Below are 72,089 nucleotides of genomic sequence, written 5' to 3' on the forward strand. Positions count from 1 at the left end.
AAGGATGTCTGAAGCAATCGGTCGTCCTACTGTGGGAGAATCTATCCCTGCATCTACTTCTAAGGATTTGTGTTTCCATGTGAAATTTAAATCAAGATAACCGGCCGGAGATTAGAGGCCATCTCACTCCGAATTCGTATTAACTATCTTAACTGAAACATAACGCCGCTGGTATTGATGAGGAATCTGCGTCATCAGAAACAGTAACTTCCCCGCCGCTTCTTTATCTGATCTTCAGCTTAGGTGCGTGGCACAAAATTCAGATAGACCAATATATTGTTCTCATCTTATAGAGAACCTTTTGCGCAACTGATACATGTCAGAAGCAATGTTTTCTCCGAACTATCTGAATAGTGACGTTCGCATAAACACAGTCTGTTTAGACCTGGGGATACTAACGCTTTCTTTTAAAAATATCCTTGGCTTCATTTCACTTACAAGGGAAATAAATAAGTGATTTAGTAGTTCTAAGAAATGTGGAATGGGCAACTGATGCGTTGCTGATCTGAACTAGATCGTGACGAAGTGGATGTGCTCGATTTGTATCACTTTCATGCGCTGGTCGCCCATACACCCAATGCTTCCTGCTGTAAGGAAAGCAGGAATCCCAACAATGTGACTTATCTTCGTGAGGACTGGAGCCCAAGTGTCATAACTAATGCATGGTTCAAAATATTCTCCCCTAAGCACCAGCTTGAACAGTGTGGCCTATAGACGTTTTTGTCAACGTACAACTGGATTGTTTTATTAGAACAAAACCTTCCTATCTAAACTCTCTCTAGTTAAAGAAGTTAATTGCGTTATCATCACAGGTTTTTATATTTTTGGGGCAAGTACATTTATGATGAAACTTACTGGCAGATTAAAACGGTGTGTCGGATCGAGACTCGAACTCGGGACCTTTGCCTTTCGCGGGCAAGTGCTCCTTTGTTCCAGGTATGCTAGTTCTGCAAGGTTCGCAGGAGAGCTTCTGTGAAGTTTGGAAGGTAGGAGACGAGGTACTGGCGGAATTAAAGCAGTGAGGACGGGGTGTGAGTCGTGCTTGGGTAGCTCAGTTGGTAGAGCACTTGCCCGCGAAAGGCAAAGGTCCCGAGTTCGAGTCTCGGTCCGGCACACCGTTTTAATCTGCCAGGAAGTTTCATATCAGCGCACACTCCGCTGTAGAGTGGAAATTTCATTCTACTACATTTATGATGTTAACCTGAGACAGTAAATTTTACTGATTTTAAGTAGTTTGACCTTACTTCGAAATAAACTCGTTGAAAGCGAATAACAGGTACAGTGAACTATGAAAACTTGTGCCACAGCAGAACTCGAACCTGGATACCGCTTATCGCGAGCGATAAGCCTGATATCTGGGCTCGAGTCTCGGTCCGGCACCAATTTTCATACGTCCATACGTAACAGCGGAAGCCAATTTATTTGCGTTCAACGAATTTATCTAGAAGTAATTTCGGACGCTGTCTATCATCAACAACGCCTATTCATCCAGACATGAAAGTAATGTGATAGTGTCACTTGTTTTGCAAACATTAGTAACTTTCTTGTATGGAAAATCACAAATTAAGTTCCTCGCTTCATATCATTTGATACCAACAAAAATGTTGCGCAGTATTTTTCGGCGTCGGAGATAGCAATAATGCTACAACTAAATGTCCAAAAACATTCTAGATTAACTTTATTATAGTCATATGTACCAACGTTCAGTGTGATATAAGATGAGATAAAATCAATTTAAGGGGTAACTGATACGTTCTTGAATAAGACTGATAAGGATTAAGTTGAAGGTTCTACAAATGAACATATTACCTTGCACTGAAGAGTGTTCCGTCGGGTCTTCGTCGAATTATTATACATTATAAATGAAACACTCATGACGCTGGTGTAATATTGTACAATAACTGGCTTTCGGCTGTTAGGACACCATCACGTACAATGATACATACAGTATGTGCGGCTGTGAAGTTTTGTAGGATCAAAGATTTCAAATTATTGCATTACAAACTGCCTCAGTTTGTTTCCAAAGATTGCAATTCTTATTCATTGGTTTCGGACTAAAAAGGAGAGGAATTATTTCAGTGAAAAATGTTACGTAAAATTATTGGACTTTGACAAAGTATGTGACATATTGAATAATTAATTATACACCAAATTAAAACAACTGTTCTGAGAAGGGCTGGTCCCGGCGGAGGTTCTAGTCCTCCCTCGAGCATGGGTGTGTGTTTGTCCTTAGGATAATTTAGGTTAAGTAGTGTGTAAGCTTAGGGACTGATGACCTTAGCAGTTAAGTCCCATAAGATTTCACACACATTTGAGCATTTGTTCTGAGAAGAAAATAAATTGAACAATTAACTTTGGTAACATTTTCCATGGGAATGGCTTAACAAAATAATCTTAACTTTAACAAGTGCAGTATTACTAACAAGTAAGATATGCAAATGAAATTAATGAGGTAAGTGTAACAGTTCTGGGTTTACAAAAGTAAAAGTTTTGAACACTGCAAATGAAACTATAGCGAATGATAGAAGGCAAAAATGGGTCATGTGAGTAGGACAGGTAATTAACAACATGGTCTGGATGGAGCTATGAGTAGCACCTGCAGTTAGAAGTGACAAGTAAGGGAACTGTGATCATTCAGTACTAAGCCTGCGGAAATTTTCTATCTTGCTCACATGCCCCTTTTGCCCTCTTAAGAAGTTTTACTTTTTACGATCACAACTCCATTTATCTTCTAAATCTCATTTATGTACCTCACCTGTTAGTAATATTGCACATGTTAAAGATAAGATTAATTTGTTCAGCCTCTTTCTTTGAATATGTCAGCAAAGTTCATTGTCCAGTATATATTCTTCTCAGAGCAACTGTTGTAATTTATTATATAGTTAAATATTTAATATGTCACATATTTTATCTGAGTTCAGTACCTTTACATAAAATTTTCACTGAAACAATTCCTCTCCTTTTTAGTCAAAACCCATACATTAAGGGCTGTCATCTTTGGAAACAGACAAACACACTGAAATGCAATAGTTTAAAATATTTGATTCTACAAAATCTCACAGCCACAATATTGCATTTATCTTTGTACCTGATGATGGTTTAACAGCCGAACGCCCGTTTGTAAATTAATAAATATTGTAGAACATTACGCCAGTGTGTGTGTCAGATTACTGTCGATGTCGAACAAGTTCGCCAGTTGAATGTAGCTGCAGATTTAAAATAGGACATAAATAACCAAAGAGGTTGCACACGTCACAAATATTGTCAAAATGTGACATGGTTAGAACAGTGATCAAGAGCGCTTTCGAATCAAAGTCCACTGCAACGGGGTAAATAAGCGCTCGAGGATCGATATCAAACGCGTTGTGACAAATGTCTCTGGTAATATCCCTCTGTTACCAACCATAAAGTTACAACTAAAAATACTTACTAGTAAGTAAAAAAAAATAAAACAGCTGGATGTAGTGAAATTAGAACATGCCGTAGTGAAGAAACAAGTGGAAAATGAACCGAGTTACGCAGCTAGCCATTTAAAGTGTAGCCACAGGACAGAAAATAAAGAAATTTTACTTATTGTGCACATACAGTGTACTGGAGTAACAGGTGTCTCAGTTTATATACGCCACAAATGTAACAGCTGCTGTCCGAATTACCGGCTTCAGAACTAGAAGTGATTGTGTTGTGTACCCAATGGAATCATATTCCATCAATCCAGATGCCAGACCCGTAATACGATGACGAATATAGTGTGGTAATGATTTTTTTTCTCGAAGCCTCCACAATGAAGTACTTCCACCGTTACGCTGTGCACAGATCTGGGACTCCTCCGAACAAAACGACTTGGTGCCACTCCTGTGTCCAGTGTCGTTGGTGCACCACTATCGGGGCACCCATTTCTGCTGCCGCCTCGGGGAAGCCCCAACAATCATTCCTGAGGAAACAGTGGGTGGTGCTCCAGCGCTTTATCGCTCTGTGCATGTGGATACTTTAAACTTCCTGGCAAATTAAAACTGTGTGCCGGACCGAGACTCGAACTCGGGACCTTTGCCATTCGCGGGCAAGTGCTCTACCAGTTCTGCAAAGTCTGCAGGAGAGCATCTGTGAAGTCTGGAAGGTAGGAGACGAGGTACTGGCGGAACTAAAAGCTGTGAGGACGGGTCGTGAGTCGAGCTTTGGTAGCTCAGGTGGTAGAGCACTTGCCCTCGAAAGGCAAAGGTCCCGAGTTCGAGTCTCAGTCCGGCACACAGTTTTAATCTGCCAGGAAGTTTCATATCAGAGCACACTCCGCTGCAGAGTGAAAATCTCATTCTGGATGTGGATACTTGTCTTGGTCTTGCTCTTGGGGGCTATGGATACGTCGAAATCCTGTGTGCCGCTGAGTATAGCCCTCATGACCATCAATTCTACATTCGCACAGCAGTCGTGGGATCGGAATCGCAACCGATGAGATAGTAACATCGAGACTTAACGAAAGTCTGAGCGTATGGAATGGGTTCCCAGATATGTGAATGGCTCGAGGACTTCTTAAGTGATAGAGCGCAGTACGTCGCCATCGAAGGCGAATGTCCATCAGAGACAAGGGTATCTACAGGAGTGCTCCTGGCTAGTGTATTAAAACCGCTCTTGTCCTCTGTATACATAAATGATCTGACAGAGTGAGCACCAATCAGTGAGTCTTTGCTGACGATATGTAGTATAGGGAGAAGTACTCTAGTTGAATGCTGTAGAAAAACACAGGATGACCTATATAGAATTTCTATTTGGTGTGATGAATGTCAGTTTGCTCTAAATGCAGAAAAACATAATGCAGGCGTGTAAGTGAAGCGATCCTGTAATATTGAAATGCAGTATTAGTGTTGTGCTTCGTCACACAATCATGTGATTAAATATTTAGGCTTAAAGTTGCAAAGCGATATGAAATTGAGTGAGCATGTAAGGACAGTAGTAGGGAACGTGGATGGTCGACATCAGTTTTAGGAGAGTCTTAGGAAAGTGCAGCTCATCTATAGAGGGGACCACGTATAGCACAATTGTGTGACTCATTTTTGTGTACTACTCTAGTGTTTTAGATCCCCACCAGGTCGGATGAAAGGGAGACATGAAAGCAATTCAGAGTATGACTGCTAGATTTGTTAACGGTAATCTCGATCAACAGGCGGGTGTTAAAGAGATGTGTTGTGAACTCAGATGGATATTCCTGGAGGGAAGACGACATTTTCTTCGCGGAAAACGGTGGCTCAAAACCCGAACCACACGCCACTGTTAAGCACTAATGAAGGACTGGGTCCCTTACTTCGATTGCACATAATTCATTAAGGTAAATCCAACACATTTGTTTCGAATACATAAATGAAGTTACATTTGAATCTGTCTGACATTAAACAGGAATAAAAAAAAACAATTTCAGTATCAGCTGATTTAGTGCGTGAAGCGCGAGTTAAGCCAATCATCAGGTAAACTAAATTTGAATGTCTGGCATTAAACAGTAACAAAAAAAATTATGTATAAATTACAGCATTAAGGAATTCCAAATCTTTCCCTTTTCTAGGCGGAGGCTGAGCCAGAAACACAGAATGACACAGTTTTGCTGTGAAATATTACAGGACACCCGGAAGCAGTAACAGACAAGGGGTCGGCACCCACAAATAACACAGACTAAGAGTCAGGCTGGGAGGACATCCTACGAGAACTTGTTCACACTATGCTCACCACAAACTGTAGACATTCCGGCCGAACATCCGCTCGCGGTGGCTGCCAGAAGGACGAAGCAACCAACAGGCCCACTCCGTGTTTCTCACACAGGCACCTCAATTTGTACAAACATCTAGGCCAACACCAACCCCGGACTCCCCTCTCACTGCGAGGCTTAGCACAATTTATACGAAATGCCTTCCAGGCAACCAGTAACCGCCGCAGGAGTTTCACGATTCACAAACAGCCCCAGCGTAACAGACATCACACATGTGCTTACGCCCGAGCCAGTCTCACCGGCCGCCCCAAACCGGCTGCCTCTCGCCGTCCCGCGCGCCCCAGCCGAAAACGCAAAGACGCTCATGGTCGGGGACGCGCCAAAGATAAGTCGATCGCTGATGATCGACCAGCGATCTGGCTCAAACGGTTGAGAAAATTTCGAGAACCGGCGATTGAAGCTGATTGCAGAACAATTCTACAGCTGTCAACGTACATTTAGAGTAAGAACCACGAAGAAAAAATAAGAGCAATTAGAGATCTTATGGAAGAATAAACATTCATTTTCCCCTTGGTCTATCTGCAACTGAAATAGGAAAGGAAATGACTATTAGTGGTATAAGCTACACTTCACCTTGCAACGCACGTTGGAATGCAGACTGTGTATGTAGATGTGGTTGTAGACTGATAAATCGGAGTCTCGATATGCCAGGATCCTGTCGTTGTCGAATACTAACATGTGGTGGTAGACGTTTACCTTTTTTACAGGAGGTGTAACATGATAACCAACATTAAAATGCCATTTATGAATTAGGTGGTGTTACTCCTATCTACGTTCTACGTTTTTGGTCAAAATGCTAATTATTTGAATAACTAAGCATGACACCTTCGTGATATTGCAAGCTTAATGGCCAGTAGTGTAGCTATTGACTGAGATGTCGGTTTATCTGTTTGGCAACCCACAAAGATGCTCTAAGTCAGATCCCTGATGACCTACAGGGAAGGAAAGCTTCCCCTAAGATCATTAAAATGTAACAAAAACGATGTCATGCAGCAGGAACATCTTATTGGAGAAAAACTCATACTGATTGTGTAGTCAATCATGAAAGTGTGGTTACCACACCACACAAGTATATATTAATGAAGATGGGCATGGAAACTGCAGTAGAATCTAGTGGTCAATATAATAATTTGGTTTATTATCATAAAACATTGAGTAAACTGAAATAAGTACGTAAACTTTTAATAAGTGGGCAAGGGGGTTGAAATTAAGAAATCTATTCCCGGCATTGGTGGGTGGACACATCAAAGCCTGTCGATCAATGTATATCATGGATATGGCCAATGAATGCGAAAATGGTTCGTGATTTAAAGGAAGAACCTGGAAAAAGAAGTACGAACACCAGTAGAACAGCCAAAGTGTGTTATGGAACAACTAGCTGGCTGAAAACATTAAAACTGTGCAGTTAAACCCCCATTAAAGTTAAATATATTCGTGTTCCCCTAAATTCAGCGACTGTATCGCTGGACCATTATTACCATTCCTATACAGCGTGAATATGGAAGACAGAGGCAGTAGTGGCTGGAAATTCTGAGTCCACCCTGCACTCTGTACTCAGGGTTAGTAATGACACATCATTTTGTGTGATGTTTTGTGTATAGGGGCCTAGCCAGCCAGTTGCACCACACCTTTTGAGTTCCGACCAGTAATAATTTTGTAAATGAGTTAAACAAACTCCTACTCTTTTGAATTATGTCATGATTAAGTAACGATTGTCTGGCATGGGGAGAAAGGCAAATAATATATATGATAGATTCCAAAGAGCTGCCAACCGAATGGCTTATGTGTAGACATGCACGGGAAAGCATGCTTTCTACGGGAATAGTTACTGTGAGCTAATCGAAGTACCCATTACTAGGATTTTATATGAACATTCTTTCATGTCGTGACCACAGAGAAATGGCGTGTCTCATACTTATCTGTTCTGGTGGTACACGTGGCTTCACATGTTACCTTTTCAAAGGTGTTCCTCCTAACATCTTGCTTAATAGAGTTATATGGCGGATAGGGCTCCCCAAGATGTCTGCTGTGTTCAGAAGGGCCATAGCAAATTCTCCATTTGCTACCTGCTCTGCTGGACAGCTTTCAGCTCTGAACATATTTATGACCGATCCAGGTCCTTTTAAATAAACTTCCATATTACGTAATCCAGCCAGCAAGAGTTCGCTGTAGAAAGTAACAAGTCCCCAAACTATAACATATAACAAGGAAGAGAAGAAGTAATTAGCTGAACAATCACTGTAGTACTGAATATTATCAGCAGTTATGATGCAGCATTAAAAAAACGACTAGATTGAATGTTGCGATGTACATGATACATTATAAAATATGTTATGTGTCGGGTTGGAGATAAACTACCACATAACAACATAAATGTAAATGACTGCAGTGAAGTATCAATATGAAAAATTTCAACAACCTACAGCAAAAATTGCGGAGAAAGATGGACAATGATGAGGACGTCACCTACACACCTCATATAAAGTTTTGAATCAATCCAGTTCCCAGAACTCCATTGACTGTGGATATTGTATCACAGACACAGTTCCCTTGACTGTTCAGAGATGTCACTAAACCCGCCCAAAGACGTAAACAACCTCGCATGAGCAGCGCCTATTAGACGGAGGGGGTCCGACAGCCGATCAGTTCCAGTCGTTCCACCAGGAATGAGGTACGCGGCTCAAACATGCCTCGACGGTCAATACCGCGGTTCGATCGCGTCCGCATTGTTACCCTGTGGCAGGAAGGGCTCTCAATAAGGGAAGTGTCCAGGCGTCTCAGAGTGAGCTAAAGCGATGTTGTTCGGATATGGAGGAGTTACAGAGAGAAGGAACTGTCGATGACATGCCTCACTCAGGCCGCCCAAGGGCTACTACTGCAGTGGATGACACCTACCTACGGATTATAGCTCGTAGGAACACTGACAGCAACGTCACCGTGCTGAATAATGCTTTACGTACAGGCACAGGACATCGTGTTACAATTCAAACTGTGCGCAATAGGTTGCATGATGCGCAACTTCACTCCAGACGTCCATGGCGAGGTCCATCCTTGCAACCAAGACACCATGAAACGCGGTACAGATGGGCGCAACAACATGCTGAATGGACCGCTCAGGATTGGCATCACTTCACCGATGAGTGTCGCATATGCCTTCAACCAGATAATCGTCCGAGATGTGTTTGGAGGCAACCCAGTAAGGCTGAACGCCTTAGACACATTGTCCACCGAGTGCAGCAAAGTGGAGGATCCCTGATGTCTTGAGATGGCATTATGTGGGGCCGACGAACGCCGCTGGTGGTCATGGAAGGTGCCTTAACGGCAGTACGATATGTGAATGTCATCTTCCGACAGATAGTGCAACCATATCGGCGAGGCATTCGTCTTCATGGACGACAATTCGTGTACGGCCTGTGAATGACTTCCTTCAGGATAACGCCATCGCTCGACTAGAGTGCCCAACATGTTCTCCAGGCATGAACCCTATCGAACATGCCTGGGATAGATTGAAAAGGGCTCTTTATGGACGACGCGGCCCACCAATCACTCTGAGGGATCTATGCCGAATCGCCGTTGAGAAGTGGGACAATCTGGACCAATAGTGCCTTTATGAACTTGTGGATATTATGCCACGACGAATACAGACAGGCATGCATCAATGCAAGAGGACATACTACTGGGTATTAGAGGTACCGGTGTGTACAGCAATCAGGACCACCACCTCTGAACGACTCGCTATACGGTGTTGTAACATGCTGTGTGAGGTTTTCACGAGCAATGAAAAGGGCGGAAATGGTATTTATGTTGATCTCTATTCCAATTTTCTGTACAGGTTCCGAACTCTCGGAACAGAGGTGATGCAAAACAGTTATTTATGTGTGTAAATGGAGAAAAGAAGTCAGCCGTACACAGAGTAAGAGGAATGTAAGAAACTTCAACAAACCATTAAGGCAGAGACCGTGGCAGCACAACAAATACTAGACGAAAAGGAAGAGCTCAGCAATAAGCAAACATTATTTCAAATGTACAAATAATGAAAGAAGAAAGCTAAAGCTTCAGAAACGATTTTCTTCCTCTCTATTAAGTTCGCTGAATGAGATCATTGTAGACCAATAAACAAAAAATACATAGGAGCTCCTACAAAACAACGGGGGCACCCCAAAGCGTGTAGAACAGTTTGATGAAAATGTGCTGAACACAGGAGTATTAGGAAGATGAAAATTGCAGGAAAATACAGAACTGGCCAGATCGGCGGCCTGTTTGACTGTTACTACACTAAAGAACTGATTGGCGTCGTTCACCAAGAACTGAGACATTTCCAAGTCATTAATGCGATAGTTCAAAAATGGCTCAAATGGCTCTGAGCACTATGGGACTTAACAGCTGTGGTCATCAGTCCCCTAGAACTTAGAACTACTTAAACCTAGATAACCTAAGGACATCACACACCCCCATGCCCGAAGCAGGATTCGAACCTGCGACCGTAGCAGTCACGCGGTTCCGGACTGGGCGCCTAGAACCGCGAGACCACCGCGGCCGGCAATGCGATAGTTACCAGAAACTACGAATCAGGGCTAGTTCGGTTTAAGAGCCCTGTATCAAGAGTCTTACATCGCCAGAAATATTTATTCGTCGCTTCGTTGAAAACGAAACAGTCTTACATAAAGCACAACAATCAAAATTTAAGTCATATAACAAGTGCAACTAGACGAAAAGGATATTCGAGAAATTGAGAATCTTGGTGTGAGATTTTTTAGAGGGATGCGGTCATTGCTCCAACTGTTCAAATTCTACTCGGACTGAATGTTTACACAAGCCGTAGCAGATTCTGTGATCAATTATGTTCTTCGAAGTATCACATAGTATGGAGTTCGTAAGTGACAATGTTGGAGGAGGTAAGGATTTATTACGCAAAATCAGTGAATCCGGAACGGGATTTGGTCGTCCTATCAACACTAGTGATTACAAATAACATGTCAAGGTGGCGTGTTGCTGCATTACTCGAACCTGGATCTTTCCACTCGTAAGGAATCCGCCACTAGTTTAATTATCTAATCACGATTATCGGACCGTTTCAAAGGTTCAGTTTGTCACAGGTTTCTCGTCGTTGCTTCCAAACCCTGTAAAGTAGGTGACAGTGTTGTGAGACCGCTTTAAATTTTAGCACGTCTTATGAAATCAACATAGCGTGTACTCTGCAAAGAGAACGTACACTACACAGCAGAAAATTCATAGACTCAAAGGGTGTTCGATATGCTCTTTTGGAACCCGCCTCCGTGCGGTCTGTATATTTGTGTACCAACTACAAACTGTCATTGGCAGTTATCGAAGGATCAGCTATATTACATACATGTTCGAAGGGCTTTATGTCAGGTAAACGCACAGTCCAGACAAGAAATCATACCCGACACGTTTTAAGCCTTTCACGCCAGCGATGCCCACACAATGTGGGATCAGACGGTATCACGTCGTCCGCGTTAGCATGCTCCGCTAACCCTTAAATATATTGACGAGTCTATATATTGTGCCCACCTGCTTAATAGCGTATTGATCCACCTTTTTAACGCAAATACAGCAGCTATTCTGCGTGCCATGGAAACAAAGTCTTCGGTATATTTCCAGGCATACATAGCAACAGATATCTACGCACAGAGTACGCAATTACCGTAACTTACGAGCAGGTGGTTTGTGGGCGCTGAGCTGGCTACCGATAGCGTCCCATATGTGTTCCATCGGATTCAGGTTAGGCGAATTTGGTGGTATGAGTTCACCGTAATAATCCTCAAACCACTGTAGCAAGATTCTGACCTTTGCGACGTGAATTGTAATCCCGCTGGAAGATGCAGTCACCGTCAGGGAAGAGTCAGGCATGAAGGGATGTCTCAGAATAGAGGGCCTAATACGGAAACCTAGGAGCACTCCCTTGTTATTGTTTTTCCCACTCTTCCGCTAGGGGATGATAGCCAGACCTATCGATACTCGCAATAATATTCACTTTGTCCACAGCTGCCACGGTGCCTTCGATTGCTATCACAGGTCCCATAGCAGCCCAGGTGAATGACTTCATAGCATAATGCAGTCCCCTCTGGACTGTATCTATGGCACGGTGTACGTTTCGAGCAGCTGTTAACCTAGAAGACGGTATATCCAGTGTGTCTGGTCTAACAAGAATCGCGACTCGTCCTACCGGGCGAAATGTTTCCATTGATACACGATCCAGCTCTGGTGATACCGCGCCGACTACCATCGTAATCGATGATGTCATTGTGTCAGCATCCGAACATGAAGGTGACGTCTGTTGTTTAGCTCTACGTTCAACAATATGTCCTGAATAGTTTGCTCCATAACACTTGTGCGTACACAAGCACGGTGCTCTGTCATCAGATACTCCACAGATAGCCACCTGTTCTGACGTAGCTGATCTACAAGGTCTGGGGACATGTATGCCTAACACTTTGTCACCTACTCGTGGTCTCACCACCTCTCAACCCCTTTCCATAGATGTTCACGTCAGTGCACGCGAACAGCCGTCCAGCTTTGCCGTTTCCGAGGTGCACGTTCCCAGGCCCTGAGACTGAACCAACTGCCCTTTGTCAAAGTCGTTTGTGTCAGTGGAGTATATCATTTGTGGCCCGTATTGTCGCAAAATTTATTTCTCGTTCGTCTCTGCTCAACCTGTATACGTTTCTTTCAGCGTCAAATTCCCAAAACACCAACAATCAGTCTCGCGGTGAGCAGTGGTCATATGTTTTGGTTCGTTTGTGTAACACGGCCCGTAGCGACGGTACGCTCTCATTGGCCCGTCGTATGATGGGTCTAGTGCATAAAAGATCAAAAATACTTGCGTATTTGTCAACTTATATGACAGAGCATTGTCGTTTGAAATGTGATATGCATAGTTTCCAGGCTAAACAGCGGTTTCTTGTGTTTGATAACCTTCCTGTTTTAGCGGATCCTGTTCCGTATGATCAAATCACAGACGAGTCAAGATTGAATGTGTATTCCGTTTCACGCTGTATCTCCAATTTTAGAAGACTAACAACGTAGGCTGCATGCTATTGTTGACGGTCACGTGTGGGTGGAACTCATCCTAAAGCACTATCCTTTGTCACTCAGCACACTGAAGATGGTGCCAAAGGTCCTACTGTGGCCTGGATATGTGTTGTTTTTAGTTTATGCTAAGCGTCCAACAGTAAATGTGTCGCCAGTCTAGCCCATAGCATACGGGCAGGTGGCAATGGGACTCAAACTAGAATCTATTTCCCCACACAGTACGCTTTCAGTATTCTGCATTAAATTGCATCGTGATTCTCGGATCAGCTTGGCTGCAGCGGGATTAGGTGTATGTCAGTAGCCTGATTTATGTTTAATACTTACAATGTACATACAATGGGACATAACGCAGCGAGAACAGTCATAACGAGCGACACAGAGGCCACCCAATGATCTGGGGAGGGGGGTGGGGGGAGGACGCCAGGCCTCCACTGAAAAATGACTCTCCCGCTACGCCAATATTAGCGCGCACCTCATGGATGCCGGGAGCAGTTTGACCTATCAGAAGACTGGTGTCTTCCTTCCACAGGAAGTCTGTAGGAGGATCAAGAGGAAAAGACTCCCAAAGTACTGCAATTTGTGTAGGTTAGAGTGGGAGAGCTGGGAAGAGGAACAGAGAGGAAGGAGATATGTGGCAAACAACCTGGTTGCGGTACTTGTCCTGTGGTCTCCATGAAGATAAGTCACGTTGGTGGGTTTCCTCGCTTCCTTCCAGCAGGAAACCATGAGTGCCTAGGGCACGAGCAGCTTGAAGTAACAAGTTGAGCATATTCATCTCGTCAATGTCCAGTTCAGATTCATTATGAGCCTGCAACTTTCGTTCAACTACATGATATCTGTTTGACAAAGAGAAATAAACTGTCTTATTTATGAAGAAGTAATTACCACGTGGACCACTTTGGTTGTGGCAATAACTTACGAGCATTTCAGCCGATGTTTTAGAAAACTGGAAAATATTGTTGTATACTCGTTGCTAAACAGAAATATATCTCATCTAATTTGTTGAGTCACGTGTTGAAATAAATATTGAAGCAATGAACCTTAACACAAGTGTTCGTGTCTCGCGCAACTTAAAATTATAAAAAATCATTTTTGAGTTCTCTTTTGTGCATATGTTCATGAATACTAAATACATTAAACAACATGACAACCCTGTAATAAATGACATAAGTAGTATGCCATGATTTCACTCTTTAGAATAGGATTAATAACAGAGACCCAGCACTACCACAAAGTTGTCGTAGGCCAAATACGTTCCACACCCCAAATAAGTAGAGCAGTATATTGTCTTCAGAGCACCGTGGTTGATGAATAACGACAAATAGCGTGATAGCACAGAAATACTCCACAAACGCATGAGGAAAATCGAGTTAGAATACGAGAAACTGTGCTCATGAATTCGTTGTAGTCTGGAGGCGTGTTGTTTGTGCGCAGTAGAAACGACACAATGGAACGTGTCTCACGAGCCCACATAGCAGCAGTCGGACAAGTAGAAGCTGGAACTGCCTTAAAACGCATTTTTCAATCAAACCACCACACTGAAAGACGTGTACTGTGACAAAACGCAAAGACTACTCCAATAAGTAACGATACTGGAACCATGAAACCTACAGGCTATGTGAAATGTATAAATCTCGTGGGAAATTGCTTGTCGACTTGTTTCTCGGGCTATTCGGCCACTGAATGGCTGGCGCTGTCAAAGCTTCACTCTCCATTGCTGCTGGCACTTCTCATGCCACAGAAATAAAAAATAAATAAAATAAATAAATAAAACAGTTTCGAAATGCTGTCTGGCTCGTAAAGTTTAATAGAAACAGTCACACCAAACGTACTTTAATAATTCAGTGCAAAGGAAATAAATGGTCTTGCAGAGCTAATATGTGAATAATAATAATAAGGCAGTGCACAAAACTGAACATGTGTTAGCTTTCTCCTTATAGCATCCTGCTGTGCTATGAGTATGTTTCCTTGGGTTTGTAAGGTTTAAACTTTAAGATAAAGAATCCGTAAACGATATGACGTAACAATTACATCCTGAATACCGTCTTTACTTCACATCATAGTTATTTGCGAAATCTATCTTCACGCTATCTAACAAACAACAGTCAGTGAAACAACACTCGTCGACCTCGGAATTCAATATTTGATCTCCGATACGACCTGAATACTTGTGGATGATGAAGCGAGGCCACAAGGTTCAACAAGATGGTGGCCGTGCACAATCATGTGCCTCAATACAAATAATGTTAAGGAATATACCGAAATAAATCTGCAAGAGAGAGATTGATAAGCAGTTATATTATTACTGAATACACAGAAACGGTTTCACAAGTCGGCATGGGTACTCAAACCTAGACGTACAAGATTCAAATTCACGACAAGCAATCGGACCATCAAGTTTTCATTTCACAGTTTTAGAAAAAACAAATACTATTTTATATTCCGGGAGACGGTAACATCTTTGAATGTACAGCACGGCAAAGTGAAAAGATCATGTACGACTCTATAATCTGCCCATTCAATCAAGTATGAGCAACCATGACTTTCCATATTACTGTGTGGAAGCACACGCCCCTATTCATACTCACAGAGTACTCGTAACCAAGCTATCCCAACATCAGCTCACCACTTTAATTAAGGCTCACCACAGCAAGTAAATTGAAACAGTCTCATCCATTTCTTTATTCACTGAAGAATCTGCACAGCAGCAGTGACCTCCATCAGACAAAGGCATTTTTCTCGCCAGCAATGATTCAACCAACTAGCTTCCAACTGAATTCGGAACGGAACTAGACTAGAATGGTGAAAACTCTTCCAGACAAGAAGAATATCATGTCCTGCAACACGCAAACGACTCCCCTTGGTTGAAAGCAAACTGACTCCCCAAAGATGTAAACCTGCTTCTGTGACCATGAGGATAGGTTGTTGCAGTGTTTATACTGATAAATCGAAAGTGATTATAGCAAGCTCGTGTGCAATATTGCGAAGATAAATATGGTGACTTTCAACTTTCAACGTGCGCCTTTTAGTCTGAATATAAGTAGTTTTCCGATTGTCTTCTTCGTGACATGCCAACGCTTGTTCTGGCTTCGTCCGATAATACTGTCTGAGCTTCTATGGAAGTAAGATGTGGTCTGACGGCCAGTCGACAATGGGTCATTAAAGATGCTACATAAATTCGGATTTTATAAGCAAGCAGAAGAAAAACACCTATGTTGTTGAAAGATTCCAGATTTATATTTCTACTTGCGTAATATTTCAGTATACAGACTGGGTGAATCCTTTATTTTTGTACTTTTAACCATCATGTTTTTATCTCTAACATATCCACGTAACATTCAAAGTTTTGGAGTCCTATTGTAAATTCTGCATGACTGTAAACCATAACACAGGTGAAACTTCGAAGTCTGAAAGTGTACTGTATAAATTATGTTTCTGTGGCCTTCTAAATGTACAATGTTTCTGCGTAACGTTATGAATGCAGAACAGAAGATTGTATCGTGATTCCTGTGTAATCTTTATGCTACGCGACCAGTAGACTGTGACAAAAAACATTATAAGACTGTACAGCTTTCTGAATAAAAATCGTGTCTGTGCAATACTGTTAATATACAATAGTACAGAAATATCTAAAAGTGATGTTCCAAAATTTATTAGGAAGCGTGAACTAGCCTCTGTGGCTAGTAAGTTTCTTATGGCAAAGATTACAAAACTGCTGACACTTCACCCCATACAGTCATCTTAAATCGTTTTCGGAGGAACCATAGCACATTTCTCCTTAATCGATTTACTGAAATCACCAGGAATGCAAACTTTCATGTCCAGGCGGGTAGTTGAAGCCCGCTCAGCATGAATGAGGGACAAGCGTCTCATCACTGCACAACCTCATTCGGTTTTGAGTTTGGTTTACACAAGGTACAACACACCATACCTCTAGAACTTTATCCTGCTTTAAACATTCATACAATGGCAGTTCCTTTGGCCCATTCCTACTAGCTGTTGTGATTTGTTCAAACGTTAATGTACCTTAATTCAGTTTTCCTAGCTGAGTGGTCAGCACGTACGACGTCTTTGCGGAGGAACCAGACTGAAAGAGATTTTCCCCAAGTGGGAGGTCCCGAAGGGGATCCAGTCAGCCTCGAGAGGCTGACTGGCTACTTGAGTTAGAAGTAACGGCTATGAGGGCTGTTAGTCTCGCAATATCTGGAAGAACTGTGCGCTGTGACCATGCTCCTCCATACTATATCCAACAACGCCATGAGGCAGAGGATGACACGGCAGCCGGTCGGCATCGTGCTGTGTTCTGGAACTGATTGCGAAGTTTTTGTAATGTACTTTCGACGAATGATCAAATCTAGAAATAGCAATAAAAGTAGTAATATATAACGTAGTAATATGCCCGACTGGGCCCACTTTGGGCACCAGATTATGTTGAGTCCTTCCTCTCTTATCAGCCATTTTCCTACTAATTGTCTGCCTGCTGATTATAGAATAACAATGATAAATTTGAAGACTGGGGTACAGATTCCATTAGGGGAAAGCAGCTAACAGAGAGCCACATACAACGATTAGGTTGAATATTATGACCACCTACCTAATAGCCGGTAGGTCCGCCTTAGGCACCGATAACAGTAGCAACGAGTCGTGGCATGGAAGCAATGAGGCCTAGGTAGGTCGCTAGAGGGAGGTGGCACCACATTTGCACACACAAGTCACTTAATTTCCGTAAATTCCAGGGAGAGGGGCCATGGGCTCTGACGCAACATTCAGTCAAATCCCAGATGTGTGCGACCGAGTCCAGGTCTAGCGAGTTTGGAGGCCAGTACATAAACTGAAACTCACCACTGTGTTCCTCGAATCACACCATCACACTCCTGGGTTTGTGACAGGGCGCATTGTTTTATTGAAAAATGCCACTTAAGTCGGGAAATATGATCGTCATGAAGGGGTGTGCGTGGTCTCCAACCAGTGTACAATACTACTTGGCTGTCATGGTGCCTTGCACGAGCTCCACTGGAACCATGGTTTCACACGTGAAAGTTCCCTAGAGCATAATGGAGCCGCTGCCAGCTTATATCCATCCCCCAGTACCGACGTCAAGCAGGTGTTCCCCTGGAAGACGACGGTTTCGTGCCCTCCCATCGGAATGATGAAGAAGATGGCGTGGTCCATCAGACCAAGCAACACTCTGCCACTGTGCCAACGTCCAGTGCCGATGGTCACGTGACATTTCAGTCGTAGTTGCCTCTTTCATCTTGTTAACATTGGCACATACACGCCTAGTTGGCCACGGAGACCCATCGTTGGGAGTGTTCGGTGAACTATGTGTTCAGACACACTTTTACTCTGCCCGGCATTAAATTCTGATGTCAGTTCCGCTACATTACTGGTTTAACTGTCTGCCCAGCCTACGACGTCCGACATCTAAATGGTAATTTTTCCCACCGTGTACAAACTCTAGAGAGTGATCGATGATTGGATACGGAACAAAAAAGATCTAATGAACTTATGACCGGAAATGCATGGCTTCCATGCTAGAGACCATTTATTCAGTCATACGTTGTTACACAGTGTGTGTTGAAAATGGTTTCCATGTGCCTCAACGCATGCCTGTCCGCAGCGTAGCATGTTCTGTCTCACACGTTCACATCGGACAGGCTTCATCCAAACAGTGTCAAATGCAGCATGCATACGCTGCTCCAGTGTCTCCAAATCTGGAATGGGCTCTGGACGCACGATGCTTTTGAACTGACTCCCCATAAACAGAAATTGTATCTGTTGAGATCCGGTGAACGACCAGGCCACGCAACTGGATCCCCTCGTCCGATCCATCGATCAGGAAAGACATCACTGAGTTGCGTCTGGACGTTAACAACGAAGTGGCAGAAGTATCATCATACTGCAGCCATAAACCCTTCGAATCATCAGTGGCACTTCTTCCAGCAGGGGAGGCAATGTCACCCACTAGAAACGCCGGTAGTTCATCAGAGAACTTTGTGTGTGAAACCAGCCAACCCAGAGAGACACATTGGGGGCACCATGTAATACAGAGACTTGCCTGGAGGGTGTGAAAGTACTATTTTATGAATGTGGATATGTCTTTCGTGAATTTCGTAACATATTACCATCCTGTGTACGTCAAGAACAACTAGTGCAACTTCATGGCGTTAGTTGCGCTTCGTTAACTTCCATAGGCCTGAGTAACGATCAATCTAAATCATATATATATCCACATTTGGCACGGATAAGAGAAGCGACGCTTCGTGGCATGGAAGCAATGAGGCCTTGGTTAGTCGCTGGAGGGAGTTGGCACCACACCTGTATACACAAGTCGTATAATTCCCGTAAATTCTGGGGAGGAGACGATAAGCTCTGACGTCACATCCAATCACATCGCAGATGTGTACGGTCGGGTTCACATCTGGATAGTTTGTGAGCCAGCATATCAACTGGAACTCGCCACTGTGTTCCTCGAACCACTCTATCACACCCCTGGCCTTGTGACATGGTGCATTATCTTGTTGAAAAATGCTACTGCCGTCAGGGAACATGATCGTCATGAAGTATTGTACGTGGTCTGCAACAAGTGTACGATACTCCTTGGCCATCATGATGCCTTGCACGAGCTGCACTGGACCCATGACGCCCACGCGAATGTTCCCCATAGCATAATGGTGCCGCCGCCAGATTGTCACCGTCCTGCAGTACAGATGTCAAGAAGCTGTTCCCCTGGTAGACGAGTGATTCGTCCCTTGCCATCGGCATGATGAAGAAGGTATCGGTATTCATCAGATCATGCAGCTCTGTGGCACTGCGCCAATGTCCAGTGCTAATGATCGCGTGCCCATTTCAGTCACAGTAGCCGATGTTGTGACTTTAACATGGGTCATGGCTGCGGAGGCCCATCATTAGGACTGATCGGTGCACTTTGTGTTCAGACACACTTGTACTCTCCCCAGTATTAAAGTCTAATGTTAGTTCCGCCACAGCTCGCTGCCTCTCTTGTTTTATCATTCTGCCCAGGCTACGACATCTGACATCGATAATGATGTGCGGCCCTACTCCCTTGCCCCATGATGTCTGAACTTGGTTTCATCTCGGTTTCGCCAAGTGTTGAAGACACTCACCACAGCACACAGTAAATGCTCGTGCCGAGCCTCCAGGCCATCACAATCTGCCCTTGGTCAAACTCAGACAGATCGCGCCCCTTCTCCATTCTACACACGGACAGCAAATCACTGATATTACATGCACCGTGCGTGTGTCTGACTAGCAGTCAGTGCCACCCAGGTGACGATGCTATCACCTGGACTAGTTAATGTCGACAGTAGGTTATAAAGTTCTGGCTGATCAGCGTTTAAATGGGGCATTTTAGGTTAGGCTCTGCCGTGCCTGTTACCGACATCGAATGGCATAACAAGTTTACTGTTACCGGTCACTGTTTATTTGTATCCACGACGCGTTTCGAAGGTTTAAATCTCCATCATCAGGTGGATCTACATGTGTCAGTAAGGTATATGTCTGTGTTATGTTACCAGTTTGGGGTAACTTGTGGCTCTGTCTCTTTCGCAATACATCACACGTACTTTTTGTAATGAGTTTATGTTCTATTGGTATGATATTTTCTGCAACGTCAGTTCGCTTTCCAGTGTTAGTAGCATTCCAAGTATAAACGATTTCGTAAGGGCGTTGCATTGTGCAGGGAGAATGACAATGTAGAAAGCTATATGTGTTTACATTTTGCGGCGTGCAGTTGCAGCTGTAGCGGTGATAAAGCTAGGTACTGACGAAGTTATTAGTTCATTGTTGCTTAGTTATTAAATTTAATAGTTTTCAGCTGCGTTTCGTGCTGTTTGTGGTGAAAGAACGATTTAATAAGCTTTGGGAAACTTTCGCTCGCTGTGTTTTTTAGAGTTTTCTGTGCGTTGAAGTCGTTTAGTAATTTTCGTGCTTTAGTTTTCAGCTGACGTTTCTTATTGTTTCTAGTGAAATATTTCAGTAAAATTTTCATTCAGTGTTTTAACTTCGTTGAGTGTTCCAGTGACCGCTTGAATTTTAGGTTTTAGCTAATAATTTTGTGAAGTTTTGTTGGTATTGGTATTAGCTGTGGTGTAGTAGTATTAATGCAAGCAGTCCCTTTTTTAGTAGACAGAGTATTTCGAGTCCGCTATTGTTAGTTCTATAAATAGTTCAACTGGTGTAACTGAAGTAAGGTAACGTAGACGAATAGTTTTTTTCATCAACTGCAAAATTTTACCATGAGTGAGAAGTGTGGGCTCTGTCGTAGGTTTGTTAGTAGTGGGTTACGGTGTGGGATTTGTTCAAAGTACTTTCATTGGGGGGATTGCAGTAGTGAAGCCAGTTGGCATTCTAGCGAGATCCTCTCCTGGGAATGCCGAATCTGTATCAGAAATAAGTTGATAGAGGAGCACGAGCGTAAGATCTGTGCCCTTGAGATGCAGTTACAACGCGCAAAGGAGGAACTAGATAGGATGAGGAGGGTGAAGGGTGGTGGGGAATGGGAGCTGGCTGTTGGCTGTTGGCAAGAAGACAGCTAGGTGGGGGGGGGGGGGGGGGTTCAGACAGTTATACTTTGTGTATATGCAGTAGTTTTGACCAACTGTCGGAGTTGACTGGAGAGGAGCCTCTTGTAGCTGAAGGCGTACGGAACATGCAGCAGTCCTCCGTAATTAGGAGGTCTAGGTCAGATGGAAAGTCTAACAGAAAGAAGAAGGTTCTGCTGCTAGGTAGTTGCTCTTACTTTAGCAACAGACAGCAAAGTTCGTTATTCACAGTGGTGAGAATGAGTGTGATGTGGGGTCTGAGTGGTGAACAGTCAAGTGAGGGGGGGGGGGGGGGGAGGGAATAGGGATCAGTGTTGGGGCCACTTCTGTTCCTTATTTATATAAATGATATGTTCTCTAGTATTATGGGTAACTCTAAAATATTTCTGTTTGCTGATCACACTAGATTGATAGTAAAGGATGTTGTGTCCAGCATTGGCTCGGTTTCAAATAGTGCAGTTCATCACCTATGTTCGTGGCTTGTAGAAAACAAACTAACGCTAAATCACAGTAAGACTCAGTTTTTACAGTTTCTAACATACAATTCAACAAAACCTGACGTTTAAATTTCACATAATAGGCATATGGTTAGTGAAACTGAACAGTTCAAATTTCTAGGTCTTCAGATAGATAGTAAACTGTCGTGGAAAGCCCACGTTCAGGATCTTGTTTAAAGACATAATGCTGCCAATTTGACTATTCGAACGGTATCTGAAGTGAGTGATCAAAATGGTTCAAATGACTCTGAGCACTATAGGACTTAACATCTAACAACTAATCTAAAGACATCACACACATCCATGCCCGAGGCAGGATTCGAACCTGCGACCGTAGCAGCAGCGCAGTTCCGGACTAAGGCGGCTAGAACCGCTCAGCCACAGCGGCCGGCCAGTGAGTGATCGTTCGACACGTAAATTAGTCTGCTTTGCTCATTTTCATTCGCTTATGTCGTATGGTATTATATTTTGGGATAACTCTTTCCATTCTAAAAGGATATTCTTGGCTCAGAAACGGGCAGTTCGGTAATAAGAGGTGTAAGTATACGAACCTCTTGTCGACCCCTGTTCACGAGTCTGGGTATTTTGACATTGGCCTCTCAATACAAATACTCCTTACTGTCATTTCTTGTTAACAATATTACGTTATTCCCAAGAATAAGCAGCTTTCACTCAGAGAATACTAGGCAGAAATCAAAACTGTATTTTGATCGGTCTTCCTTAACTATTGTGCAGAAAGGTGTGTAGTATACTGCTGCATCCATTTTCAATAAGCTACGACTCGAATTCTAAAATCTTAGCAGTAATCCACGCGCTTTCTGCCGGCCGGTGTGGCCGTGCGGTTCTAGGCGCTTCAGTCTGGGACCGCGTGACCGCTACGGTAGCAGGTTCGAATCCTGCCTCGGGCATGGATGTGTGTGATGTCCTTAGGTTAGTTAGGTTTAAGTAGTTCTAAGTTCTAGGGGACTGATTACCACAGATGTTAAGTCCCATAGTGCTCAGAGCCATTTGAACCACGCGCTTTCAAATCGAAACTCAAGAGTTTCCTCGTGGATCACTCCTTCTATTCTGTCGAGGAGTTCCTTGAAATCTTAAGCTGATTCTTGTTGTACTGTTGATTTCGTTTACTTAAACTTATGGATTGACTTTCTTCGGGTTCATAAACACTTTATTTTTATCTGTTATTAATTTTATATTGTAATTTCATGTACTGACACGTTCCATGACCTTGGAGATTTGCTCCTCAATTTGGTACTACGGAACTTGACGTGTAAATAAATACATAAATATGTCTACTGTTAGTCTACTTGATTACATAGTAAGCCAGGAACTATGGGTCAGGTGGCCCTGAAAGCGAAAATGTATCCTTAGTGGATGTTTGGTTCTAGGACTGAGGCTGATATGCGGCTGGAGTGAGTGGTTATTCCGAAAGAAAGAATCTACCGCGCTGTGAGACGAGGAAGTGGCACTGAACTTCTAACAAACGACAGAAGTAGTGTATCTATGGAACTTTTAGGCTACTTCACACGTGACTAGAGTCGGAAAGGGCCATGCAGATTATCTAAATGTCATGGGCAATGACGTGTTCAATTACATTGAATGGCTGATGTCATCAAGAAGGCGCATTGTGAGAAATTTAAAAATTAAGGATGGCAGATGGAAGGAAAGATAAAAAACAAAGAGGAACCAGCGAGAAAGATAAAAAAAGCAAAATGGTGGGATATTAAAGAAAAAAAAGAAAACATCGTAAGTCCAAGATGGTGGAACTACCCCAGCTGTGCTTTGTTTCACCTGGCTCTCCCCTTCCCTCCTCTCCTCCTCACGCCTTCAATCAAAGTTTTTTACTTTACCTTTAATATGAAACAGCCATTAATTATGAACCCCAGAGTAGCCCTGTTCACCATGCACGAAAGTATCCAAACGCTCTAAAATTTTTTGTTTCGCACCATGTTCAAAAGTATTTATCCAAAAAATACTTAAAGCAACACTTCTATGGGTGCCAAGTTTGATTTCTGTACCTTAGTTGGATTGAGGCTCTGTGGAGCATCATATTAATTGTTTTCCACATTAAAATGGGCCTATGATGCTTGTCAAGTGTCACAAACCAGCCTTCGAAAAAGTATCATGCATATTTATACATGCATACTTGCAAAAATATGTGAACATACACACATGTACATCACATACATACATCTGCCTAAATACATGCCCATGGCGCTCCAGGAGGAACAGTCAGTACTCAGGGTTACGACAGGAATGATCATTTGAAGCCAGAAACTACGTATGGACATATGACCTATTCCACATTGTTTCCGAGATAGAACATATTTTAGGTACATTGTTGCGATATCACAGTGTCAGAAGGAGAATGTTGTCGATGGATGGAAGAGCCCCCATGAACTCCTGCTTCTATGCTGTCTCAAAGAGTCTCCCCTTCGTTACACAGCCATCTCTCACCTATGACTGATCACTGTTTCATGACCACGCCCCGTCCCCCCACATCCGTACCACCATCGGAGGATGGAAATTCTGTATCTTGCGTAGGCTGGCATCTGTCACACGATTTCGCTGTCAGGGCTGTTCCCAGCATTGTTCGCACGTTGTTTCGATGGTTATCTACATACCCAAATTGCTGTGAAAGCAGCCGCACAATGCTTCTCCGTGAGTCCTGGACAATCCTATGTTCGTGACGGCGTTCCTGATTTGTAAGCACTGTCGTTCCCGTCCAGTAAACATTTTTTTTAAGCGGGCTGACTTTTTACGTAGTGTCTCACACACCTCCCTGAACGAATTCTTGGCGCTTTGTGTGTACGCTCCCTCATAGATCCAGTGGGGTGCTTGAATTCTCGACACGTTCTCATAAGATATGTTGTGTGTGCGAGACAGGCAAAGTGAACACAGATGAGCCACTTTGCCATTAATCTCAACTTTCCGTATCAAAAGCTTAACGTTCATGGCATTGAGCTGTGTTATACCACCGCCTGGGGCGACTTCCGCCAACTCACGACGTCAGCGGTCCAAGACGAGGAGAAAAGTGGACCACATATGCCGAGCACCTAAGACACGGACACTGTAGTCATTCTGCAACCACAGGGGGGGGGGGGGGAGAGTAGGTTGGAAGATGCCCTCGTCTCACTTAAGAATGAACACCTCGTGAAGAGCCTCGCAGACAGCTACAAGCGTGCCGAAAATTGATGGACCCCTGCAGCAACTAGGGCGAAGGGTCAAGAATGCACACATGACGGAGTGTGAATTCTTCTGGATGAGAGCAGCCGTCTTTATCTGCCTTAAAACACGAGAATACGTCGATAATTCAACTGAGTCAGCGTACACACAAAGCGTCAAGAAGTCATACAGGGAGGCGTGTGAGACTGAAGAACTATGTCAAAAGTCAGCCTGTTGAAGAAGTTGTTTACTGGACAGGAAGCCCGTTGCTTATAAATCACAAATGCCAGCAGTTTCTTAGAGGAAGCACAGGCGTGAGAGTGTTCACTCCTCATGCAGAGATAGCTGTTACAAGGAAGTATTATGTGACCGCTATCACAGCAACTTAGGAATGCAGAAAAGCATTGAAACAATGTGCGACCAACGCTTGAACAGACTCTATAACGAAATTGTGAGAAAGATGCCAATTCCTGAGTCACACACTAGCCCATGAAAGATAGTGTATTTCCATCCTGCATTGGGAGGCGTGGTCATGAAACGACAATCAAGCATTGGGTGGTACTTCAAATTTACACCTTCAAAGGCATGGTCGAGAAGAGGAAAATTTCGGGGTGTCGTTGACGTGAGAGATGGATGAGGAGTAGAGTGGAAACTCGCTGAGACAGAGTCGAAGCTAAAGGACATGAAGCCTCTTCCATCCATTGCCAAGCTCCTCCTTCTCACAGCGTGATATCGCAACTTCAGCCATGCAACACACAATGAGCAGACAACGCGGTGGCGTTGCCTGGACCTCGCCGTAGGACCGTGGGTGGCCGATGCAAGCAGCCGACTCGAACCGCACAGCTCCCAAGCGATGCGCCGTAAGGACGCAGAGCGTACGTCCTACAGCACTACACGGATGCCGGCACGGTAGCTCAGCGTGTTCGGTCAGAGAGCTGGCTGGCCTCTGCAATAAAAAAACTGAGTGAAAAGATCAACAACGAACTTCAACAGATGTCATGTGACGTCCGCTACGACGAAATACAACGAACCATAAAGAACAAAATGCAAAAAGAAAAAGAAAACACGGCGAATGATCACGAATAATAGTGAGATGATTCATTCCCCCCTCATTTCCCTTAATAACTGAATATTGTCCACTCTCAGTCAAGTCAGCCCCGAGATTTATACTTTTTGTTTTGTTTTGTGTGTAAAAGTTACCGAAATAAATGGAGTCATTTTATATTTTACTCCTCTAAAAAAACTGTTCCATTTAGTTATCAATTATTTAATCTCATAACATTTTGATTTCTGATTTCACTTTATCAATCATGTCACTACGTTTTGGCACCCAGCATGCGGTGATCTCATCAGTCATCAACATGTCATTTCATGTCAGTGAGAACTTTACTCGATCACTACCCTTTTGACGCCAAACGTGGGACTTAGATTTCGTTTTATTATCACGTTTTCATTGACGATTCAGGAAGAATTAACGTCCCATTTCCTTATTAGAGCATGCCAAGCTCTTTTTGTCTGAAGTCAGGAGCACGGATGGTGTGTTTGTGTGTAATGAGTGTGTTGTAAATGATCAGTATGAAATACACATACGTACCACTGCCCAAGATCGGTCAGACGTGCGGTATCCACGTGAAGGCATACGTAAAGAACGTAGATGCGTACATGCGTGTGAACGGAGTGGTGGAATATAATGCTTTACTCGTTCCACGGCAGACGCTGGACCATGAGGAGGCTGCCTGGTTTGACGTAACAGTTTGTCAGATCACTAGTTGTAATATCTCTGCGCTAAGTTTCTGGAAACGTACTGGAACCTGGCCGCATAGTCAAGTGCAAATATGGGCATATATCGGGGACAGTATGCTGCACGGTCATGCCAATCCATGGCAACTTATGCTGCTCACTTTGTCGTTCTGAAGGGCTACCTGGATGACGAATTGACAGATGAGGAATAGTGTAGCTCGATGTGCTCACATTTTCCTGCTCATGTACAACGTGCAACCGTCGGGTCACTGTAGAGAGAGTAGTTCTTCAATAATTTTAGGGCCGCACACACACCAAGGCTGGGTCAGCAGGCTGCATCACTGCGGCGTGTGGTTGCAGTTAGGACACGTCGCTTGGAGCTGCTGCCTGAAGGAAGACCACCGTGCCAAGAGGTTAAGCCAACTACGGTGGACAGGGGAGGCTCGGATCGCCAACTCTCAGCCTCGCGTGACCCACCGGAAGACCGTGACCCGCCGTTGTCGGAGCAGGGAGTCTTGTTGCTCAGATGCTACACAAACGAGCTACCCTAGCGACAGCACTGCCGTTAACAAAGGTACTATTTACAGCACCAAGACACACTTCAAGCAGCATGTTGAATATTTACTGAACGTTACCAAGATCTTGTAGGACTATACTTCATACTGCAGCCGGCCGGAGTGGCCGAGGGGTTCTAGGCGCTACAGTCTGGACCGCTACGGTCGCAGGTTCGAATCCTGCCTCGGGCATGGATCTGTGTGATGTCCTTGGTTTAGTTAAGTTTAAGTAGTTCTAAGTTCTAGGGGACTGATGACCTCAGAAGTTAAGTCCCATAGTGCTCAGAGCCATTTGAACCATTTTTTTCATGCTGCAAGGACAATACGACTCTGTAATGTCACACCAATAAATTTACGAGCTATTGCTGTGTGAGGGTTTATAAATGTTAATTAAATGAGAATTAACTGTAAAAATCGATGGGTTCTGGGTTTGGTAGTGGCGATGCAGGACGCCAGGCCGCTGGATGGAGAGCAGGCTGATACATCCGGGCAGGCAACGAATCTGCATACGAAAATTCGGAATCACGATCACGCAGATTACAAGGGCGAAGTTGGTTCTGGTGCAACCGCTGCAAACCTGCTGGACCCAGTACAAGAAACATGTTGCTACCTAATGATTTTACAATATTGTCGCACCTCTAGATCTTCCGTCTGCCGTACAATCAGAAAAAAATTGCTCATTAGAATTATACAGTGCTTGAATTGCCGAAGTAGGTGCTGTCCGCTGTGGTAGGTGCAGCAGCTGAAGCAGTATGCTATGGCGCCATCCGTGGACCAACTCCGCTGGTGAAGGATTGTTGCGAGGTGGGAGAGGTAAGGCGAGAGGAAGAGAGCAAAGGCTGTTCTCACATGTGGTGGGTGCATAGCATGTCTGTCTGCTGTTTGTACACGAAGCGTCCCACTTCGCCGTTAGATTGTGGGTAAAAAGGCACACAGGTGATCTGACGAAGGCAGTTGGTTGCACAAAACTCCTAAAATTCTGCCAACACAAACCGAGATCCTTTGTCAGTCACTAGCAACTCTGGAAGACCTTCAATGCAAAATATGGACTGCATAAATTGGAGTGTGCAATGTGTCGATATTGAATTCATGGGCACGACAAAAGGAAATTTGCTATATGTGTTGGCGACCGTCAGCCAACGAATGGTCTAGTAGGGACCAACAAAGTCCAAACGGACGCACCGCCAAGGCGCTTCTGGTCTTGGCCAATCAAAGATACGTTGAGTAGGGGCTGCCTGGTGTTCCGCACAAGCTTGGCACTGTGCCATCATCTGTTGTATTTGAGCGTCCATGCCGAACCAACTGCAGTGTCTGTGAGCTAACTGTTTCGTGTGGACCACGCCCCAGAGACCCTGGTGAGAGCTCTTAGGACTACCAAACTCGATTGTTCTGATTCAGTGCGTAGCCAAATAACACTTTGACGCACTGACAAGTCATGCCGACGTGCAAAGTGTCGACGGATCACCAGGCTAGTGATTCGGTTTACTGAGCCACGGAAACCCGTGAGGACATAGCGCAACAATATTTGCAAGTCTGGGTCTGCTGCCGTTGCCTGGGCGACCTTCCGGTGATCTAAGGGGAATTGGAGCAGAGCATCTAGCTCCTGTGCATCGATGTGACACCATAATGCTACTTGGTCCCAGGGGAAGATGCAAGAGCATGTCTACATTGGCATGCTTGGATGTGACCTGTTAATTCTCTCATACTGATAATGCGAGAAAGTAAGTGCCCAACGTTGCAGTTTTTGTGAAGTGTGGGTTAGAACAGGCTTGGCCAGGTTGAAAAGTGAATGCAGCGGTTTGTGGTCAGTGAGTAAGTAGAATTTCCATCCATATAGGTATTGATCATATTTAGTCACTCCATAAATGATTGAAAGAGCCTCTTTCTCTGCCTGCGAATAATTGGTCTGAGTATTGTTGAGAAGGTTGGAAGCGAAAGCTATAGGTCTGTCAGCAGAACAATTTCTGTTCGAAAGTACCTTGCCAGTGCCGGACGAGGATGCGGCCGTGCACAAGACAGCTAGTTTGCCAGGATAGAAATTGACCCGACAACGATCGCTGAGCAAAGAGTCTTTCAGTTTCTGAAATCTAATGTCTCATTCGTGGGACGACACGAAAGGTACATTCTTCCGTCGAAGACGATGTAATGGCCCCGGGATTTGAGCTGCATTAGGAATGAAGCGGCTATAGTAGGTCACCTTGCCTAATACTGATTGCAATTCAGAGAGATTTCTTGGAGGTCTGAGGTCACGAACAGCCTGCAGGTGCGACTACCTCGGATAAACACCTTGGGAACTGATCACTTGACCTAAGTAGACTACTCAATTTCAGTCTGGAAAAACACAAAATTGTCTTTGTTACATTTGAGGCCTGCCTCTGACAACGCTTTGAATAGGGTACGCAAATTCCTGAGGTTCTCTTCTGCTGTGCAGCCTCATACTACAATGTCATCTAATAATTTGTACATGAAGGGCCAGATGCAGTTTAATTATTCCAGATACCTTTGGAAGATAGCTGGTGCAGATGCACTACCGAAAGGAAAGCGAAGAAATTTGTAGAGTCTCATGCGTGTATTAATCACGAACACTTCCTGTGACTGTTTTTCCAATGGAATCTGTATGTAGGCATCGCGCAAATCGATCTTGGAGAAGCTCACCACGTCGCGGCAGTGGAAATGAATCAACTAATGTCTGAGGACTCACTGTCACTTTGAAGTCTGCACAGATTCTCTATTTCGCTGAAGGTTTCTTCACGAAAACTAACAGGGATGCCCACGCAGTGGCTGTGATGGGTGCAATGACGCCTTTTTCCTGCCACTGCGCAAGTTCCTTTTCACAGGGCGCGTATGGTACCACGCGAGCTCTGCAAAAGCGCGGCTGTGGTTTGTCCTACACCGTGACACGAGCAATAAAATTGGGTTATATACCTATGCCATAAGCAAACAAATCCTTAATTTCGTCACATAACTGAGCAACACTGATTCTAGTAACTACGAGCATATTGTCTACAATACGCAGTTCAAACAAGTCAAACAAATCACGGCCACAAATATTAGCACTGCCCCGTGAACGCAAAATCAGGAATGACATAGTCATTTGCAATTCTGATAGACGGCAAGAAGGCTACAAGATGCTAATACTGGAATATCCTGTCCACTAACCGCTGTCAGCGTAGTTGTTAATTTCTGTAACTTGCGTTTGCTAAGCAGATCACAGGTACTGCGATTTAGTAATAACACTGAAGCATCCGTGTCTAAATGAAACTGCACACTTTGGCCAGCAATAACAAGGTCCACAAAAGGTTGTTGGATTGGCGTTACACTGAAGAAACTACTGATTCTTTGTATTGCACAGTTCCACTGCTATGTTCTACACTAGCATCACAGCTCGGTTCAGAATGAGCAACACGCACTTTAAAGTTAGAGTTATGTGGGCGTTTTTTCTGAGCGGAAGTCTTTGTCACCTGCAGACAAACAGCTTGAGTGTGCCCATTCTTACCACACGTATAACAAATAACGTAACACGAAGGACACCGGTCACGATTGTGAGATTTCAAACAGTGCGGGCAAGATTTCACGCCGGTAGATTACCGAAAATTTTAAAAAATTGTAGTATGTTTTATGGGACAAAACTGCTGAGGTCATCGGTCCCTAAGCGTACACACTACTTAATCTAACTTAAATTAACATACGCTAAGGACAACACACACCCCTGCCCGAGGGAGGACTCGAACCTCCGACGGGGGGAGCCGGGCGATCCCTCGCGCGGCTGGTAGATTTTCGTCCACGTTGTTTATGTGGCGATCTGTGTCGCACCCGACTGGGCCGCTGTGTCTGCCTTCAAAGTGGGCTGCTTACGGCAAGTAATGTTATCTGCTGGGGCTATGGCACAAATGTTCCCTGTTAGAAAACTGTCAACTGCAGTCCCACACGAATATTGAAAGTAAATAATCTGCAAAACCCTCTGCAACGTGGATTCAGGGTATTTCAAGATTTGTTTACGGATTCTACTGCTTCACAGTACCTTGAATGTGGTAAGCGGCCAGGTGTGCTTCAGACCGCGGAAAATATTCCGACCAGTTTTCCTTTTCTGCTTCAGACTATCGAAATGGAGGCACGAGAAAAGGTCATGCTGCTCGTGGCAGTACAGTAGATGGCGGAGTCTGATTCCGTATCTCATTTGCTGCCACCTGCGTTTGGATGATCCTTTTCATCAGTTCCGTAAGCTGACTCGTTGAGTGCATCGGTAACTGAAGAAATTGATTTAAATGAAGCATGAAAAGTTAACGAACAAGTAAGTAAGTATTGCAAAGACACACAGGAAATGAAGCAGGGCTGTGAGTTCGGAATTCTCATTGCCAGATGATGTGTACTGATCGTCCGGGTAAAACGGCTCGCACACGTGGTATTAGGTTTAGGTGCTCCGAGGTGGGCGGAGGAACTGTGGTAGTGTAAACAAGTTAGTGACACTCATATACAGACCTTATTGCGAGCCGGCCTCTGTGACCGAGCGGTTCTACGCGCTTCAGTCCGGAACCGCGCTGCTGATACGGTCGCAGGTTCGAATCCTGCCTCGGGCATGGATGTATGCGATGTCCTTAGGATAGTTAGGTTTAAGTAGTAATAAGTCTAGAGGACTGATGACCTCAAATGTTAAGTCCCATAGTGCTTAGAGCCATTTGAACCATTGAACCTCATTGCGCTGTGATAATTAACCAACCTGTACAGTAACTCCATGACATGCATTCGGATAGATACAACTGAGCAGTGACCTGTAAAGATATGCATTACTGAATGCAGTGTCAACAAGACTATGTCCATCCTGTGTGCCACACTGTCGATCACTGTAATAAGCACTTGTCCCCATGCAAAAGCTATAGGCGACTCCACTTGCAGACCATGTCTCGCAGGCTGATCTCTGCTAGGAACTGTAGCCAGAAACGGCAACCCTAGAACTCCGTCCTCGAACTGCCATATGCCAAAGCCGAATCTGAACCGTCAGTTGTTGCCTGTGATCGCCGCTTACCACAACGTGGAAGTCCATCTCATTGGCGGCGATTCGGATATTACTGATTGGACTGCGCCTATGATTGGCGGTGAACTTCAAAGCCCCGTCCGTGGCGGCAGTCGGGAACTGTCTCAGGGCGCCAACTCCTGTTGCGTCCATTGGCGAGGACACAACCATTTCCACTCAACACACCTGTTGTGCGGGGCAGCATATGCGGCAGTAGCCGAAAAACATTCTTTGCTCATTATCTATGGACCTATTGGAACAAGGACGTTATGAACCTCACAGTGCTGATACTCATAATGTTTGCTGTTTGTGTGCCATATTTGGTTGAATCGATTTAGTGGTGGCGAGATCCCAGACGTACATATAAACACATTGGAGCTCCAGAATATTTCTAGCGCATGTGGAGTCAGGGTAATTGTTCGATGCAGTTGCCAGACAAAGTTTGCTGTAGTCCTGTGGAAGACAGTTTACCATTACCGACAACAACTTATGCATGGTTTTCCCAGTTCGTACTGTTGATACTGGACCGATTAAAACCACCATCCACTACTGACGTATGGTCAGGATATTTCCGTGCTATCGAGCTTAGGCTACCTTTGAATGACCATGACCAATTCCCCTGGATCAGGTAGAAACACTCGATCATTCACCTGATTCCACCGACGCCAGTTACTGTTGTCATATTAGTTCGCAATCGGATTCATTTTGCGTCTCACTAGACCTAATGCTTCTGCTTGTCACTATGAACACTGTTCCTCCTGAAGATTCTTATATGTCCTTGCACTTGCTGTCGAAAATTTCCCTACGCTATATTTCGGGTTTCAGTCGAATCTCAGTCGACAGTATAATGTAGGGACGACTACTTTCTACTAGAAGCGTGAACTCTGGGTCTCTACAGCAACTACTCTGGCAGTTTACAATTAATATTTAGAGACTAGCAATCTCTGCATTCGCTGTTCGATCTGTTGAAATAATTACTTCATCTGTTGCAAATCTAAATCCCTTTAGTTCACCAACATTTGTGCTGTGTGAAACTGCTGATTTTAATAATGAAAGCATTAGAAAATTAGCCTGCTTTGCGTACTTGCGTTCATTAATGTCACATGGAAACAATTTCTCCACATAGAGACTCAAAGTGTCCTTCGCACAGAAGTGTACTATGAGGATATGATATCTGATGTTCACGTTCGAACTTTATGTAGTCTACTGTTTAAAAAACTAGGCAAACTAACAAAAGCCACGCAATACATTTACTACCTTTTCAAGTTTGTTGTACAAAATCAGGCACAATCTGAAAATAATAGAAGCACTCATAAATGTATCACTGCGAACGAAAACAGCCTCAACTATTCACTGATTAGCCTTAATCTTGCAGAGAAAGGAGAGCATAGTATGCAGCTATATAACATATTTTACCACGTCCCTTGTGATTAAAGGGTGCTAGCAGATAATGGAAGTATTAAAAACAAACCGATATCACAGCTACTCGACAGCTCTTTCACGCTGTCACGAATATGATCCACCGCGGATGCAAAAACTAAACTAGGCAGTGGTAGTTAACCAGGAAGATGGAAGTCGTAAAGTCACCCCGTAGAAACCTACAGGTAGTTCCTCTCATTAAATATTCCCAGTGTTAGAAGCCCCGCAGCTTACACATTGCACCACCGTTTGCTGCTATGAAATTCTTCCTTATTGCTTCCCTTCTATAGCATCTATTGTTAAAAAGCTTATAGGGTTGAGGGTACAGATTTGGCAGATCAACAAAGAAGTCAATAATTTGCTTCTCATACAATCGTCGTGCTGCAGTGCTAATGCTACCGAACACAGATCGGTAAAGTAGATTCTAAAACACACTGTACCTCGTTTCCAAATCAATAGCATGTTCTAAAAAATTTCTTATCAAGCACGTCACGATACTCCACAATGAATAAATTGTTTTGAATATATGACTCATATCTTTCGGTCACTTGATTTTTCTCACCTTTGACGGTATATCTATATACAACACAGAGGTCTATCAAGATTTTTACGTTTTAGTGATTGTAAATGTAAGAAAAGGACTGCCTCATTACAAAAAAGAGTTAGTAGAGTCACAACGATTCATCGAAAGTATATTGCACAGAGACAGTAGAAGGTTCTCGAAGCTTCTCTGCTACTAACTTCAACGAAGACCATCCCAGCAGAAAAAAAACTGAATCGCTTCGGTATCTCAAATATAAAACAAACGGCTATATAGGAATTCGTTAGCTTTAAAAATGAATTAGAAGTGTTGCTAACAGTGTCACTTATCAAATCTCCTTCTTCTTCCACTTCTTCTTCTTCTTCTTCTTCTTCTTCTTCTTCTTCTTCTTCTTATGAAGCTAGATGGGGCTTTGGGCGTCAACGACCTGCCTCCTTTCTCTCTATTCTCTGATCTTCTCTTCTATTCGCGGATCTCCGTTTTGTTAACATCACCCAACAATCAGTTCACCCATCTTCCTCTTGGTGGGCTGGTGGAATACAATCTTCTTTTCATTATCCTGTTGTGCATCCTTTCACCTGCCACACTCTCCTTATGTCCTAATCAGAGTATTACGTGAAGATTATTACTTCTTGCTATATCTGTCTCTTCCATAAACCGCTAACACTCTACCATCCGTCAAATCTGTCTCAGAATTTTTCTTTCAAGTGGTCTTAGGTTGCTTATATCCGCTTCTGTCATCATCCACATTTCTGATCCATATATAACAAATGGTTCAATTGGCACTATGGGACTTAACATCCGAGGTCATCAGTCCCCTAGAACTTAGAACTACTTAAACTTAGCTAACCTAAGGGCATCACACACATCCATGCCCGAAGCAGGATTCGAACCTGCAACCGTAGGGGTCGCGCGTTTCCAGACTGGAGCGCCTAGAACCGCTCGGCCACACATAACAACTGGCCGTATTAGGAAATAGCACACTCTTGATTTTCTCACGGCAGTTAAGAGAATTATTAAAGACCAATAGGTTCGCAGAATAGAAGAACCTATTCTAAGAACTCACAGGTATTTCCTGCTTGTATCCTTTCTCTAATACAGTCTCTTACTATTATCACTGGTTAAACGGACACTTCCGTAACTGTACCCTTTAAAACATTTACCACAGATCTTAATGGCGTGTGTTCTTTTTTTACCCTCTGAATGGGACATGCGCATGTGTTTAGTCTTGTTTACGTTCACAGTAAGTCCAGTTCCTGATCGTTCTGTTTCCATTATTTCGGGCGTTTCTTTAAAGGCTTTTATACCTCTACCTCTCAAATCTATGTCTACGGAGAAGGGAAACAAGCCCTAAAATCACCGGCATCGTTTTTTTTTTTTTGCAGATTTTTCTGTTTTATGCTTTAGCAGTGATTGTTTCTGGTCGTATACTACTCCGTCTCTGACTTCAGAGAAAACAAAAGCATTGTAAGAGCTGAACATCTTCCCCACTAAGACTGCGCTGTTGTATGAGACTAGGACATAAGATAAACTCGACTGCTTTGTTTTCCAGCTGTAGGTACGACATCGTTACAAGACAATCAAAGGTGACTTCGGTCTTCAATAAAGCATCAGGTAATTGAAATCGGCCGCCCGAGCTGTTTGTACCGTCACGGCTGGTGCGGGTAACATTTGCGCTCCGTATTTCCGACAGCGGTATTTTAATCTAGCTCCAGATGGCAACTTGTCCCCCCTTTCTTGGCCGTATCTGGCCCTCGTTGACAGACGAGTCTTACGACCCGGTGTCCCTATCTTGAGCACACACGTGGACCATCTGTTACGGGCTGTCGGCCGTGCCCGTATCGAAATGTCAAACACAGTGATACACGTCCAACAGGCGACGACGCGCACTTTCAAGAAAGCCGCCGCGGCCAAAATCTGTGCAGTGGCCCAGCACATGTGTGCCCGTCACGAGATAACGCGCACTGGAACTGTTGCTTCTCTTCGCCGGAAACGCACGCTTGTCGAGACATTTTTATCTAGCTCCTACGAGGTAGAACTGAGCACGACACGGCTAGAGAAGTTCCTAACAACCTAAAGAATATGCCTCAGGTCCTAACATATAACTGCTGATCCCGTGAGGGGCTCCAGTACTAACAGTGGACGTAACAGCTACCTTCTCTAGCTATGAGGTCAGTTTCACGTATAGCAACCTGCAGAATCTGAACACAGAATGCCTAAGGGTGAGCAAGTGCAGCCTATCGCCATCTCTTAAACTTTGAGGAAGGTCGAGTCATTGGTATGAGCGACACTGGGGCATTACACTGCACAGACAATTGACTACATTCAATGACTACAGAACGAGTGGTGATGAGATGGACTCAGGGTAAAAAAGTTCGCAAGAAGAGTAGGTGCGGGTCTTTCCATAAAGACTGCACCACGACAAATTCGTATAATTTTTTGGTTTACTCTGACTAATAGACGAACAATAACAGCTGAAATCCAGATCTCCACAAACTGTCGGGAACACATTATTGGAGTCTCAGTTTACATCACAAGTCTCTAAGCGTTGTTTACCGCTGACACACTACCACAGACGACTTAGACTCTTACGGTGTAGAGACAAAGGCCATTGCAACACAGAGTGTCTTTCTGTGGTGTTCAGCGTTGAGTCTCGCATCTACTTGTGGCGGTCAGATCGAAAGCAGCAGACGACCTGGTAGGCGGTCACAGGAAGCAGCGATTTTCGAGAACCATACCTCACCAACTCCTGGAATCATGGTCTGTGCAGTTATTATAAATGACAGCACAACTGAGTTTGGTAACTGTCGAAGAGAAGCTGAATACTAGCCAGTACGTGGTAAGAATGGTGAACCATGTTGTCATACCCTCCATAACCAGTATACAGAATGGTGTATTCTAACAGGATAATTCAAGACCTCACACTGCAGTTCACACCTCAAACACCTTGAGGAATATACAGATTCTTCAGTTGCTGCCCGGTCCCTTGATTTGTAATGTTACAGACATGGTCAACAAGCTCCGCTGGCAGGCGATACAAGAGAGCTGTTGTGTATCAAAGAAAAGGTTACTCTTGAAATTTCGATAAAGTACGTTACAAAATGGGTTGGATAACATATTACTTCGTCTCATATACGTCCCGAGATATTAGGACGACGAAAAAATTAAAGAAATTAGAGCTCATATAGAAGTTTATCGACAACGTTCTTCCCACATACAATATGAGAACGTAAGAGATAAATTTGAAAATGATGTACTTCGCCACATACCGTTATAGTTCCTTGTGGAGAATAGATGGAGATATAGATGTACATGCAGAGGAAAGAGATATACTTTCACTCCAGGTTTTCGTCAGCAGTCTCCATGAACTTAAACAGCTTGTGTTATAGACATGTCGAAAAATTCCTCAAGATAATGTTCGGGGACTATCTGCTTCGATGCCACACAGAATTCAAGAGTTAAGCTCACATCTCATACTAATGTTGATATTGATGATGACTTCCCAATTCAATGAAATTTTGATGATTGAATATCCCTAATTTGATAAATATCTTCACAAAGGCTCATCAATATAGGACTGATGCTTCACAGTGTGCCATTTTCCATTTCCATCAGTGGTTTTTCACCAAGTTACTGTTTCTCTTCAGGTACTCTAGCACCAACGACTGACATAACAGCTAGCCCTTAGAGCTAATGAGGTGAGCTTCAGTCATCTAGAAAAATCATTCACAAATTAAATTCCCAGCTGTCTCCAAGATATTCGAACTTGTCTCACCCACTCGCTAACGCCTGCTAGTTGCAGCTAAAACAAAGTTCTTGGTGCATAGGAAAAATACCAATTAATTTTTTACTGAGTAAGCTGAGTTTCTGACAGACTGAAAAGAGACGCCTCTATGTGTTGCTTGAACATATATCCTCACATGTTCTGGGAAATACCATGCTGATATTCATTAGATTTATGTGACTTCTACGTGGCAGAGTACCGGCAGTGCTTCTACGCGGTCCAGTAACAGTAATATGACCACCGCCTATGTTCGATATCAATGTGTAGTAACCATTCACAGACGACAAGTAGCAGTACCAGCAACGGAGGGTATATAAAGCGTTTCGGGAGGACCCGGAAAACAGTGCAGTAGCTATTTTGATGCGGAAACAACGCGCGTAAGAATTTGTCTCTGCGACTAAATGAAAGGCTCTTTGGTTACCAAACACGTTTTCTATTTGTCTAAACACCTTCATGGCCTATAAAATATTTTTATACTGTGTTTATAGATTAGATATGTGACCAAATAATTCTGAATTCGTGTCTGCATTACAGATTTTTCGGTAACTTCTTCGTGCTGAAGTTACTAAGTTTTTCATCCCATTTAAGAATTTGTGTGGTCATTTCCTCATACGTGCTATTTTGGAGCTGTTTGGTAGTTTCTTAGAGTCTAGGATGGCTTCTTCTTGGCACTTGCGAGTACATTTGACAAATACGCTAGACTGTTGTCAACGCTGTGTCGTTAGAAATGTGTATTTATTCTGTTTTTTCATTACCTATAGTGCTACCAAGTACTGCGGCGTATTTCCCCACCGTCTATTTTTTGTGTTGTGGTTGGCTGTATGCATTGCAGTTTGTCGTTTGTTTGTTTCTTGTTGTTGTTATTGTTTTTGTTGTTGTTGTTGTTGTTGTGTGTATTTTTCTTTTTTTTTTTTTTTTTTTTTTTTTTTTTTTACAGGAAACTGAGTTTTGCTGGAATTCGTGTGGTGGAAGTGTTGGTCTGGGAGTTATACTTTCGTATTGATTTGTTCTGTTTCTCGGTTTGTTATTTGGTTATTATTTCCTTAGCTAGAATCATCAATGAGTTTTTACTTATGCAGGATTGATCTTTCATTTATTATCGTTCATTGTAAAGGCTTTTTGTTGTGGAAATAGTCGTGTAATGTTAGCAGCTGGCTACTGTGGTTTTTCGTTCTACCAAATTTCATAGCTTGTTCCATGTTTGATGGTTAATGGCTATGCTTTTTAGGTGTTCAGTAAAGTTTGAGTAGTTTCTTTCATACATCCAGCCTCTTATGTGTACTTTTTACAGTGCTTTATACTGACGGTTGTCCTCAAACTCACTGATTTGCAGCCTTGACACTGTATCTGTTACTTGGTATATGTCTGTTTCCTACTTTCCGTTGTGAGACTGAATTGTATATCATTTCCTGTACGCTGTGTGTAAGACTTGTTCCATTAATATATTTTCTGTCGTGTATGTTGATTTGTATGCCTATATTATTCTGTACTATTCACGAGCCTGTAATTGTGGAACCTAAAAACGTTAAAAACTGAGCAATATGTGCCGCAAAAAATAAGTTTTAATCTAACAATAGGAGATGATTTTGAAAACCTGTAATAGTTTTGTAATGATACAGTGGTTTGTAGGCTGTACAATCGATCATCCTCCGATACATGGACAGTAATTAGTTGTAAGTTTCATAATCTTTATAAAAATAAAGAAAAGATTTCGTATATTTTGTATTACAATATGATGCTGCAAAAAATGTAGGTTACTTCAGTTTCACCTTAAGATCGTGGGGCGTGGCAGTGGCGGAAGGAACAGTTTTCCTGTCAAGACGCAGTTATCATCGCTGGGTTACATGGCGTCGAATCGACTGCCGCTTTCCAAAGATGACATCATGAAGCAACTCGCACGACCTTACGTTAATAATGATTGCAAGTGAAATATTGTACTTCGAATTGTAATAGATTAAAATACGTGTTCAGTTCTTGTTCAAGTTTCACCACGATCAGTTGAAACCATCGATACATATCCTTAATGTTTCAAAGAGAGAACGAAAACATTGTTTGGCGATTTTGAATTCTGCCGTAAGAAGAATTTTAGGAATTATTGATTGAGAGAAACGTTATCTCAGATCGAGTGAAGTTTTCTCTAAGCTGAAGAGTCATTTAATATATGTATCACAAGGACTGATACGGGATAATAATATCTCTGAATTATTGCAGTCATAATACCGCGTCAGAAGTGGCTTTATTGCACGATGTTAGAGTGAAAGTGATATTTAGGAGATTAAGGCTAGATTGACTATTTATACCCTCTGGAATGAAGAAATATGAATTTATCAGTGAAATAAGATTTCAAGTGACAGTTCGTAAATAACAAAACAGAGATTACCTTTGCGAAGAAAGTGAAGCTTAAGCAAGCAACATTACTAATATCACTGAATATTATAAATTACGATAAATGAATTGTTAATGTGTAGTATTATCGTACTTACGAAAGAACTATGATAAATAAGATTTTAAGTCCTAAGCATTTCTTAAAACCGATGCTTCAGATAAAATAAACGTTGTGTGACTAGGGCCTCCCGTTGGGTAGACCGGTCACCGGGTGCAAGTCTTACGATATGACACCACTTCGGCGACTTGCCCGTCGATGGGAACGAAATGATGATGATTTGGACAACACAACATCCAGTCCCTGAGCGGAGAAAATCTCCGACCCAGCCAGGAATCGAACCTGGGCGCTTAGGATTGACATTCTGTCGCGCTTACCACTCAGCTACCGGGGCTGGACGTTGGTGCAGGTTAACTGACTTTATACTTCGTGAGTGCGTTACAGACTATATCAAAACCGAATATTGACGGATCAGAGATAGTAAACTGTGTTAAGTTCGCACGAAGTGGATATTTGTGGGTTACTATACGAGCAAAAGAAACGAGACCGTGGTAAGGTCAAACATTACAATTGCTAGTAATGATCAAAAGCTTAAGCCGCCAGCGATCGACTATCAAGACAGAACCTGCTGTCTAATTAAATATTATCTATGGAACTATACAGTGTATGTGCGCCTGTGGTGTGAGATAAGCATTACAGCAGTAGCAGCTCGTAAGTGACAAGTCGCATTTTACGATACAGCATAGGAAGATCGACAGATCGCTGTAGGTTTAAAACTATTTTACCACTTACCTACTATTCACAGTTAGAAACGACATATGCATCACGTGCCAGTCAGGATGCTCCATATAGAAGCTACCTTTCGTAGGAAATATCTCTTACCAAACTGCCTACAGCTTTAGGCCTTATGACACAAGAATAGGCCTCCTCACCAACAACAAAATACAATCATCCACAATATCAGAACTACTGTGTTACAATGTCAAACGTTAGGTGTGTACAAACTCATTTGTAACTTATGTTCAATCTTCTACATTGGAAGCTTCACAACAAGCTTCGAAGAGTATATGGATGCACTCCGTCTAAACAACCTGGAAAAATCCAGCTTTGCCACACATATAGATGATTAGGACAACAGTCATTTTGCGAACAGCATAGATCAGACTCATCAGGTACGTCTTCTTGCTAACAAAGACTTAAAACTTGACTTTCTTGTACAAAATTAGATCGTCTAAACGACCAGACTGAACAGAGAAAAAAAATTTTCTTCAGAGTTTCGATGACATAATAGCTACGAGTACACCTTCATCTTCGATACAGTGAAATACATTTCTTCTAATAGAAAAACACTCATAATTCTTAAGGTGTGTATTTTAGAGTCTATGTTTTCCAGACAGTGTCTTTCTTGTTTTGGTCCATACTACCTTCTACCTGAATATCGAAAGCGTAGATCTTGCAGTAGAAGAGATTTGTTTCTCAGTATCGAAGATGAAGGAGAGCTCATTGTTGTTAAGGTATATGTTTTTGAGCCCATGTTTATTGGACTTCTTTGCTTCGAATGATCGTTCCTGTAATATCCTCGAATACTGACCACTCCTCCCGGGACACCCTGTCTATGAACAGCTACAGTTGCTTGTGACTATTGTAACGCTTTTTTTCGGCATTCATGTTAACACCATTTCAGATCCTAGTATTTGCCCATACATCGCTTTTATTATGTGCGTAGAGAACTAAATAATGGTCTCTGGGCGAAGTATGTCATGTCATTAAAGACCTTTATAAGATGCACCAGTTCATGATGGATGCTGCCACTTTTATTGTGACATTCAACGTGTACATTTATATTCATATTGAAAAGTGAGTGACGTGTTACAAATTGGAAATCGTAATGGGGATTGCTGGGTGGGAACCTCACGAGGTTGGTTGAGCCGCCTAGTGGAAAAAAGTATTCTACCTTTCGCACACCTACCCCTTTCATTGCAGATATGTGAAATTTAGGAATGTAGGTGAGTGCATGGATACGTGTATGGTGTAGTGCTATGTTCGTGTTGCATGATGACGGGAATGCAGAAGGTGAAACCCGATGTCACCACATAGCCTACTTCTCTGAAATGGCATCAAGGTGGCCGCCGACCTTAACGTTCCCATCCGACAATGGAAGCTACCAATTGAATACCAATTAAAAAACCGCCACTACTGTCTCGGTAAGTAACAGAATTCCCATTTCGATAATACTATCCATATAAAGGTTATTCGTGGCGAAATATTAAACTCGTTTTATATATTTGCTTGTTACACAGCCAGTACTCAGTGGCGTGCTATGGAAATGAACTTGTAACCACCATGATACATGCCCTTAAACGCATATACCAAACAAACGAACACATCTTGAAACGGAAATGGTTCGCTCCTACGCAAGGAAACTCACTTTTTCAGTGAAAATTTAAGTCATTGCGAAACGTTAAAATAGAGGCTTTCCGGATCTGTAGTATAATTTGTACCACAGCGCTCAATACTGACTGGAGAAAGGCTGAAACATGAGGACAACGGTAGCCGAAGCTGAAGATGTCCTTCCAGACGGCCCGAGCTGCATGGATGGAGGCCGCCCTTGGTTTATGAAGGTGTGCACACGTAGGAATGTGTTTGGCGTGGATAGCAATCGGTGCCTGGTATTGTAGTGGACTCACGGAACAGATAGCCAATCTCCGTTAGCATCGAGACCAGCAAACAGCAGCGAATTTGTCGTGCGTCGCCTTTATGCTATTGTGTGCCATTTAGGTGCCTAACTTGGCTATAATCCAACGTTTATCTTTTTTACGATTCCTTTTATTTTCCTCCATTTGTTCCGTAGAATGTAGCAGGATAAAGCGAAACACACTCAATGCTCTCGGTGTGAAGTTCTTGTGCCATGAGTGAACTCTCTGCAGTTAAAGTAAAGGAAATGTAACAAACTTCGTATTTGGTTCGGGAAGAACAACGAAATATAATTCCCTGAAATTGTATGTACATAACTGTGTGCTTCCAATATCTCGCATCATTTCACATACATCTCTGTAGGTTGGTGTGATTACAGCTGTAAAAAATCTATGCCTTTACAATGTTTTGCTTCGGTCATGAAGTTCTCATAATACGTGTACCCGGATGTAGTTGCGAACATTTGATACATGTTTATATAATTCGTTTCCGCAAATTTATCTGCTTTTTTTCTTATGTTAAATACACAGCATGAGTCACGTGAGCTATTAATTTATAGTATCTCCAGCCTTTTAAGATACGATTAATTACGATTTATTCCTGGTGAATTGCAAGAAAGTCCTTACAAAACGACACCCGACGATCGCACTTAAAACGGCAAATCAGCGGATAAAACGAGCCCAGTAATAACGCAGAATGCAGAGAAGTAGTCTGTAAATTATGTCACAGTTAATAACAGTGAAAACTGTGAACGAGTACAAGGGATACGTAAATGCATATCGCTACAGCCACACATCATATTTAACATGTAAACATTGCGCTGAAACTTTTTAAGGAGCTAAGTATATACATTTGATGGTTACTCAAAGATTGCCAGGATTAAAAAACAAAGGTTTGGTAAGACAAGTAAAGAAGCCTAAAAGCCTTATCTCACAAGGCTCACGGCAGGCATATCGGTGTCAGAAATCAGGCTACATTTTTTTTAGGAACTGTACTGGACCATACCTGTGTTGATTGTTGCATGCTGCTTTAACTAAAGATCGATTGCTGAAATGGATAGAAAGTCACAGAAAAAGGAAACTTAATCTAGATGTACTTTTAAGTATGAACGTAATAGAAAGAGAAGCAATGACGCAGTGTCCACATATTTTAAATACACGCAGTTTATTATGCTTACAGAAGAAATAAAAAATAGCGATCAAAGAGTGAAATGCCATATTTTTATTTAAATAAATAAATGACTTAGCAAGATGCCACAACTATAGTCTGGGTGTACCTGTAATCTTCATCTTGTGTTTGAAGCTAACTTTCCGATCTTCATTGCTTTTAAGCATATAATTATGGAGGTATGGTTCTACCTTGACCAAACGCAAGTTTTTCTTTAACACTTAAACATGAATGGATGTTAAAGAAGAATAAGTTGTGTTTGCTCTAGACAGAACCATATTTCCAACATTGTATTCAGACATGTAACTTGTAACTGTATTTTTCTACCGGACAGACCCTTTTACATTTGCTCTTGCTATAGCAATATTTATAATACAGACATCGTTATCGGGTTTGATGGAAAGATAGTCATATCTTTTCTTAGTATCGTATATATCAAAGATCTCTCATCAAAAGTAATTTCGGACTAATTACATATTTCTCTGATCTGAAAGTTAAGTTGATTATTATCTCATGCAGAAGTAAGTGATCTCTTACGTAACTCTTGCGCCCGGTTGAAGTGTCACCACTGCTTGATGAGGAGAGCTAATAATAATTACTAGTAAGAAGGACAGAACGGAAATTTGCGTTTTCTTTCTCTCTCTCTCTCTCTCTCTCTCTCTCTGTCTACTTTGTCCAGATATCTCGGTGATGTTATATTCCATTTCCTTCTTGCCTGACACGATGTATTTCCTTATTTGGTTGTGAAATAACGAACTTCAGCATGAGACAGTCTTATTTTCAAAACAGAGAAGCTTTAAGCTCTAAAAACTCTACTATTTCCAGAACTACTCATCGGATTCCGGATAGTGAAACATCACCGAATTCGTCTCTTTCATATCTACGACACTAACAGCAGGAACTACCATAGCTCCTAGTTGGTTGGTCTGGCCATTTCTCGCAGCAACTATGTAAATATTCGTTTTATTATTTTCAACACCTTTTCATTGCTGCAAAACAATATTCATTTACGTTCTAGACGCGTTTCGCGTGTTATATTAAAGGCTCCTTCAGCGGATTGCTACAGTTACTTTCCTGTCCTAGCAAAATCTGTTTCCTCCCATTGGTCATATATTAGAGGCAGCACTTGCACTACACTTATAAAAAATCAGTGTATATTCATGTCAGTATCTCACAAGTTGAGTCTGAAGTTCTCGCTAGGTCAATAGTGAAGTTTTTACATTCTTTAGGCAACGGAAAGCGAAATATTAAATCTACAAAATCAAAAAATCTTGACGTGAATACAAGCCGATTTTTCATATGTGTGTGTGAAGTGCGTCCTCTAACCTATGGGTCATTTGAGAGGAAAGCCAGTTTTTGCAGGACAGACGATTAATTAAAGACTCCATTGAAGATGTCTCTAATATAAGAGGAGGAACACGTGATGAAGGGAAATAATTATTATGTTGCAGCAAGAAAAATAGCGTTTGAAATTATAAAACGATTTCTGTTTGTTCACTGAGCGTCTCTTGAAAAACGAAATTGACACCTGTATCTCTGTAATCATATGAAAAGGGATTATACGTCGTTTCCTGATGACTTTCTTACAATTCATGTATGCGAAAACAAAATTACACTATACCAAATTGTTCCGGAAATATTTGAGGACAAATGCTTGAGTACGTATCTTTATCTCATCTTTTATGTATCTGTCTCAAACAATGAAATTTGCTACTAATAATTTAACTTTACTCCGCCTAGCACAACCTATAAAATAAGCAAGCAAAGGAAAGCGCGAAAAAAGGAAGAACAAGGATAGGAGTCAATCTAATTGGCTCCCGTTGTCTGAAATGTGGTCTGACGAAATAGGATGCAGACATTTCTAAGCATGGTGACCTCACGTATTTCCGGATGAAAAACCACGTCATCAGGAGAGTATGGCAATACCAAACCATACATATTACTTTATAATTGACAATATTTTCTGGCTGCAGTGTTATTAAGTGTAGTTATTCATTTACGTTCGCGATTTCGGATGTTGTGTCAGATTCAAGTAATAGCTCACTACGAAGTGGTTCAATGGATTTTCATTCATATGAAGAAGACATCGTAGTTTTGTCAGTCAAGGTGACACATGTCATATAACAGAACAAGATCGTTCCCCGCCTATGTAAAAGAGCGTAGGATATTATATAATAATTCCTGTCTAATTCATATCGTTCTAAACTCTTATGCATCATTGTGTGTGCACCAAGCGAAGCAAATAAGAATGCAGTATGGCATGAATTCGATGGGAATTATTATTGAATGAAATGCTGCTTCCTTTTTATATAGATGATGAGGAATCCCATTATGAGTAGCAAATATGTAAACATGTTTGACGCAAAGACAGTGTCCTCTTAAGAGGAATGAATATGCATTAATGCACCTCATGTTGACTGGTAGTGGCTGACGTAAGGCATATTTATTAATTATAACAAATGGGTATGTTCATAAACCAGGCGCGGATACAAGGCGGAGTGACTCATGTGGTTCATGTCTTTCCCCTCCAATAAACACTTCAGAAAATGCGTTTATATTTTTACATTTATAGTTTTCGAAATTTCTCAGCTTATTTTCGTAGAATAAAGTAACATAAAACTAAGAGCCTCTAAAGCGGGAAGGAATTCTAGTCAGTTACGAGTTATATTTGACAATCGATGCTTTTCTGCATCTAGGTCACGTGGATGGGTTTGTGTCCATCCCATCCTGTACAGTCGCCCCTTCACAGGTCGAACGTACCTGCCACCAGTAAGAAGTCAGACACGGTTCGAGAGTCCACAGATAGGACTGGCAATCCAAAGGAACTTATATAAGCCAAGCTGCAGAAAATATATGTTTAAACTGGGTGGTAGGTATAAAACATTTTCCGAAATTGTACTCAACGTTTTTTCTGAAAATTATTTCGAGCCACTAGTTCAGAGGCCAACTCGACCTCTTAGCAATAAACAGTCCCTCGCAGACAGGGATCACCTTGATTATTTGGCTCAATGAAGGATGCAGTACGCGGAAGAAGGGTAGGTTCCTGATACAGCAAGACGTTGGCTCCAACGTCGATATGTGGAGTGGTATATTGCGAGTGTATTGGCTCTCCCAGTAAGAATACGTAACATCCAAACACACAACAAAATAAAAGCAATATATTTCTATTTAAAGATCTGACAAAATTTGCTTGACACCTTCCAAGGAGAAAGTCTGCATTGCTTCCAAACTATCTATGTAAGCGAAGACCAGATGTGATTTAAATTCAGAGAAATATTGGTGACAGCAACTGAGAATTTCATACCAAATAAATTAATGAGAGACGGAATAGCTCCACTATTGTACACAAAACAGATCAGGACAGTGTTGCGAGGCAACATACAAAGCACGCCAAATTTGAAACAACGCAAAAAACTTCCAAGATTGGCGCTATTTTACAGAAACTCGAAATTTAACACGGACTTCAAGGCGAGATGGTTTTCATTGCATCCTCAACGAAATTTTGTCTCTAAATCCCGCAGTAAATCGAAGAGGTTGCAGGGCGTCTTTAAAGTAAACCTGATGTGCATCCTCATATTGGCGCTAAAGGGCCACTCTTATACGACTGGCGCGAAATCTGAATAGACATCTTTCAGATGTACAAACACGTCTACCAACTTTCGCTTATCTCACACAACTCCTTCTTGGTGTTGTAATTTCTTTTCCGTCAGTGCATGTTTTATAAAAATGAATTAGAAATCCATGCCTGAGTGTCTTTCCTTATCAACGATAAATAATGTAAGAAGAAAGTACGTGCCATCGAACATCTTACAGTTCTGCGAACCATCAAAGTCGGCCCCTGTGGCCGAGTGGTTCTAGGCGCGCTGCTACTACGGTCGCAGGTTCGAATCCTGCCTCAAGCATGGATGTGTGTGATGTCCTTAAGGTAGTTGGGTTTAAGTAGTTCTAAGTCTATGGGACAGAGAACCTCAGATGTTAAGTCCCATTGTGTTTAGAGCCATTTGAACCATTTGAACCATCAAAAATATGAGTATACCATCTGATGACATAATACCACGCTACAAAATTAGGCACTGACACCTCTGCGTGATCAATGGATGGCCGAGAGCAAAACCGCCGGTTAAAGTACACTGGTACTGTCAGTGCATGTACGGTGCTGCTTGAGAGGGTCATCTTCAATCAAAGGGTTAAACCTCTGCCAACAGTGTAGTCATCGTTGGCGGAAATTTAGTTACAGGAAATATGTGTTCTCCAGGAATGTGTTAAGTATACTATCAAATAAAAATAAAAATGGCATGGTCTGGCTAAGCAATTTTTAACTTATTTACTTTTTGCGTTTGGTTAGCATGGTACTCATTATATTTTACTTGAGTTATCTGATGTTTAAACATAGTTTAAGAGTTAAGTTGACCTTCTGGTGCAGGCCGCTGTGGCCGAGTGGTTCTAGGTGCTTCAGTCCGGAACCTCGCTGCTGCTGCGGTCGCATGTTCGAATCCTCTCTCGACATGGATGTTTGTGATTTCCTTAAGTTAGTTAGGTTTAAGTAGTTTTAAGTCTAGGGAACTGATGACCTCAGATGTTAAAACCAAACTGCTTAGAGCCATTTGACCCATTTCTTTACCCTCTGGCATACACACCTCTCCACAACGAAGACGATGTAATGGCCTCTTCGTTAACTTTCTGTACAAACTATGTCAGATTACCTGTAATGCTGCTTCCGTTTAGCAAAAGGATGGGAAGAGCAGCCGGCTGTTATTATCCTCTTTCCCATTCCATCTATCTTAGTTACAATGATTAACAAAAGCATCAGTTTACAAAAAGTCTACAAAAGTCATATCTTATGACGTTTAGAAAACGAGGGAGAAAAATGTGGCCAATAAGAAACGACAGTGAAACGTGATGGCGAGTTTGCTAGCCCGTAGACAACAGCATCTCAACATGTTGTTGCAGACAGTGAGCCACCGACCCATCTCCAGACCGAGTAAATTTAGACAGTAATGGTTAACGTCACGCTATGTGTTAGAGGTCCTTACTACTTCTATGAGTGCGTGAGCCCTTAGAACAACACTTTCGCCAACAGGCTCCTGGCATGTGGTTCATTGTGGCGGGCACTGGCTACACGATGCCGATGCTACCTGTTGGCTGCTTCTGGAGACTGAAAAAATTGTGACTGAGTGTTCCTTATGGCTCTCAAAAAGAAAGTAGCCTCATGACGGGTATTATTTTCTTTTCACGTCGTAAATGATCTTATATACAAAAGACCAGATCACTTTTACGTGCGGCTTCAGAAGGAGCTCAACATGTCCTTTAAGTTGGCCCTGACTGCGTACTACGTCCCAGCAGAAGTACACGTTCGATTATGGAGACCTCCTTCGTACAGAGGAATTTATCTCTCTGTCACGGTTGTCTGGATAAAAATTAATAATTGTCAACTGAAAAGAGTCCCCTCAAAGTTAATAACAAGCCAAAAAATTGCTGTGTCTAATAAATAGTAAACTATTATCTGATTTCTTTATTTCTCTCGTTTCGGGAACACCTAGAAAATGATTACGGAAACTATCACTTTAGATAATAAAATATTTGCTGACCAAAATTATCATAATTCACATTCATCAGTTGTCCTTGTATCTGGATCATATAGTTGCACTGGAAGCTGCACCTCTTTATTAACTCGCTATCCAGTTCTGAGCAGAGTCGGGCACAAAGAGAAAGTTTCGTTCTAGAAATTAACTTTGGTCATAAGGTGATCTGGAAATTTAATGAATTATTCAATTTATCTCACTTTCCATCTAAGTAAGTAACTACACTCCTGGAAATTGAAATAAGAACACCGTGAATTCATTGTCCCAGGAAGGGGAAACTTTATTGACACATTCCTGGGGTCAGATACATCACATGATCACACTGACAGAACCACAGGCACATAGACACAGGCAACAGAGCATGCACAATGTCGGCACTAGTACAGTGTACATCCACCTTTCGCATCAATGCAGGCTGCTATTCTCCCATGGAGACGATCGTAGAGATGCTGGATGCAGTCCTGTGGAACGGCTTGCCATGCCATTTCCACCTGGCGCCTCAGTTGGACCAGCATTCGTGCTGGACGTGCAGACCGCGTGAGACGACGCTTCATCCAGTCCCAAACATGCTCAATGGGGGACAGATCCGGAGATCTTGCTGGCCAGGGTAGTTGACTTACACCTTCTAGAGCACGTTGGGTGGCACGGGATACATGCGGACGTGCATTGTCCTTTTGGAACAGCAAGTTCCCTTGCCGGTCTAGGAATGGTAGAACGATGGGTTTGATGACGGTTTGGATGTACCGTGCACTATTCAGTGTCCCCTCGACGATCACCAGTGGTTTACGGCCAGTGTAGGAGATCACTCCCCACACCATGATGCCGGGTGTTGGCCCTGTGTGCCTCGGTCGTATGCAGTCCTGATTGTGGCGCTCACCTGCACGGCGCCAAACACGCATACGACCATCATTGGCACCAAGGCAGAAGCGACTCTCATCGCTGAAGACGACACGTCTCCATTCGTCCCTCCATTCACGCCTGTCGCGACACCACTGGAGGCGGGCTGCACGATGTTGGGGCGTGAGCGGAAGACGGCCTAACGGTGTGCGGGACCGTAGCCCAGCTTCATGGAGACGGTTGCGAATGGTCCTCGCCGATACCCCAGGAGCAACAGTGTCCCTAATTTGCTGGGAAGTGGCGGTGCGGTCCCCTACGGCACTGCGTAGGATCCTACGGTCTTGGCGTGCATCCGTGCGTCGCTGCGGTCCGGTCCCAGGTCGACGGGCACGTGCACCTTCCGCCGACCACTGGCGACAACATCGATGTACTGTGGAGACCTCACGCACCACGTGTTGAGCAATTCGGCGGTACGTCCACCCGGCCTCCCGCATGCCCACTATACGCCCTCGCTCAAAGTCCGTCAACTGAGCATATGGTTCACGTCCACGCTGTCGCGGCATGCTACCAGTGTTAAAGACTGCGATGGAGCTCCGTATGCCACGGCAAACTGGCTGACACTGACGGCGGCGGTGCACAAATGCTGCGCAGCTAGCGCCATTCGACGGCCAACACCGCGGTTCCTGGTGTGTCCGCTGTGCCGTGCGTGTGATCATTGCTTGTACAGCCCTCTCGCAGTGTCCGGAGCAAGTATGGTGGGTCTGACACACCGGTGTCAATGTGTTCTTTTCTCCATTTCCAGGAGTGTAGATAACTCGTCCAAGCCGGCCGGTGTGGGCGTGTGGTTCTAGGCGCTTCAGTCTGGAACCGCGTGACCGCTACGGTCGCAGGTTCGATTCCTGCCTCGGGCACGGATGTGTGTGATATCCTTAGGTTAGTTAAGTTTAAGTAGTTTTAAGTTCTAGGGGACAGATGACCACAGATGTTAAGTCCCACAGTGCTCAGAGCCATTTGAACCATTTTTGAACTCGTCCAATTTTGCCTGCCGCCTTACTTTATTTTATAATTACCTGCATAATTCATTTAAAATATTATAAGTTGCTTTATCTCATAACCAGGTTGAATAGTTTCTGTATTTCGGTGTTCTCAGTGACAATTATTGAGAAGACCAGTGCTACAGAAAATGACTTTAAGCACTAGTTTCAAACAAATGGAGCCGTAGATAGCCTATTCCGAATCTCATCGAGTTAGATTATGGTCAAATAAAATATAGTGCGGGCGTTTATTTATGATGTTGGTGGTCCGGCTTCTCGGTGTCCGCTGTCTAGCACTCTTTCGCCTGGATAAGGTAAGAACAGACTTCTTATGGTAGACACTATGCCTTTGTACGGCTACAGGTATTGGAATGGTTTGTAAGCGAGCTATGATTGTGTTCAATAATTTTGTTTCAGCTTTTATATATTAATTTGAAATTATGATAATCATTTCGGGTGTAATTTTACTTCTGTACGAATAATTACGATTTCTGTGGGAAATACGTTGTCTGTAGATCGAATTGCTACCACCTAAGGTGATTGTACCAAGAAACCACGTCCTTGCTTAGTGTCTATTCACGTAAATTCACCACCAACGTATGAAGTAAATTCAGGGGAAATATCTACGGTTCAAGCGGCATTAAATTTCTTATTTTCAACGACGTGGTGGGCACTAGGATGTCTCTGCCTTTATGGAGCCAATGCTCACATGGCCAGTGCTATGGATTAAGCTGTGTACTTTTAGATATGTAATAAATGCTTGCGTCACCAGCGCCTGTTAAGTATAGTATGAATTTCCGGATTAAAATTTCTGTCGTCGTGAAATAGACGGGTTTTTACTGTCGACGTAACAACTATGTAAATACACATGCTTCTCAAGTTAAATGGGCCCATATTCTCCTTAATTAATTAATATTAGGCAGTTTACTCCGTCGAACGAATGCCTCTGTATATGAACAAATTTTATGCATTTCCTAAATGTTCTCTTTAATGTATAAGGGATAGTCAAATGATAGCGAGACATGCTATAAACGAGCATGGCTCGTACGTTGGTAACGCAGGTAGGTGTGTATAGTAATGTCCTGTACTGGGAATCAGGAAGAAACAGCGCGGAAGTCCACCGCTTTGCTATGTGTCTGTCAGACGTGATAGACGTTAGGTCAGCGAGTCGCATGTGCCTCCATTAACTATGGATGCCGGAAAAGAAGAGCAGCCAGCTCTAGTTCGGTTTCTGACTGAGGAAGGAGTGCCCAAAGGTCTAATTTGTATGGCGAATACGATATGTTACGTGCGCGTGTGTTGGCGTGGAATAAAAGATTTCGAGAAGATCATGGGTCACTGAAAGACAGCAGTTAACCATGACAGGCTCATCGTGTCATTACTCCTTCTGTCATTTCTGCGGTGAATGCTATCGTCAGAGATGACCGATGACGCACAGTGGAAGAATAGGACTCATGTTAGGCACCAGTCACGGTACCGCTCGCACCGTAATGACAGAGAATCGGAAGTTCCGGAAGATCTGTGCCCAGTGGGTTCTCCACAGTCTGACAGACGAGCAGCAGTTGAACAGAATATGGACATCACTGTAGCACCTATAACAGTGTCACGATGAAAAATACTGTTTCCTGTCCCGTACTATTACGGGAGATGAAACGTGGTGTCATTATTTTGAGCCAGAGAGCAGGCGTGAACACCAACAACGGAAGCACATAGATTCAGTACAACCAAAAAAATCCAAAGGGGTGCACACAAGCTCCCGGAGAGTCGTTATAACCTTTTTCTTTGAATACAAGTGCCCGCTGCTCATTGACTTTCTGGAACGCGCCTCAATAGTCAACGCACAGCAGTATGTGAACACTTTGAAAAAATTGAAGCGCACCATTACGTCCAAACGCCCAGAAATGTTGACGGGCAGCATCATCCTCCTGCAGGATAATGCCCACCCTCATGTTGCCAAACTTGTTTCGACTACGCTACAGATTCTCGCTGGGAAGTCCTTACACATCGTTCATACTGCCCCTATTAACCCGAACCCCCCTCCCACTCCCTACCCCCCACATTGCGACTTCCATATTTTGGGAACTGTGAAGTGAGACATTCATGGCCGTCGATTTGCTTCCGACGAAGCGGTGCATGTCTGGGTACAACCATGGTTCCTTAGGCAAACGCAAATATTTTTTCGACCGTATTGTCTCACAGTGGGATTAATGTATAAACAGTTGTGGACGTTACTTTTGAAACAATAAACCATTTACTTCCTTTTCTTCCATCTATCTCGTGTTCATTTGACTACCTCTTACACTTTTCGTGGTTTATCACCAGTCAAAGAATAGAGGTCCCTCTTCTCTGTCGAGTACGCAGCAGCCTGCGCAGATGTTGTTTATCATGGCGAATATCATTTGCTATTCCTGTTTAATGAACGAACGAACATGTGATTGTTTCTCTTTATATGCCGAACATAATTGTTACCATGAGCTGTTTCCCATCCTTCCTAATATCAGGTGGCAGTGTGAACTTTAATGCATACCAATAAGGATGTAGCTTAATTGCAACAATTTTAATCGTTTTATTTTCGCCACGAGTGGTGGTAAATTTATATGTATGACAGATTGTTTTTTGTGTTCACCACTATCTTCCTCTGTTTGTCAACATGTCTACCTGGTGAAAACTTTAACAAACCCAGATCTTCTGTTTTAAAAACTACCAACATAGCCGTACTTAAATTCACAAAGTGTAAGATGCTTTATCCGTTGTCCAAAATCTAGATGTTATTTGCATTAACCAGTGTTCAGAGTGAAAGTTAACAGAATGCGTTATCTCTTGCCCGAAATGTAAATGTGGTTTGCATTAACCGGTTTTCAAGTTAAAAGTTAACTAAACCCGTTATCCGTTGCCAAGTTTCAACGCTGAGTATTTATTTCGAGATAGCATACAGATGTATCTATATAACTCATTTTCAACCAAAAATGTTTCACATGACGTTCCCCACATATTATATTTTTCAGTTCTGAGCCGATTCACTTAGCTGACCCAGTCTGAATCATATATATCGGGTGGTTATAGTTAAACTTTCCCTGTTTAACACGTTACAACACGGAAACCTTTTATCGTACGAGTACCAAACTTGATAGCATTAACGTCCGTAGTATGGGGTGCATGATCTCCATAAGCCGGCCGAAGTGGCCGTGCGGTTAAAGGCGCTGCAGTCTGGAACCGCCAAGACCGCTACGGTCGCAGGTTCGAATCCTGCCTCGGGCATGGATGTTTGTGATGTACTTAGGTTAGTTAGGTTTAACTAGTTCTAAGTTCTAGGGGACTAATGACCTCAGCAGTTGAGTCCCATAGTGCTCAGAGCCATTTTGATCTCCATGCGTTATAGCGCCGCCGTCCACTTCCCACTATGGCCACCAAGTGCCCTTGTCAGTCATCGTAATTCATTGTCTTACGCACCTGACCGGTCGCAATGTTCTTGTTGACGTGTCGACATGAGTTTAGACAAAAGGAGCAGGACATTATTGGTGAAGCTCTATTATAAAAACAACAGTAATGCCGCAGCTGCACTTTGAGAATATCGCCTGCTGAAGGGATTACGGAAGGGTCCTCTTTCTCCACCTGCTGTGCAGTGCATGATGAAGATGTTCCAATCAACTGGAGATCTGGGTGTCGTTCCGGGAAGAGGCTGACGACCGGTTGCACCACAGGTGGATGATGAAAACGCTGTTGCTATGGCAGACAACACTGCGTCCAATTCCCGATCGCCAGGCAGTGCGCGTGCTGTGTCACGACAGTAGAACATTCCGTGGTCCACTGCACGGAAGGTACTTCGAACCATTCTCAATTAGTATCCGTACAATATCCATATCATACAGCAGCTTGCACCACAGGACGGGCAAGGACATGTTGACTTCGCTATCCGCTTTCTCACAAGGATTAAAGTTGACGGGGACTGACCCTGGACCATCTTATGGACACACGAAGCTCATTTTTCTCTGACGGATGAGGTGAACACACAGTCACTGTGCATGAAATTCCTCTTTATGGTGAACGTGTCACCCTATGATGTGTCGCTTCACGGCTACGTTCATCATTGGCCCATTCCTTTTGAACAGGTTGGCATTATCAGCTGATCGTTTCCAAATGCTTGGCCGGAACGATTATATGATCTCACTCCCTGTGATTTCTGGTTGTGGGGATAGGGTTTAACAGGGGAACATTCACACATGTGCTGATCCGAAGCGGAGAATATCAAGAGAGGTAGCCGGCATACTTATGGACATGCTTCGTTCTGCTGTGCAGAATGCTATCTTGTGCTTTTAGTCCCTCCTGGACACTGATACGCGCCATATTGAGACCCTTTTGTAGCAGTTTAATGGTACCGGAATGTAATGGTATGATGCATCGCAGCAGCACATTACAAGTGTTTCAGTTGAATTGATTCTACATTATTTCTCTTCCCCATGTCCTTGACATTAGTACTACCAAGTTTGGTACTCGTACGGTAATTAGTTTCGGTGTTATAAAGTGTTATATAGGGTAAGTTTAATTGTAACCACCCGGTTCTTAATTTATTATTGATATGCTTGAAACGTTATATCATGAAGCATCAGCCTGGAATTTATTGAACTTCGTGGTGATATTAATCAAAAACTGGTATTATATGTTCACACTTTCATTCTATTGGCAACCAATGTCCACCATCAAAATCATTACGTTACACTGATTTGACAATAGTTGAAGGGCGGCTGAATACCCGTCTGTTTGCGGTAACACTGCTAAACACTGTTATTATAGCATTAATGACCAGGGTAGACAGAGAAGTCATACCGCAGTTTACACCACAAACCGCTTGAGGAAAATACGGAATCTTGACTGTCCTTTCCGGTTCCCTACGGGCACTTAGCCTCCAAACGTCATCTGAAGATTACGTTTGGAGGCTAAGTGCTTACCATGCCCAAAACACACTCCTTGTCAGTTCTTGAAAACTGCTGGTTGAAAGCTGGTGCGATAGTACACGTCTTAGCACTGCATCTCAGATATGCTCCATGGAGAGAAACCAGGGGACCGGAAAGGACAGTCAAGACTCCATATTTTCCTCAAGGAGTTTGTGGTGTGAACTGCATCATGGTGACTTGCATTGCCTTCCTCGTGAATGCTATAATACAAGTGTTTACCATTTTTGTCAGAAACAGGCGAGCATAGAGCAACCATTCAATTATTATTGCATCAGGCATGTTGTGTATACAATGGCTCCCCACCCCACGATTCAAGGAGTTGAAAAGGTATGGGTGTCAAGAATCGCTGCTTCTTGTGACATTTCACCTGATTGTCCGCAGACACAGGCGTGACTCATAGGTCAAACCACAGAATGGCAGTGTTTGTCACAGCTGACTTTGTCTTTACATCATGTCTTTGGAATAATGACAGGGGTAAACAACGTATGGTAGCTCGAGACCTCAATCTAACCTCACGTAATCTGTTCCCGATGGATTGTGGTGACACTCTGCCTGTAACCTCAGCCTGGATTTTAGCGGCTGTCATGCACCTGTTCGTTAAAACTTGCGGAACATTCCTACGACCTTCTCGTGGTGTAGCCTTTTTGCAAGGGCACACCTACCTTTGTCACCACACTGTTGTCCTGAATGCACCTGGTCACTACTCGCTCCACTGGCACAGTACTGCAGGCAATTGTTTTTGTGATCTGTCGGTATGATGTCCCATGTTTCTCATGTCACTGATCCGCCGCTTCTCAAAGTCCGAGAAAAGGCGATAAGCTTAAAGGAACGTCCTCATGGCATGGTGTTTTGTGATCTCCACTTGAAAAGTTACAGTAGCTTTAGACACACCTAATAGCCATCACCAACTCACTCCACTCTTCAGCTGTAGATTTGAATATTTATGTACTGAAAATATGGAAAAAAAGCTCGCACAGGAAGAAATTTTAATTAACACATCCCCCAGACAAGTAAATACTGGAATATCAATTTGTTAGCATTCTATCATGTTGCAATTGCCTAATACCCCATAAGCTCAAAAAGATTCTGGATTGTATTAGTAAAAAAATTGAGAAACATTAAGATGGTCGTTTTAATACTTCGGGTGTTCTGCATAGTCTTTCCTCATTTGAGTACAAAACACAGAAAGTTCACAAAACCATGTGAAACTGTCAGAAAAACGTTGCTTTGTTACAGTAAAACTCAAACAATCACGGCTGGACATGTTACAAATAATAAAATGTTCCGGGCTCTTATGTCGTGAACGAATGGATTTCACATAGAAACCCAAAGTTTCGTCCTCACCTGAAGAGGACGTTTTCAGTGAGGATCATAGCTTTCTTGAGTGTCCGATTCACATCCTGGATCGCTACTGACTGCAACAACCAAAAGACCATAATATTCATTTTGATAGGACTCAAGTACTGGCAGCCACAAGCGGATACCATTAAAGGCTATACAGAGAGGCCATAGCTATTATAAGCCACCACACTAAATGCAATAGAAAGGAGGAGGATACGAAATCAGGCGACATTAGCTTCCCAGTGCTGAATAAGATGTGTACCAGTCTTCCATCACGGGATGATAGCAACAGTGGACGAGGGCAATCGACAACGGTCAGTTACATTCGGGCATTCAACGCTACTGGGTCGGAGCAAGTGTAAACGAAATTCTGCTGCAGTCAGTAGCGAACCAGGTTCTGAATCGGACAATCAAAGAAGCTACGATCCCCCTTGAAAATCTCCTCCGCAGATGGGGACGAAAGTTTCGATTTACATGTGAAGCCCTTCCGACCACTACATAATAATGGTTCCCTGTCTCAATGTATTCGGTTGTAGACCCAGTATCACCTGTTTCACTTTGACCCGACAGAGTTGAGACAACCTGCGTGTCCATAACTGGACGCCAACACATGGAGCTGCTAATTTAACATGACAACTAACGGATAAATATGGTCAATATTGGTATGTCGAGCAGGACCTGTACTTTGGCCTTCAGGATTGCCTGACCACGATCCTATGGGTTTTGGTATATGTGGTCATCTCAAAAGTGAAGTGCACAGCTCTCCCATAAACACGATCGAATAACTGAAGCAGTGAATTTTACAGTCTTGTAAAGATTTACGAGGTGATCCGCAGTTGTTTGAAACAAGTCCGTAAATCACTGCAGAGATGAGTACATTTATGCATGTAAAGGCAAGAACAGCAGTTGATCACTTCCTGGAATAGGTACGAGCGTACAGTAAACTGTGTCATATAAAGTATAGAAACAGTATTTTATTTCTTGTTAAGGTAGGCCACCAGTGAAATTTCAGTTCAGTTAGCTGATAAATTAATAGAAAAGTTTTTATTTGATGCAGGTTACACACTATGTGATCAAAAGTGTCCGGACACCTGGCTGAAACTGACTTACAAGTTCGTGGCATCCTCCATCGGTAATGTTGGAATTCAATAGCTGTTGGCCCACCCTTAGCCTTGATGACAGCTTCCACTCTCGCAGGCACACGTTCAGTCAAGTGCTGAAAGGTTTCTTGGCGAATGCCAGACCATTCTTCATGGAGCGCTGCGCACGGTGAAGCCTGGCACGATGTCGGCGTTCCAAAACATCCCAAAAACTTTCTTTAGGATTCAGGTCAGGACTCTGTGCAGGCCAGTCCACTGCAGGAATGTTATTGTCGTGTAACCCAATCCGCCACAGGCCGTGCATTAGGAACAGGTGCTCGATTGCGTTGAAAGATGTAGTCGCCATCCCCGAATTGCTTTTCTACAGTGGAAAGCAAGAACGTGTTTAAAACATTAATGTAGGCCTGTGCTGTGATGCAATACTACAAGGGGTGCGAGCCCTCTCCATGAAAAATACGACCACACCATAACACCACCGTCTCAAAATTTTACTGTTGGCACTACACACTCTGGCAGATGACGTTCACCGGGCATTCGCCATACCCACATCCTGCCATCGCATCGCCACATTGTGTACCGCGATTCGTCACTCTACACAACGTTTTCCCTCTGTTCAATCGTCCAATGTTTACGCTACTTACACCAAGCGCGGGGTCGTTTGGAATTTACCAGCGCGATGTGTGGCCTATGAGCAGCCACTCGACCATGAAATCCAAATTGTCTCACCTCCCGCCTAACTAGCATAGTACTTGCAGTGGATCCTGATGCAGTTTGGAATTCCTGTGTGATAGTCTGTATAGCCTATTACACATTACGACCCTCTTGAACTGTCGGTGGTCTCTGACGCTTTTGCGCTGTACGTGTCCCTTCACGTTTCCGCTTCACTATCACGTTGGAAACAGTGGACCTATGGATGTTTAGGAGTGTGGAAATCTCGCGTACAGACGTATGACACAAGAGACATCCAATCACTTGACCACTTTCGAAGTCCGTGAGTTCTGCGGAGCGCCCCATTCTGCTCTCTCACGATGTCTAATAACTACTGAGGTCGCTAATATGGAGTACCTGTCAGTAGGTGGCAGCACAGTGCACCTAATATGAAAAACGTATGTTTTTCGGGATGTGCGGCTGGTCCCGGCGGAGGTTCGAGTCCTCCCTCGAGCATGGGTGTATGTGTTTGTCCTTAGGACAATTTAGGTTAAGTAGTGTGTAAGCTTAGGGACTGATGACCTCAGCAGTTAAGTCCTATAAGATTTCACACACATTTTTCGGGTTGTCCGGAGATTTTTTGATCATATAGTGTATTAGAAAGGACTTTACAACGTTGAGAAATCCTACAAACTTAATGATATAGGCTTGGTATTGATGTCATTTTGAAGGAGACTGGTTTTGACTCATGTGGTTCAATAGTACAGAATTGCGCCACTGCAAGCGCTAGTGGTAGTTGCAGCAAAGATGACTGCCTTTAGCGGTCTCGAACGTGCGCGCTGTGTGTGGTTTGAAGAGTCAAAGTCTGCGTCAACCGTGTAGCGAAATTTTGGCGCAGATTATGAGAAAGATCCTCCCACTAGGCCTACTGTTTATAAGTGGAACAGGTGTTTTACCGAAACCGGATGTTCAGTTTGGCGTAACAAGTGTTAAGGTCTTCTCCATACGTCTGACAACGTCGTAGAGCAAATGAGACAATGCTTTGTGAACAAATCTGCAAAATCGACTCACCATGCTTCTCGAGAGCTAGATGTCCCACATATGTCGTAAGATCGCCACACTACTTCTCCGACATCTGGGATTTCCTAAAGGTCCACTTCCAAGTGCTTGGATGCTCCGAGGGGCGCCAATTGCACGGTCTCCAAGTTCACCGGGCCTAACACCTGTTTACTTTTTTTTTTGGGCCTCATCAAGGATACTATGTTTGTTCTACCCTTATCGGTTTCTGTAGCAGAGCTCAGAGCCAGAATCTTCTTCGCAACTGAACAGGTCACGCCTGACATGCTGCAGCGAATTTAGCAACAGTTCGACTCCAGGTGGGATGTGTGTCGCATAACCATTAGAAGTCATGTGAAACCTGTTTAGGTATAAGGTAAAACACTTGAGGTGTTTTGCCACATAAAGGCATCAAAATCATGTCTGTAAGTTAAATGAATAGATCAGTATGAGATTTCGAAGTTATAGTGTTCGTTTTGATACACCGTACTGTTAGCCAATCAACATTTTGTAATAATACTTAGAAAGTATATTTATGTGCAAACATAAATTTTAATATGTAGCAATGCCTATTGACATTAACAAACTAAATTTAGGGTAAATAAGAATGTCAGTGGTGTTTGTTGAACAATTCCAGTGCGAGACGTCTACGGATATCGTGTTTTGAAAAGTTCCTACACCGACACTTGTACAATACCTGTAGTAGCACACACTGAAGAGCAACACAAGTGCATAGTCTAGTTATGTGGATTCTGAACTGTAACGAGACAACTAACCATCACAGGTTGTGTTCATAATGACACTGGGAGAGGCAATACACGCTTCCAATCTGATATGGAACGACTCCTGCACACGTGCTAGCATTTCAGTGGCGATGTACGAGCAGGCCGCTTTAAGACGTCGTTGCATTTCATCGGGTGTAGTTGATGTGTCCTTGTAGACAACGTCTTTCAGCTTTCCCTACAAAATTAAATGCAGTGAAATGATCCTGTGGTATTGATTGCTGGGCGGCTCCTTCCCTGAGAATTCGGCAGGCGGGTTGCAAGTATTATTTCAGGTGACACCACAGTGGGCGAGTTGCGTGTGGGTGATGATGAAATGATGATGAGGACAACACAATAACAGGTCCACGAGCAGAGAAAATCTCCTACTCGGCCGGAAATCGAACTCGGGCCCACAGCATGGTAGCCAAATACGTTACCACTTAGCTAAGCAGGTGGACAGCGTTTCCTCAGAAAAAAGTCTACAGGCGTCAAATCCGGGGAACGGGTCGGGAAAGGTATATGTTCTCTGCGTCCAGTCCAACGATTTGGAAACAATTCGTGAAGACACGCTGTAGTACTTTGTGCATTACGGGGTGGACAGCCGTCATGTTGGTACCACAGGTTCCACCTAGTTTGCCCTAGGATCCGTGGAAGATGGTCTGTTAGCAGGCTGCGGTGTCTGTCCACGTTCAGTGTTCCGTTTACGAAAAATGGGCTGATGGTACAGTACCCTACACCACACTTTTACACTTCATGGACGCTGATGTTCCATCTGCCGAAGCTAGCGGGGATTGTCAACAGATTATTATGGGTGGAGGCTACACTCAACAACCGAGCTAGGTTAATAATTGGCTCCTTTTACTGACCTCCCGACTCAGCAGCATTAGTGGCAGAACAAAATCTGGAATACATTTCACATAAATTTTCTCAGCATGTTATAGTCTCAGGTGGAGATTTCAATTTACCAGATATAGACTGGGACACTCAGATGATTAGGATGGGTGGTAGGGACAAAGCATCGAGTGACATTATACTGAGTGCAGTATCCGAAAATTACCTCGAGCAATTAAACAGAGAACCGACTCGTGGAGTTAACATCATGGACCTACTGATAACAAACAGACCCGAACTTTTCGACTCTGCAAGCGCAGAACAGGGAATCAGTGATCATAAGGCTGTTGCAGCATCCCTGAATATGGAAGTAAATAGGAATATAAAAAAAGGGAGGAAGGTTTATCTGTTTAGCAAGAGTAATAGAAGGCAGATTTCAGACTACCTAACAGATCAAAACGAAATTTTCTGTTCCGACACTGATAATGTTGAGTGTTTATGGAAAAAGTTCAAGGCAATCGTAAAATGCGGTTTAGACAGGTAAGTGCCGAGTGAAACCGTGAGGGACGGGAAAAACCCACCGTGGTTCAACAACAAAGTTAGGAAACTACTGCGAAAGCAAAGAGAGCTTCACTGCAAGTTTAAACGTGGCCAAAACCTCTCAGACAAACAGAAGCTAAACGATGTCAAAGTTAGCTTAAGGAGGGCTATGCGTGAAGCGTTCAGTGAATTCGAAAGTAAAATTCCATGTACCGACTTGACAGAAAACCCTAGGAAGTTCTGGTCTTACTTACGTTAAATCAGTAAATGGCTCGAAACAGCATATCCAGACACTCCGGGTTGATGATGGAATTGAAACAGAGGATGACACGCGTAAAGCTGAAATACTGAACACCTTTCTCCAAAGCTGTTTCACAGAGGAATACCGCACTGCATTTCCTTCTCTAAATCCTCGCACAAACGAAAAAATGGCTGACATCGAAATGAGTGTCCGAGGAACAGAAAAGCAACTGGAATCACTCAACAGAGGAAAGTCCACTGGACCTGACTGGATACCAATTCGATTCTACACAGAGTACGCGAAAGAACTTGCCCCCCGTCTAACAGCCGTGTCCCGCAAGTCTCTAGAGGAACGGAAGGTTCCAAATGATTGGAAAAGAGCACAGGTAGTCCCAGTCTTCAAGAAGCGTCGTCGAGCAGATGCGCAAAACTATAGACCTATATCTCTGACGTCGATCTGTTGTAGAATTTTATAACATGTTTTTTGCTCGCGTATCATGTCGTTTCTGGAAACCCAGAATCTACTCTGTAGGAATCAACATGGATTCCAGAAACAGCGATCGTGTGACACCCAACTCGCTTTATTTGTTCATGAGGCCCAGAAAATATTAGATACAGGCTCCCAGGTAGATGCTATTTTCCTTGACTTCCGGAAGGCGTTTGATAAAGTTCCGCACTGTCGCCTGATAAACAAAGTAAGAGCCCACGGAATATCAGACCAGCTTGTGGCTGGATTGAAGAGTTTTTAGCAAACAGAACACAGCATGTTGTTCTCAATGGAGAGACGTCTACAGACGTTAAAGTAACTTCTGGAGTGCCACAGGGGAGTGTTATGGGACCATTGCTTTTCACAATATGTATAAATGACCTAGTAGATAGTGTCAGAAGTTCCATGCGGCTTTTCGCGGATGATGCTGTAGTATACAGAGAAGTTGCAGCATTACAAAATTCCAGCGAAATGCGGGAAGATCTGCAGCGGATAGGCACTTGGTGCAGGGAGTGGCAACTGACCCTTAACATAGACAAATGTAATGTACTGCGAATACATAGAAAGAAGGATCCTTTATTGTATGATTATTTGATAGTGGAACAAACACTGGTAGCAGTTACTTCTGTAAAATATCTGGGAGTATGCGGGCGGAACGATTTGAAGTGGAATGATCATATAAAATTAATTGTTGGTATGCGGGTACCAGGTCGAGATTCATTGGGAGAGTCTTTAGAAAATGTAGTCCAACAAAGGAGGTGGCTTACAAAACACTCCTTCGACCTATACTTGAGTATTGCTCATCAGTGTCGGATCCGCACCAGATCGGGTTGACGGAGGAGATAGAGAAGATCCAAAGAAGAGCGTCGCGTTTCGTCACAGGGTTATTTGGTAAGCGTGATAGCGTTACGGAGATGTTTAGCAAACTCAAGTAGCAGACTCTGCAAGAGAAGCGCTCTGCATCGCGGTGTAGCTTGCTGTCCAGGTTTCGAGAGGGTGCGTTTCCGGATGAGGTATCGAATGTATTGCTTCGCCCGAGGAGATCACGAATGTAAAATTAGAGAGATTCGAGCGCACACGGAGGCTTTCCGGCAGTCGTACTTCCCGCGAACCATACACGACTGGAACAGAAAGAAAGGTAATGACAGTGGCACGTGAAGTGCCCTCCGCCACACACCGTTGAGTGGCTTGCGGAGTATAAATGTAGATGTAGATGTAGATGTAGATCAATAGCTCATGTTCGGTGCTTTACCTGGTCATGATTGGTAAATGTGGTTTCAACACTAAACAAGATATACAATACACCTGGAAGATTCTGTCTTTATTCTCGCGTACAAAAATTAATTCGATTCTCGTAATCCTTTCCATGCAGCTCTTGATGGAGAGAGATGTGGTAAGGATGGAACCTATCGCGAAGGAGAATGTGTAGGACACTTGGCTGACTCATGCCAATTCCTCGTGCAATTGGGCGGGAGCTAATATGCAGATCAACTGCAACAGCAGTAAGAACATTAATTACCCCTCTTCAATCGTCATTTGTTTCTTCTGTTACGTTTTTTAGGTAATACACTACCACTTTCACGTAGCTGGTTGAAGACATTGATAAATAATTGCCGAGATGACTGACGTCTATTGGTATATCATGACGCATACACCGTACAAAAACGAACTGCACTCTCCATACACCATGAGCAAGTCGTCTTTTTCTGTAGTGGTAAATCCCACCGTCTACTCACGAACTACTGCTTGGAATGTCACACATTAACTTCAAATGGTTCAAATGGCTCTGAGCACTATGGGACTTAACTACTGAGGTCATCAGTCCCCTATAACTTAGAACTACTTAAACCTAACTAACCTAAGGACATCACACACATCCATGCCCGAGGCAGGATTCGAACCTGCGACCGTAGCGGTCGCGCGGCTCCAGACTGTAGCGCCTAGAACCGCTCGGCCACTCCGGCCGGCACACATTAACTGACTAGCAGGTCGCAATGCACTCAAGGAACACACGAGCACACTGTAAGCAAACATAACGTCTTACCTAGCAACTACGCAGACTGAGCGGCACAAACAAGTGTCTGTGTGGAAACTTCTAAAAATACGATACCTCGCTTTACTAACGTCCATAGACATCATTCCATTTAAAAAGTTTATGTCTGCTCAGAAAATACACTCTCTAAGTATTATTACAATATGTTTATTGGCTAATAATACGAGCCCGTGACTAACAACCCGTTCTGTGAAAACCGCACACCAATAGCACTTTCCATTTCTACAAAGTTTTAGATGCTTCACCCCGTATAAATAAAGAACATGTTGTCGCCTGCATATCTTGAACGGCTCCTGTCTCAGCAGGTACTGGTTTCCAGACATGTCATTATAGGAGCTTTGCTTGTGGTTGTGACCAGTACTACCTCCTGAAATGAAATTAAATGTCGTCCTGTCCTGTCCCCTGGTGCAAGTCTTTTTAGGTGACTCCACTTAGTCGACTTGCGCGACGATGGGGATGAGATGATGATGAAGACACCCAGGCCCCGAGCGGAGAGAATCTGCGATTTAGCCGGGACTCGAACCCGGGCTCCTTTGCATGGCATTCTGCCGCGCTGGCCAATTTCTTATTTTTTATTTTTTTTATTTTCCGGCCATCCTGGTTTAGTTCAATAAATAAATTTGCAATTGCGAAGAAGGACAACCATAACCTGTAGAATAGAATGAAGACAATGAAAATCTGTGTGGGAGCGGGACCCGAAATCGGATTTCCCCATTACCGCAAGCGGTAGCCTTACCATTTTTTAATTTTTTTTATAATTGTGTAACAATAACAAACATAAACTGCTTCGATCAGTTTTTTTTACATAAGTCGATGTCCTTTATAAAATAAAATAATTCTATAAAACGTAAATAAGTGGACTTTTTTTACATAATGTTGTAACAAAAACAAACATAAACTGCTTCTATCAGTTTTTTTGTATATAAGACGATGTCCTTTATAAAATAAAATATTTCTAGAAAACGGAAATAAGTGGACTTTTTTTGCATAATGGTGTAACAATAAAAAAACTGCTTCTGTCAGTACAAAACAACAACAGACCACGTCCCTCTTCTTGGGTGCATTCCTCGCTAATTCCGTTGTACCTCGCGTTGGTGCCGGGTACGCCTTCACGTGTGGTGGTGGATCCTCTTTATTGTCCTGGTCCTTTCTTGTTCTGAATACTTATAGGCCATAATTACATTCTCCTAACAGAGCCACTCCAACTGGGTGAGGGATCAAGCAAGGCACTCCCTAATAAATTAGCGTAATATGTTCGATATCTCGTATGTCTCATAAGGTGTGAGTGATGTTCTCGTAGTAAGGCCCAAAAGTCGAGTACATCCTTACTGCGTTCGCCGAAGGCCCGCATATCAGGCGATGTTCTTCTGTGTCTGTAACATTGCACTGTGGACACAGTGGCTCATCCGCCATATGAATTGTATGCAACCTGGAACGAGGCACGCATTTCCCATTTTCCACCTGATACCACAGGGCGCGCGTTCGCATATCAAGGTGTGGGTGGTGCACTGTACGCACCATTCAGCTATCGAGGCGGACAGTACTACCTCCTGTGTGAATATGACTGTGATAATCTCGAGGTCACATAATAGCCCCAGATCATATCAGAGAAACAGTTGTTCATCAAATTATTTGTTTTGCTATCCAACGGGGAAGCTTGCAAGAGACCATGGTAACAAGTCAACCTGTTGGATTTACACCGAGGTACGCTCGTTCTCCCCTCCCCTCGCCACCACATCCTCCTTCTCTTCCAGCGCAGCAGCAGAATTACCCTGGCGACTCCGAAATATTGCGGGACAAGTCAGGCGACTGTCTCCCTTAATGGTGGGTAATTGCTCTAAATGCGTGTAACAGTGAGTTTCCGGGCTCGGTCTGCTGGCGCCGTGATATACGCGAGCAGGGCTCCGCCGCACTTCCGCGCCGGCTCCCAATCGCCAGCCGGAAGCGCCGGGGTGTTTGACCTCGCTCCGATGACCCCCGCTTCCTGCGCCTGCGTGCAGCCGACTGGCCGCAGACACGCTCCCGCGCCTTCGCACGATTCCTTACTTCCTTATATTCACCAGTGTGTATTCATCTGCCTCAACACTTGTCCCTACCTAACAAGGAGCAATTTACCTTCGATCGCAATCCTGTATGTTGAGGATAGAGATTTCAAGAAATGCCGCTCTTTCATTTTATTCGCGATATCTAGAATCCTTAGTATAACCCTCCTTTTTCCCTCCACGTTAAGGTTCCACTATTCTCCATCCTAACCCCAAAATTGGGTTCGGGATCCCTACACACATCAAAACTCTCTAAGGAACAACTAAAAACTTCGAAATATTAAAAAGAAATGACAAAGTTACAAAACAGAATGGAAGTGGTTATTAGAGTACTAGTCATTTGTCACTTTACAAAGTTTCTATAGTAACCAACTTCGTTAATTTGTATTGTTATTGAAAATAATTAAGTATGTGTGTTTTCAACAGAGGACATGGATAACTAATAACTGTTATAATCGTAATAAATAGTCAAGAACAGTTCAGAATAGATTTAACGATGGAAGAACGTCGTCATTTAAACCGTGATGAGACTGTTAAGGAGCCTGACATAATTGGAAATAGTGGCACACAAGCTGATGATGCAAGGGCTCTAAAAACGGAAAGAGGTGTATTTTCAAGAATATAGAGTCTTTATCAACAATTTGTCACTCCAGAAGAAAGGCACCAAGGAAAACCAAAGGTTACCACTGCAAGGGAGGGCAGATTTCTGTGCCTTAGAGTCCCGAAAACAAGAACTTCAGCGGCCAGAATGTTAAGAAGTGTCTTACAAGATATAAGGTAAGTAGCGTAGTTGTTTGCATACCAAATAGACCTTCTATGATTTTTCTTTGAGAGAGAGACATAATTTATTCCTAAGACAATTATGATGTGTATACTTCACTTTTACACCTTCATATGAAACACCGATACTACTACTGTCCCACACACTACCTTTAAATTGTTTCACCTCATCCGCGTTTTCTTTGACGCTCACTACGCAGCTCTTGCAGGTAGTTCGCAGAAACCAGTAGATCACCAGGCAAGATGATTTCAATACTTTACCCCAATCGTTGATATCGTCTCACTATCTATACATATTTACAGTCCCCTTCCACGTTTTTCTCTCTGTATATGAAGGCTAATCTCAGGAAATACAGTAGGGGTTTTGACACGGTTTTCATTAACAGACAGACTGATTCTTGGGGAAGTGTTTTGTACATAATTTATTACCGCTACGTCAAAAACGGAAAAGTCCGTCCCGTTGCAGACACTTAGTGCTATCCGTGCAAAACCAGGGAAGTCGCCAACAGAAGTCAAAAACTTGCTAAGACTGTCTCATTTAATACGTAAGTTTTTTGTTGTGGTTTCCAATCCGAAGGCTGATTTGATGTATATCTCCCACCTGTGCAAGCCTTGGACTCTCCTTGCAATTTCCCCTGCCCCTTCCCCTCTACCACCATCCCCTTCACCACACTCACACTTCCCTCAATCACCCAACTGACAATTTCTTTTTAAATTTTTTATATCTCAATACGAGTCCTATCAATCGAAGTCTCCTTTTTGTCAAGATATGCCACGAAATTCCTTTCTCCCTATTTCAATTCTGAATTTCAGTATTCTTTTCTTATATCATATTTTAAATGCTTCTATTCTCATCTTACCTGGACTGTATTTCGTACATATTTCATTTCCGTACAAGGCTACACTACAGACAAATAGTTTCAGAAAACTCTTCCTAACAACTAAATTTATATTTATATTAACACACGTCTCTTTTTTCGGAAATTATTTTCTTGCTATTGCCAGTCTACTTTTTATATACTCACGCATTCGGCCGTCTACAGCTATTTGGCTGCTCGAATATCAAAAACTAAACTACTGAGTATAGTATCTTGTTTACTAGAATAACTCTCTCAGCAGCGCCTGATACAGCTCATCTACATTCCATAACACTTGTTTCACTTTCTATGATGTTCATCTTGTAACCTCTTGTCAAGACTCTACCCATTCCGTTCAAATTATCTTCCAAGTCCCTGCGCGTCACTGACATAATTGCAGTCATCGGTAACCCTCCAAGTTTATATTTCTTTTCCCTGGACATTAATTTCGTTTCCTAATTTCTCTTAGATTTTCTTGACTGTCTGCTGAATCTACAGTTTCAGTAACACCTGGAATGGCCTACAACCTTGTCCCACTCCTTTTTCGACTACTGCTTCCCTTTCATCTCCTTCGACTGCAGTTCCATTTTGTGTTCAAATTTTAGAGAACCTTTCGCTGTCTGTATTTTATCTCTGCTGCCTTCCTAACTGCAAGGAATGTATTCCAGTCAGCATCTCTGAATATTTTATCTAAAGCTGCAAATGCTGTAAATGTAGGCTTGGCTTCCATCAGTCTATCTTCTAAGATAAGACGTAGGATCGGTACTGTATAGCATGTTCCTACATTTATCCGGAACACAGTCTGATCTTCCCGTAGGTCAGCATCTACCAGCATTCTAATTCTGCTGTAAAAAAATAGTATGTATGTTACCAATTCATCAACATATAGTCACAAGCCTTTTAAAAAATATTCATTGCGTTGGAGCTGGTTGGAAGATGGAGTTGAGGCTTGGAGAAATACATGGTGTTGTATTTGTTGACAGAAATTCAAAGTAAAGTATGAATTATGTGAATTCAGCAGAAAAATCAAGACACCGGAGTAATCTGTTCAACAACCAGCAGCAATGAACTATCGTCAACGAGGTAAACCATATAAGTGAAACTTTTGTTGTATAGCCGGTTTTGTCATATTTTTGGATGTTCAGAACACCTCTTTATCGCGAAAACTGCGCTCAACTATTCATTTTCCACGGACAGGTAAGAATGAGTAAAATTACAGTACGTGCTATCAATCTTTGGTTTAGATCAAATGGTTTGTATGTCCTGTTCTGGCGTAGTAAATATTGCGATCATTTATCAGAGTAAATTTCCATTTCTAAATTGATTTTGAAACTGTCGTCATCGTTCTTTCAGGTACATTCTCTGAAGTCGACATTACTACGGTGCTTCCTCGTTTGGTTAAGAGGTACTTCTTGCTACAAGCGTTAACTAAAATGGCGAAGTGTGAATATTAATACCGTCTTACATATGACAAGACGATTGCTCTTTGGCTTTTACAACGTTTACTAAACCAAAGTCTCTCAAAGACTTTAGTTTTCATATTCTTTCAACTCTTTAAGTAGAATTCTGTTCGCCACCTGACTCAGGTTCCCCCTGAAATATCTTTTTAAAAGAAATGGAACCAAATTCATGGCCCCATAAAGTTAATCAGACAGCGTATAAACGTTATTTTATCTTCGGGTTACGATACGGGAGAATTTCAGCTTCACGCTGCGTGATTCTGGCCGGAATAGTGAGCTGAGGCTCAGAGCTAGGTCGCCAACAGAAAAGGAATGACAAGGGCTTGACACGTATGGCTCTATTCGTCTCCACTGCCATTGTGAAGTCGTAATAACGGTAGTACCCGCAATGTTTAAATGGCACGCTGCCTTGAAATATGTCGCCACCCGTGCTTTAAGTGCTTATTGCGATAATAAACTCAGAACAAAAGACTGAAATTGTACGTTGGAACGTTAACGTCCGGACGTTATGTTGCCCCAGACAAAGGACACGTGGACGCTGGCTGGCTCTTGTTCTGCCGACTCTCGCAGACAAGACATCCGTGTAAAGGTGACACATGCTACAATAACTTTCCATATCTGTCACGAATATTCGGAAAAGGATTCGGCATCCGTAGCACGGTCGTAGGCATACTACTGCCTTATGTGTGTGTGCACAGTTGTTTATTTTGACACTAACTGTTGAAATTAAGGCTGCTGGTTTATTGTTGTGATATGATTCTTCTGGCATCCTGCAGTTCACCGCTTACTTTCTATTTTTACAATGGCGTTTGTTCAGTGAGTGTGTATCACACATTCCCAGGTTATACTTGCGGTATAGACAGTTCACTGGCAGAGCGGAGATGAAAGAGGTAGAAAATGAACCAAATATTTGTCAGTAGTAAGTGTAGTAACATTAAGTGATGAAGAAGGGGTGTAATATGTAACTCGCGAAGTTTTATAAAAGTTACTTCGTTACGCAAAGTGTATAGACAGTGTGTATTTCCTTTCTTTTAATTAAGAGAATGAGACTTCGAGGTTTAATACGAAAACAATTCAAATGGTGACCACTTCTCTAAAAAAATGGAGAAATACTTATTGGAAAATATTATTTCAGGCAAGGAAACCAACAAATGGATCGTGGAA

The sequence above is a fragment of the Schistocerca piceifrons genome, chromosome X, assembly GCF_021461385.2.
Source record: "Schistocerca piceifrons isolate TAMUIC-IGC-003096 chromosome X, iqSchPice1.1, whole genome shotgun sequence".
Lineage (NCBI taxonomy): Eukaryota > Metazoa > Arthropoda > Insecta > Orthoptera > Acrididae > Schistocerca > Schistocerca piceifrons.